This window comes from Haemaphysalis longicornis, unplaced genomic scaffold, assembly GCF_048455015.1.
Source record: "Haemaphysalis longicornis isolate Haplotype H1 unplaced genomic scaffold, Haemaphysalis longicornis Haplotype H1 scaffold_6, whole genome shotgun sequence".
Classification (NCBI taxonomy): Eukaryota; Metazoa; Arthropoda; class Arachnida; order Ixodida; family Ixodidae; genus Haemaphysalis; species Haemaphysalis longicornis.
Window position 1 is genome coordinate 22,429,265 of NW_027526407.1, and position 72,089 is coordinate 22,501,353.

A 72,089-nucleotide genomic window follows, 5' to 3' on the forward strand; every position below is an offset into this window, starting at 1 on the left:
AGACGTGGAAAAACCAACCGCTCTCTCTTCAATTCTCCTCATTATGCACCCCTGCATTGGCCATTTACGGGCATTAATTACTATCCATTAATTAACGTAACGCACTGTAAAGAGGGAGCATTTATGCGCGATTTTTCATCGCGCGTAGTTTCGGTGATAGTGAACGTATTTTCATAATTTTTGCGGGAGGAGATTGCTGGGACAATAGACTTTACCCCAAAATACATTCCGAGTAGTCGATGGTAAGCGTTGCAGGATCCCTTTAATGTTGACATTTCCAGCCTAATGCCCACAACAGAAATCTACAGTTTAAATTACAATGTGTTTGATTTGACTTCTAATCTTGCTAGGCTCAACCTTCCGATCCCTTTCAGGTTAAAGGGACGATTTATAAACTATGTATGGTTGCCTATTGTTTGATTGCCTAATTGTAAACTTTTTCTTGTTATAATCGCTGTATAATTGTATCTGAACATATAAGTCGTGAGTATTAGGCAATATTTCGACGAAGAATCCCGGTTCCCGCATTTAGTTTTCGGGATTGGCTTGGCTTTGTGTTCTGCCGATCGAAACCAGCGACAAAAAAGCTAAGCTAAGATACAACGGCGGGTCATCGGAAATCCATCGCGAAGCGGAAATTGGGCCAAGACAATACTGATGCCGCAATCTAAAGGCCCTTTTTGTAAATCTGTGGTTCCACACAACCGCATAAGCGAGCCGCATTGGTTCTACGCCGCTTCGCTGAATCCGCTTCATTGTGGACGCAAGTTGCGTTGCATGTAAGACGTATACACTCGAAAAAATATAAATGTCACTAAAGTACCATCGAAAAGTTACCATGGTAATTCCAGGTAATAAAGAATCAAAATTAACCGATGCTTCTATCGCTGCTTACAAAACCAAAGCAAATTTAAGTGAGTTTTTTTTGTTTCTTGAAGCTGCGGAAAATTTACTGTACGGTGCTTACTTGAGAACCGCTAAGCTGAACAGCTTGGAGTGCTGAAATCCAAAAAAGAAACATCAATTTACAAGACGGAGTAGTTGTCTATCCTCTAGGTGCATACCTGCTGTTTCCGGTTAAATTTTTTGCTCAATGGTACGTAGCCATGCGAAGCCTTATATTACAAGGAGGTCTCAATTCGCATTCAAATTCAAGTTGATTCAACATCACACCATACTACGAGGTACAGAAAAAAGCCAGAAAACGCTTTGCAAACAGTGGACGTCACACAGCGCACCGTACTAACATAGTTTCAGTGCAGTGTATCAGATGAACATGAGAAATACAGACCAGAGTTTCGAAAAAGAAAGTAACACGCACAATCACGTTGCTGAATTGGGTGAAAAGTAAAATAACAAAAAACTCTTCAATTTACCCTCGCGCGTTATCAGCCACATCTGTGAAAATTAGTCAGCAATTTGACCTAAATAGCACCTCAAATACATAAAGCAACAAAACAAACACACCAAGCCAGGACGTAAAACATTCATCGGCTTAGATTCATCGGCGTCAACGCGTACTCGTAGGATACCTTTTTGGATTTGGAAAGCGTAAATGTAACTGGAGCAACTTTAAAGAAGCCTATATGATATCGGGCCGCATATCTAGCAGGAAATACATAAAAGTAAAACACCCATATAAAACTTTCTCTCTGGTTTAGTAGCAGCCCTACGCTACGGCAAGCCTAAACAAACTTCGGTTTTCTACTCTCCCATCGAACTCTTTATGACACCTATTCATGAACTCGAGCTTCTAGTTACTTCTGTATTCGCGGTCTTGACAGCTTTCTAGAAGTAATGTACCTGAGAAGAAACCCGTTTTTCTCATGCAAAAAAGTGGGCATATAGCATTCGTTTCCTATCATGACGTTGAAAACTTGTTAAAAAAATTGTCATTACCATCTCCGTACACAACATATTGACCACCCAGCACAACTTGATTACACCAGCAAGCTGGTGCCCTGATTTATGCCGCTTGTTCAAGATCTGCCTCATTTACCACGCTTCATATTCAGCTGCGGAGCATAGCAATTTTTGCACTGGTGGTGTCCGCGAACCTGTAAAGTTCGGAACCCAGTTTGAAAGATACTGCTGTGTACACCGAACTGTCAAGCGCTTGACCCAGTCCCCGTCTCCTGCCCCCTGCCCCGTGCCTCGAGGAAACGTGCCTCGAGAGATCAGTCGTCCAAGAGCCACAGAGAAGGCCTACCTGCTTTTGTCACGAGGCATCGTTGGATCACCAAAAACCTTTCTTGGACGTGTCCATTTTTTCCCCTTGTCCTGAACACTCTCTCTTAGGCTGTTTTCCCTTTTTAGCTGAACTTTCGACGTTCCAGGGTGACAACTTTTTTAACTTTTTCATGCTTTTTTTTCTTTCATGCCTTTCCCCCCCGGAAGAATCACCAAACGGCTGCACCGCTTTGTTGATTCTTCCAGTGATGAGGTGCCTGACGTAAATTTCAGTTGTCAATTTGGCAGCATTTCTCAACCTCGAAACGATATTGTAACATCTGCGTTTATAAACAGCCTGCTTGGTAAGGAATGGGGCTTCTCAATGAGAACCTTGTGTGAACCTCCAGATTATGAAGGCCTCTTTACCTTTTGGCCCGTACGGTAATCAAGCAGCCTTTCATAACTCTTTTAAAGATAACCTTGTTCCTATTTTGGCATTTCAATCCAATAAATGCCTAACTGTCAGTGCATCTCCTGCTGAATGAAAACTATCTACAATGTGACGTCTCCTTAGGGCAGGCACAAAACATACAGAACCAAGTGCTTGTTGATTTCAAACTGTGTTCCACCCAAACTCTTTTGATTCGCTCTACACGCACTGCTTTCCTTACGCATAAACTGTTCCATGACCAATTCAGCATGGGTTCATTACGGAGAGATCAACGACAATAAATACTGCTTGCTTTATTATGCATTTTTCAAAAGCAGTTTGAGAGAGAGAGAGGCCACACTGACGAAGTTTTCTAACACTTTTGGCGTCTTCACACGCTCACTGGTGTTTAAAAAACTTTTGTTCTAAGGCGTAGAAGCTCCTTTTGGCATTAGCTGGCACGATGTCTGCTTAATATACGCCATTAAAAAGTGTCAGTAGACATAGTCCATTCCAGTACGTTTCCCTGTCAATACCTTCAATGTGAATAGTCTTGTCAACATGGTCAATAACGTCAATGTCAATAGTGTCAATGTAATACGAGTAAAGTCACTACAAACTGTCGATTATACCCTAGCAAGTTTCAGGCCTCAGGGGTCCGTTTTGGGTCCCGTTTTGTTCTGTGTTGTCTTTAACAAAGTGTACTCTGCCATTACGAGATCATATTTTGAGTTCTATGTTCATGATGTATATGTGTAGAAACTAGTACATTCCATTGATTTCTACCTAGCCATTGAGCCGGATATATTTTTCCGCACGCTGATGCATTGGACAGGGAATAGTTTTCAACCCGTCCGGAGCAGCCATCCCCCAGATTTGATAAACGCATTCCTCACAATTTTTCAACGCTTTAGCCAGCTGTTCTACGTAAGGTTTTTGGGGTTAGGGACATTAGATTATTTTCTACCCCATATTCATATCAGGTAGATAATCGCACGGTCACTCCACTCTTTTCTCGCAGTGTCAGGTCTTTCTAAGATTTTATTTCTCCCCTGTTTTTCACTGAATCTAATACCTATCTTCGCTCACGCAATTGGAATATTCATCTGTATTTTTGAAACGCAATTTGAAAGTCCAACAATCAATATCTTCTATGAGGGCAAAAAGTGATCAATACATAAACACCGGGTCGGCCATAGTTCTGCGTCAAACTTCGGTTCAAGTTAGGTACCAACCATGCCTTCCGTAAGTGGCCGATGCTAGTCTTTCTTTCCAGTGAAAGACCCTTCACGGAGACATTTTCTGCAATGAACTACTGTCCTAGCTCGTGCATGCTCTTCCTTTTACATCTATTGAGCTTTTAAATCCTTTTTTGCTTCTTCCCTCATTCTTCATACCTGCTTTCTTGTGTAAGCGTGTGCCCTTACTACACCATCGTTTAGTTTTTATGTGTTTCTTGACGAATTGCTTCACTGGTCTCTCAATATTGTGCCAATTATCTGACCTGTTATTGGTATTATTGCATCCTCATTAGGTTACGGTATTCTTTCTTTATTAATAATCGCGTTAGCTTCCATTTTATTGTAATTATTCCCCAGCCTTTAGTTAGGAAACCAGCTGTGATCTCACTGTCGTTGCTGAATCCTAAAATAATAATTTTCAAAGAATTATTATTGAATTACCTAAATTAATGATGGAATAATGTCGCACTGAGTGGCAAAAAATCAGGACCCTCGTGCCAATCTTTTCTCATCATGACAATAGAGACGTTCGCAATGCAATTGAGAAGCGCGTACTTCCTGCAAACCAATGGGCTGACTTTTTACGAATAATTCTCACCTGCTTTTTAAGAAATTTTTGTGTTCATTCTAGGCACTTCTCTAGCGCAATCCGGCGTGCAGAGGGTCTCCGAGTGATCCCAACGCAGACAGAGATTTTTTGCCGTGAGGGAGGGGCCAGTTTTTTAATATATTTGTCCGACCCGGCTTTAAGTGCGGTATTTAAACTTCATTACTGAAATTTCTTCGATAGAAGCCTGAAAGAACGTGAGTAGATATGTGGAATGACCATTTATCGATTGTATTTCTAATTTTAAATATATTCCTGTTAAAAGTTTACACAACCAGCATTTCCTTGTGATTATCTCTTAGAGATTCAGACAAAGATTTCGTGACCAAGAACATTTTACACAATGTCTGGAGTATTAATTGTCAACATTTTGCTAGAATTATCTTCAATGCTAACCGCTGCCCTTTAAACTACACATCAGGTTGCCTTGGAGTTTCTAGTACATTGGTCTTGTTTAATAAGAGCTCTTTAAAATGACGAACCTGTCCGTATAAAAGCTTTGGTGTCTGTATCGAATGCTCTACAAGGCACATGAACAATCTAAGCGGCATCAGATCATGCGTCACAGAAGTATGAATTCCTGGACAGATATCGGGGGGGTGTCGCCAAATCCTAGATGCTCATTGAAAAGAATTGACATTTCCCATACATGCTTAAGTGCGGAGGACAGACGGAAGTCGAATAAAGTTGGCTCAACAGGGTTCAACCCCCTTAATTTGCAAGTCATACCAATAAAAGTGTTTTTTTTTTGTTTTCCGAACTTTTATATGAACACCATTTCGAGCCTAACTCAAACACCTGAACTCAGGCGAGACGGGACCTATTAGAAAAAATATAAAAAAATTTAGTTTGTGCCCAGCCAAAATATCCTGAATGTCGTTCCATAAGTTGATAAGAACATTTCAAGGAGCACCGATATTGTACCTCGCGCGAGTAATACCTTTAGAACAACCATTTTTTTAAGGTGCCATGGCGGCAAGATGTGATACCAACGAGGCGTCAAGTCAAGGTGTAATAGCAGAGAACCGCAGATATCCACATTCCACCGCAGGCAATATCGGAGACAGAACACGTCAGCTTTAAAGCTGATCCGCTTCTGCTGAGAGAAACCTGACGCCTAGTCTGTTTCAAAAGAGCGCAGTTAACCTGATATTTTTTCTCATAATTGTTTTCCATTTTTCTCTTACGAAAACAAGCACGTAGGAGGCACTGCGGGCAAAGTTATTTCAGCAAGGTACGTGCCTTCCGCCAACGTACAGGAGTCGAAAATAAACGAAGGATTACGCGCTGTATCTACTTACTCCTAGATTGATGGCAGGACTTACTAAACCAGTGAACAGAATTTGGTGCTCGTTGCATTATTTACATTGACACATACGGTAACAAAAGATTCGACCACTAAACGAACAAACGGTTGCGCAAAACATTTGGCCAAAATACAATTACAAATCAACTTTGCCATCAAACGGGAGTGATGAAAATTGCCTTATAAAAGCGCCAACTATATGTCAGCCGCCCCACATACATCTATTTTGTATTTAAAAGTACCTTCCCGAGCTTTTGTTCTAGAAACGTGCTTGGGTAAGCTAGGATAATCGCTTTCCCCTGTTACTACTTTTGAAGTGCTAAATTGTCGCTCGGGAAGAGCATAAAGGGGCGATGCGTGTTCTCACTCTTTTCGCTTGCACTGCATCATAGAGAAACCACCGCTTCCTATATAATAATCACTGCTCACTAATACAAGGATAGAACTAACGTGTTTTGAAAATGCAAAGCGCATCTTAACTAATATTATACAAGCAATTGAAAACATATTTAATGTTGTTAAGAAAGACGGCGACGAGATCACGCATTGATCTGGAGGTCGTGCTACAGCACAAAAGTGAATTGCAATCCTAAACTGATCCGTTGGCCAAATGAGTTTACTCCAGTTACTTGTAGGGGCCATCAAATTTGGAGCGCTGCAAACCATGTGTTCACAGCGTATTGCGTTCGATTATTACCGAGTGCGTTCGCAATTCCGAAAATGCACTGTTGAACAGCCTGAACAATTTAAATGAACTTAAGCTTTAAAACAAATATTATATCAGCATTGGGAGTCTTTCCATGCCTATACCGGCGGCGAACTTTAAAAAAAAGCTTCTTCGCTCCACCAGTGCTTAAATATTACAGGAAACTCACGCGATTTTGTACAGCCCAACATGTGACGAATTGACCCCGGTATTGGATCATCATTCCTGCTCCTATTGGTGAGGTAGAGTGGGATCTCTAATCTCCATAAGAACGCGACCATTTATTCGTGATCCCCGCTAACGCAGTAGTTCGCTCGCCTTGTAGAGAAAGCGGTGTCATCCTGAACAGACCCTGGCTTCAATCTTCCCATGAGGCTGGCTAACATAGTTTGAATTCTGTCGTTAACTGCCGATTGGCTGCTAGGGCCAACAACACGCCCACTCAAGATTATCGGCCCGTGACGCTATTTGCTGCCATAACAATCCCACGGCCGATTTTACGACATTAACCCTAACCTAACGACTTGAGGTATGACCTTCGGCCCCGGAACACGCTGCTACACCTTCTACGAGCTTAAGTTTGCTAGGCAGTCGGATAGCGTCGAGGGTTTGCCACCTAACGTCAGAACAAATCCACTCTTAACCCCAAACCCACTCAGGTGGATTGCAAAGTGACGATGACAACTGCCTTAAGAGGCTCACGGCCTATTCATGCACCGTTATCCGTAATGCTGCCTTTTGAAACTTAAACTTTACAACCAGAACCCACTGTTTAAAGTACGAGTTGTTTAAATTGGCTTGGCCTTTGGTAGTCCTAAAATTTGGGCCAGTTTACGTGAAAGGAACACTGAAGTGATGTGTAAAGATTGATAACGCGGGCTCATGAAACTCTGGAATGCCGTGCCATGTTTCGGCGAGCTTCGGTTCCCGTATGTAGTTTCCCGAACGTTTCCCGAAATGGCTTGGCTTTGCTTTTTCCGATCGAAACCGCCGGCAAAAAAATATTCTTGAAAAAACCACCGATCGCCGGGAATCGAAGAGGCAATTGAGCGTAGACCATATTTCTGCCTTCATCTGAAAGGCTCTTTTGGTGACTCTGCAGAGTTTATCAAGTTTATTAAGGTTTATAAAACCAAATCATATCCACAGTGGAGCATACCTGTGCCGTCTCTCGATTACAGTCCTCGCTAACTGCTACAGCGGAGCTGAAAGATGCACTGCGTGGGTTACTGATGCGCTTTCAAAAGCATAAATGCCAAGAAAACCAATCTACGACAGGCACTTTTTGTTTGTGGAAGCTGGCGAAAACTTTCCGCATAGTGGTTGCCTAAGAAATGCACCGCTAAGCAGCTCTGAATGTAGCAATCCAAAAAGGAAACGCCAGTGTAAAAGGCGCGGTAGTTGTCCGCCCACGGGGTAGGTCCGAGGTTGGGAAAGCCCAGTACCAGGAACAATACCATAGTTCCTTGAAAGGTAACGGAGTATACGTTGTATATGCGTTACAATTTTGGCTCAATGGTACGCAGCCATGCGAATGTCTCATATTACCATGATGGTTGGAATCCCCACCCATCCATTTCGTAGTTGATATTTAGGTTTGGGTAATGTTCCCTGGGAGGCCTTCACAAACGTTTTGTGCAGCGATTTGCTACAACCTTCACTGCGCCGTAGGCAAGATACTGAATGAAAATTACGCCCATCTTCCCGCGAGGGAACCCTGGTGTGATGCGACACATCGGGGGGTTCAAGCGCTGACTGAACCACCGCAGCGCGCTACCCGCTTTATATTCACAGCGCCTGAAGGAGAGGAGACAGCGGAGGAGAGTCGCGCATGCGCTCACTTGCGCAACGGGAAGCGCGCACACGCAGCTGTTTATGATAATGAGACGGAGTGAGAGTGTTGCGCACAGCTGTCGGAGAGAAGAGCGGAGGAGAGTCGCGCATACGCAGGTGGCGTGCGGACGCCGCCGACGCCGACGCAGGAGGGACATGCCTCCGAGCAAGAGATGCGTCGCATCTAAAAAAACCAGGGGTACAGTGTGGTGTCTTAAATTTTCGCTTATACTCGCATTCGTTTGGAGCAGCGTCAAAAAACTGGTTACTATAGAAAACAATTTTCCTAAAGGACATTATCTTTCCTCGTCGATATTTTGTTACGGGTGTATGTATTTCTATCTTGACACAAAATATTTATCTTTGGCATCTTTTGGAACAGCTTGAGACTATATGGTTTAAATAGGATTCAACAATTGTATTGCCGCAAACATGGAACAAATTCAGCTTGCAATCAAACTCTTTCAGAGCGGTAACTTAAAAATGATTTACATCAATCAAACAAACTGCGAGTGTGTTTATACTTCTGGATAGTGGGGCAGCCCAAGCGGCACACCTTCCCTAAAGAAAAACGAACAATCTGGAGTCTCCTCAGACAGGGCCCTAGAAATTTTAGAACCTGAAATCAACTTTGGACTTTGACCAACAACTGAACCTTTCCGCAAGAGCCCTATTCATAATTCTTAAGTTCGGGCTGATATGGGGTGTCTTCAGTTCCGGTTAACCTAAAGAACATTATTATATGCAATGAGAGTGCCACTTGCACAATACATCTCATCCAGTTATAGCAAAACAATCTGAGTCTCTAAGACTATTTCTTGACGACTCTCACGTCCCCAGCCACCGCAGTCTAAAGAGATAGGTTTAGTTATGGCCTAGCATTTCATTATTTTACCCATGCAATCAATTTTACGTATCGCATGGCCCGGTGCAGACTGGTCGGTGTCATATTACGGGTTATTTGTGGACGTTAAGAAAAAATATAGCTACCACTTCCATACTTCTCCGACAGTTCTTACTCCCCAACCACAACATTGATTGCAAAATCTCTTGCCGGGATGGGGCCACAATACCTTTATCGGCGTCAGCGGGTAGTCATAGAGCATCAATCGCTTCAAGAACGTGAATATAACGTAAGCAATTTTAGAGAACTTCTTGGTATCTGGCCGGATACGGAGCAGTTAAAAAAAACAGTGATATCATTTATATACAAAGATCTCGGTAGTTTGGTAGCAGCTCTACGCTTGGCAAGCCGCCACGAACTTAAGTGTTTTACTTCGCCACCAAACTTTTTATTTCACCTCTGCGTGCACTCATTCTTACCATTACCACTCCTGGGTTCCCGGCCTGGACAGTTTAGTAGAAATAGAGTAGCTGACAAGAAACCCGCAGTTGCCATAGAAACCAGTTGGAATATAGCTTCCGTTTCCTATCATGGCCTTGCGAATTCGTTTAAAAAATCCTATACCGCCCGCTTATGTCTCTACCATTCACGTACACGCTATAGGGACCACCCACCAGGACAACCTGATTACATCAGCAGGTTGGTGCCCTCATTAGTACAACTCGTACCCCTACTGTCTCATCCGCCCCGCTTTATATGCAAATGTGAAACATTATTTTCTAGTGCCGCGGTGCCCTAAAATACCCCCCTCTCATGACCCTTTTTATCTTACCTGGCCATTCTGGTTACCATTGACGAATCTAGACGAACGCCTGCGTACGATTCTTGTTGAAAAGCAAAAAAATTAGACGTTCATCTTATTATGCGTAATATCTTGCTTTTTCAGTATCTTTCTCGAAAGGAGAGAGAATTTATCAACATTATCAGTGAGTAGAGTAGAGACACATACTGGAAGCAAGCTACCCAAAATGAACCCTCCAAACGCAACAAAACATAAATAGGTTTCCAGAAGCTATGCTTTCCGGACTCGAAATACGACTCAACAAACAATATTGTATTTTCAAAGGCTGGCGCAGATAATTCTGTACAAGACGTGGAGGCCTTTCCACCGTGCTAATAGGGGCTAAACACGCAAAATACGACACAGAAAAGAACATGTTTTCGGCCGTCGGCCTGAAGTAGATTTCAATATAATTGGCACACTTTTCAGGAAACTAACTAGGTTCAGCAGAATAAAAGTTTGCTTTTGCTTTTTTCATAGGGCACACTTTTCTGGGAAACTAAGCTATGTTGAACAAAATAATCAATTGCTTCTCACCCGGCGTTTATACATATTGCATATCCCGAAGGATTTTCTTGTGTTTTGTAACTTTGCTGTAGCCAATTTTATTTACTACAGGAGATATCTTCACTTCATTTTACCTGGCCCTGTATGCCTACCATTCATGCGCATTATGTACCTCACATTCATTCCTGCATGGTTATTGGATTGCACCCACGCACAGATGCTTCATAAAATGCTAGCGGGGATATTTTTGTACAAGGCTGTTGTCCCACCCTGCCCACCTAGGTCAAACATACAAAAAACCATACATTATTGGTATGCCATATGAGAACCCTTGTCCTTGCGAAGCAAATTGCAACACCCGCACCGTATCCACGCATACGTCATATACTTGTGCAAAAACACGTTTTCTTGCATAATTGTGTGATCTTATACATCTGCAGGACATTAGGCCATAATCAAGAGCTGTTAGATAAGTGGCATCACAGAATATAGGGTACAGCCAATGTTCTGTGCTAACAACCAAGGTGTGTTCGTCCACAGCCTTTTGGCCTCTAGTCGGTAAAAGAGGAAAAGTTCAACATGTGCTGTCATTTATATCTTTATTTGTTCCAGGCACGACGACTGAAATGCTCCTTAATCGTGCATGCCTTCTATTTTCTAGGCAGCTGCTATGTTGGCGGTTTATAGCGCTCTGCTGAGAAAGGAAAGGATAAAATGCAAGACAAACTATTTCTCGGAAACATCACGCAGAAAGAATATGGACCGCGCAGCTCCGAGTATCAACCATTTCCACCGGAGGTTCACCCTGTCGCAAGACAGGAGCGGTATATAGTAGCTGCCGTGTACACACATGTACACATCTCGCTGTTACGGTGTGAAGGACGGGTAGTGAACCGTTTGGTACTCGGAAAACTCTGTGGCAATGCGGAGCAGCGCTGGAATCCCCTGCGCGAGCCTTTGGATTGGGGAGACAAACAGGGAGAGATAAACACCGGTGTCTGGATCTTCCGTGAATTAGAAGCAGCTGTCCTAGCAAGTGAAACAAAGCAAACCAGTTTTTATTGATCTGGCGTCAATTGATGTTTTTTCGAAGCCTTTTTAGGTACAGTGGTACTTCTTACTTCTACTGCAACGGGTCACCGATGCTGTGTGCGTAACTCGGCCAAACAGCCCCCAAAATGATGGGTAATATTATGGGTGTAGCCCGAAAGAACCCATTCCCGTTTGACCCCTTCCCGTTTGAACCCATTCCCGAAACACCCTTCCCGCTTGACCCGTCCCGTGTGCGCTCGTTCCCGAAACGACCTTCCCGTTTGGGCGTTTCCTGCTTCAGCCCGTTCCCAAAACGCCCTTCCCGTTACAACCCGCTCCCAAAGCGCCCTTCTCATTTAAACCCGCATTGTTGCAAACCATTTGAATTTCTGAAAATATGCGTTACCGTCTTCGCAACTGTTCCCCAAAATGTGCTTACAAGCAACGGGTCATGCACTAAAAACTTGTATGCACCAAATTTTCCGGAATCGACTGGTATTTCCGGCCGATAAAAGTTTCTGAATGCCTTAGGTCGATACTGCCCTCTTGACACAAAATTTGTAGCGGCGAAAGTGTACTCTAAAGATACCCAATATCTTGAGGAATGCACGCAATTGATTTTTCTGCAGTTGGTGTTCGTACGTGCGGCTGAAATTTATTTATCAGCCGCTCTTATGCTCATTGTTTGGAGCGTAGCTTTGTCTTCGGGTTCGAGAGATGAAAGATGTCCGTAGGAGAGACTTTAAAAAAAGGCAAAAAGATGTGCGGAAATCTGATAATTGGCTACAAATGCATTTCCTACGTGAGTAATGGGCAGATATTTTTTTTTACTGATACTTTACGGCCTGGTCGGGCTCATGCAGGAGTGAACATAAAAGCACATCAGTATTGGTTGGCGTAGTTTAAAAACGCCCCACACAAATAAGTAAAAGACATAAATATGTAAAAGACGCAAAGGGGTCCGAACAAGGATATGCATTCGTAATATATTCCAATTTTACAATACGACGATTCAACCAGAACACATATTTACAACAAGTGGGGAAAGTTCTTCTAACGATACCGAGTTCACTGTTCGTTCAGTTAACGTATTCCAGTAAGAAATTGCACGAGGAAACGAAGAGAACTTTCGAATAGTAATTCAGCTGATTGGCTGCCTAATAGTCTTACTATGATGTCTTCTGGCTAAACGTCTGAAAGGCCTTTGGAGGTAGTATTCCCGCGACAATTTTAAGTTTCTGTAGAAAAGAAAATTTAGGCTAAAGACGACCCTGCACTGCTTAGGTTTTTGAAGGTTTGCCCTATTATGCAAATTGAGTACGCTAGAGTGACGGGAATAAACAGAATCAATGAAACGCAAAGCTAAGTTCATAATTTTCACCGCTTCTCATGACTGTGATTTTTTTATAGCCAGATGTGGCATATGTATCCAGATACATAGGGTTACTTTATTTTTGTACATTTTTTTATCTTTTATAGTTTTCATCTGTTTCTTTTCGACATTGATCTACGCTTGCGCTAAAATTACGATTAAATGTGTTAGTCCGCCAATTACGATTTCTTTCAAAGAGAGGGTGTTATTGCGATTTTTTATTTGTGCTTCCGCGGCTCTTTTCTGGGCTTTTTGGTTTTATCATTGTTTGGTTTGTTAATTTAAACGATTTGTTTATTAATTTTTTAATTGTTAATGTGTTTGTTAGGCTTTGTTAATTAAAAAAAATTGTTAATTGGTATGACTTGAATTGTAACCAAATTTCGTCGTCTGTAGATTCAAAAAGTGAAGCCCAGGTTTGAAAAGCAGTCAATGACTCTGGATGTACTGAGCATGCTATCGCAGCGACAAACGCAAATAAATGAAAAATAATATGAAAATGTTTTTATAACATTTCATATTCGCCCCGGGTTGAAATGGGAAGGAACAAACGGGAAGGTTGAAATGGGAACGGGTTCAAAGGGGAACGCGCCAAGTGGGAAAGGGCGAAACGGGAAGGTCGTTTTGCGCCGGGTTGAAACGGAAGGGAACAAGCGGGAAGGGTGAAATGGGAATGGGTTCAAACGGGAACCTCCCAATATTATTACCAAGTGCTCAAACGGTTCACGCCCCTTTACTGGTATTTCAAGTGCTAGCTTGCTAGGATCACCGTCGTGGTTTGTTTCAAAAAATGAAGCCATAAATTTTGTCAACTTGAGGCAAAGACGCACTGCCTTTTTAATAAAAGTCTAAAAACTGCTAAAGAAGAACACCCATGAGAGACGAACAGGCAAAAGATTACTTCACCTCACAATGACTTTTTCTAAGGCAGGTGTAATTGTTAACAGGAACAAACTTCTCAATGCGAAATTCTGTTATACGTCGCGAATTTACTTTCATATGTCATTATTCTGGCGTTTGAAAAAACGTTGCCGGAAACTTTCTTCGGCACGCCGCACTTGTTCCCGAACTCGAAACTTTGGAGAACTTCTTGACGTTTTGTTAATAAATATTCAACAAATCAGCGCGTAAGGGATAGGACTGGATACAATTTTAAAATCTTGTCGAAAGGCAGGCGCTAGCTCTCTGCTACAGTATTTTACTTATAAAAATAAACATGTACATAGGGTGCACTGCAGCACCACCTAATCCGGTTGCCAGGCGAGGTCACACGCCACGACCCGATAAATTTCGCAACCGAAGACTTACAAAGAAACTCGACAAAAATTCAATGAGCTGCGATCCAGTCTACGAAACATTAAAATTGGATGCTATGTAGATGAATTCCTTTTTAAGACTTGAACAAGCGTTTGGCTAACACACGTCTCGCCATTTTTACTGATTTATATGAATCTAATATCTCTGGAAATACGTGTGTGTCTTCAAAAAGAACGCTACTGGAGTGGCAACGCAGCACTCACTCACAACACAAAAATGAGTCGTAAAATGTTAAGCATAGGTTGTCCCAACGATGGGAACGTGTTCACGGAGCCGAAGGTTAACACAACGGCCACTTCGGCCTATATACATCTGTCGTTATGGAGAACGTAAGCGGCCACCCTAATACATATAGTTAATAATTTCGCTGGCGTGCCAACCCCTGAACAACTGAAAAGTGGCGGACGCAGTATTATTTTGCAATCATCTATGAACCCCTCAGGAAGTTTTCGTTTTTTAAAACTCTCCAACACTTCGACAGCTTTCTATTGAAACAGGTCGTGCTGTGTATACATTTACAATTATTGGCGGGCGTTCTTATCCCAACCTGAATAATGTGACCTGGTTGTACCATGTTTAGCTTTGTTCCTTTATTCTGAGCATTTCTAATATGATTCGTGCGTATGATGTTCTCGCTATACACCGTTTTCTATCTTCCTGATATTTTTTGCCTTGCATTGCTACTATGTTTCTTGCTTATGTTCTTTCATATCCACCGTTCCTTATCTTGGTAATATTTGTTTTTTTTAAGGATTGCTAAAATGTTTTTTGCTGATCATGTTCTTGCATATATACCGTAATTTAAACTGCTGATATGATTTTGCGTTTCGTTGATTGATACATTCGTGCTTATAACGTGTTTTTCCGTCTGTTTAATAAATAACACCAGGTCCCCCCTACAGTTTCTAACTCTGGGACCTCCTTCTGAAATCTTGTATTGTACACATCCTTATTGTAACACAAAATGAAATATATTCAAATTCAAATTCAAACAGAAGCACCAAGATACAATTTGTCTTTGCGCCTTATAGGACATTTGGTGAGTGCACAGAACGACATCGCAATTTTCTGAGCTTCCGGCCTGGCTCATCTTTTTGGCATGTTCTTTTGGCTCCCGTATAATAACTTAGACGGCACATGATTTAAATTGAAATTTTCCACTGTCATTTCCGTGCTCACTGAAACTATTTTGGCAGCGGTGTGTATACAACCTTTAGATATCTTTGATAAGTGGAATTAAACGTACGCTTACATGGTTCGCTATTCTTCTGATCATTGCAAATTTATGCTCGGTGGGTGCTGATGCAACCCTTAGATTTCTGAGACTGTGGTCTTTGCTTTAAGGCTTACAGTGGTCTTCGTGGAGCCTTTCGTTTAAAAAAATGTCTTGATTGAAACCAAGAAACAAACCCTGTACACGTGCGTATGTTGTACATACCGTGGTATTGTAGGAAGTTCTAAACGCAATAAAAATTGCAAGCAGTGAGGTTTCTTCGTATATAGAAAAAACACGTATTTCTTAACTCCGGCTTCTCTGAAACCACTTCGCTGTGCAGGAAATCGACACTGCCTCTTATAAGGACATGATTTCGATGTAGCAATTATAGGAAGAATCGAAAAATATTTTTGCTAATATTGAGTGGCTGAAGCAGTTGTTCGGAAACATTTTTTTCAAGGCGTGGTTTGTACGCTACACACAGCTATTCATGGTATGTTGTTAATGCAAATCGACTAATTGTAGGCACCCAAAGGCAGTAACTCCGGCCTAAGGTTAACGCGAGAAGCCCACTCCTAGAAAACCGAACGTATTTTACTACATGGCCAAAGAATAATTTTCATGATCACAAATATATCACTCAACGTCAACGCTCAGTTGATAACATCCTTCAAAAGGTTTTGTACCATTTATCGCACCAGACTTTTAAGAAGTTTCACCTAGCACTGGGACGCCACTTGGTCAAATGTCCGCGGCAATCTTCGTGTGAATTTTTCCTGCCAGAACAGTAAAGGTGAAACCTAAAAAAAATAAATAGTCTTGAAAAAATTTCTACTGAAATGCAACAAATGCATCTGAAGGTTACCTCATTATATTTACCCTTTGCTCCACTACGTCAAGGTACCTTGGTTACGAAGAAGATGTACGCAAGATTGGCAATTCGTACCCAGAAACCTCTTGGATGTATACGGTGCGCGAGTAAACCTTCCCAATAAAAAGGCTGCAGGTCCTCAAACTACCATTTGACGCAGTTTTACGGTTACTCGATACAGAAATGTACGCTGTTAGCGAATGAAGTATGAACCGCTAACACTAAGTTTCCATCTTCCAACACAACATAAGGTGTTATTTCAAAAAGCACTGCTCTGCCTGGCTGGCTACTTGTATGTTTTTCTTTCAACAAAAGAGCGGTTAAAGCTTTTAATTTCGCCGTAAAGCGTTACCAGAAAATGATACCGAGAAAGAAGACGGAGTGCACGTTAACGCTCTCCTCGTGATGAGCTCTCGGTGTCCGCCAGGCGTGCGCGTTGGGTACGCGCGCTCGAGTCACGTGAGAAACTCGCAAAAAATCACCGAGAAAAAAACAGGCGCAGCTCGACCTTCGAGAACACTCTGCCCAGCAGCCGTGGCGTGATCTCCCGCGCGCGCTCTTCTCCTCGCCATTTCACGTGCGGTTGCGCCTAAAGTGGGAAACTCGGAGAAACTCGGGCTATAGACGACGCTTTCGCGAAACTGGTTGCCGCCGTTTCTAGCTCGTGCTGACACGGTGCATTTTGTGAGAGACGTGAAAGCCTGCGGACCAAACGATCCAATACTGCCAGTCACGAAGACCTTTAGGCGGCAAGTTGGGAAATCCATGTGAAGTGCAACATCCGGGTCTCCGACCAATGGAGAGGGGCTGCCAGCTCTGCTGTTTCTCCAACCTGGCACCAGTAGTGCAAGCGGCGCCATTTTTTTTGTTATCGCGTTTTATGCAGAGTGTCGGCAACAAAATATATGTCCTGATTCGCCTTCTCGTCAATACCGCCTGTGCTTCCACTGCGCACCAACCTCGCAAGGGTGCTTCTTTGCGGAGCTCCCTGATGACATTGTTAATGTACCTCTGCATTACTTATAGGGAAGATACAGATATTGTATCTTATCCTCTATCTTATAAGTCCTCTTCAAATTACGCAATCCTCCACATTATGGTTTTTACTGTGGTCTGGTCACTATTTTCACTTCATTATAAATTGCGCACTATATGAGTATATTTTGGGGGGGTGTTCTCTCCTTTCTATGAAAGATGATTGTGATCCCGGGAGAATAACCGCTGCACTTGTTTGACCGGCTGCGACTGCCGTGAGATATCACCTGGCAGAGTCGCACGCACCGGCACCCACGGTATGTGAGCGTCTGGTACGGGCTAGGATTGTGGTCGCTTCAGGGTTGTGCGGGTGATCGTACCTTCCATCAATCTTCTTCCACACCTCTTGCGAGTACGTCCTTATACTGAACCTCCCTCTTGCATGTAAATTACGCCATAGCTATCCCCTTTTCTTCTTCCCCGGTCACGCCTCCAGATAACAGTATTGCTCCCGTTACCTCCCTTTTGGCTTTGTAAACTGTGTTTAATGCGAGTGGTCCTGGGCCCTAATTTGGCCTCACCCGGGTATCTAACGCGTCCGGTCTTGTTCATTGGCTCCAGCCAACAAAATGGACACAATTATTTAAAATTGCTAAACAGTGCTGTGTCCCGTTTACGTTTTCTACGGGTTTTGTTTACGCTTTTCAAAGAATACGTATTTTGAATCGCTTTTCGAATATATTACCTCGTAGAAGGTTAAATACTGTTTTAAACCGTTGGTACAGCACTGTTTGAATGATGAACCAGGAGCACATTATTAGGCTACCGGTAATTATTATCGAAGTTGTGTACCAGTAGATTCCACAGTTAAAATGCCATATACTCTCATTTTACATGTCAGTGCAACGAAGCGCTGGATGGGAAGGCGACAGGACGCGTCGTAAATTCTCGAGTGACCCCGTTTCCGTTCTAATCCACTAGCCCGGATGAAAGCGCCCGAAGTATAAAATGCACACCAATGCACCCTGTGAAGGTGGTTGGAAAGCGAAGGTGCAAACGACACCCACGACGATTACCCATGCGGCATAACGTGGCTCTGAAAAGAGCGAAACCAGAGACGAGTGAAATGCACGTAACACCATTTATTAGTTCAAAGAGATATTCATTGCTCAGGTTAAATCAATGCATGATCCACGAACGGCGGTTGGCTTAGTTGTATTGGGGATGCACTTCAGTGGGAATTTTTTTATAAAACTAATGAGCTTAGACTCTGTGTTACACTGTCTCACTTCTCTTCCGTCCCTGCCGCCGATCTGGTCACCTCCGCCGGCGGCGGCAGAGACGGAGGAGAAGTGATATGCCGTGCGTTGGTGTGAGCTTTCTTTAATTTTTACTGACTCCTAGCGCATCCACAAAACGCGCATACGGCTGCTACACCTGCCGTTGCCGGAGCGCACAGCGGCGCCAAAGGTCACGTGATGCTATCACATACATTTACGTGAAAATGCATGGGGTAAACACCGCAGACGTGCTCGCTGAGTGCCCCGTCTGTCTCCTGCGTCTGTACCTGGGCTCGTAGCTCTGTCATCGAAAGTATTCCCGTACTGTCTTCTGTGCGATAGGGGTGCACATCATCCACTCTTTGGTAGCTTTTGTTTAGTCTTTTTGTTTGAGAATAAATAATAACAGTGATGTACGTAGGTTTGGTTTACACACAAGTGAGGTGGAGCTGCTAACATACGCGGATGATGTGGCAGTTTTTTGTGAAAACGAGGATAATGTAAGCGCAGCCATAGCCATAACTAAGTAGTTTTTGAGTGTTACAAACAGCTGTGTATTAAAGGGCGAAGTCTGGAGGTTGTTTTCACGGGGAGTGCGAATCAACGCCACCTGTGTTTGAAAGCGTGTCTTGGTCGCGTGCACACATGCGTTATCTCGGATTTGCATGGATAGCTATCAGGATAGCGGCGAGTACTGGGAATCCGATACTGTCAAGCTGCGCGAAAACAACGAAATTGGGTGGGCGCGCATTGTCTGTTTTCGCACAAACCACAGTATGCAACCTGTTTATTTTGGCGAAGCTGTGGTATGTGCTGCAGGTGCTTCATTGTTTACGAGTCCACTTACAGCGAATGTACAGAGCATTCGCAGTCTTCATCTGGTCATCGGTGTGGGAGCGCTGTAGTTGCAGTAACCTTCTCCGCCCAGTAAGGAACGGGGGTGTTGGCTTGCCTCACGTATTTGTTCGCTAACTTGTGAACCGTTTTATGTTTCTTCGTGATACACGTGATCCATTTCTTCGCACTTCCATGCATATTACATTTGTAAATGCGCTACCTGTGTATTGTTCATGTAGATGATAGATGTGTTGCAGTGAAAGGTTGTAACTGGTTGAGTTTTTTCGTGTTCTTCCGATGACAGTTTGTGTAGAATATTTAGCTACTGTTTCTAGAAACACCCTTACAAATAAGTTGAGGAGATGCTATTCCCGGTACTACGTTATCATGCAATGTTTAGTTCTGGTCATAGACAGGATGTGTTATCCGGTGTGACAAAAATGGCAGTACCGGCATCCGTGACAACTTTACATTAACTTACATACAGGAAGGCTTCCCGTTAAAACGTAAGTGGAGGAGAAGGGTCTGCTTCTTGTTTGGTGCTTATTGGTTGATTCGCTGTGTGCGAAAGCCGAAACATTGGGAGATGCTTTCTCGGAGTGCTGGGATGTCGAATTTTTTGCGAAATCTTAAGAGAATGTTAAAGACCTACCCATTTCAGCGCACGGCATTCGGTTCCTTGTGGTTGAACACGCATATGATGTCTCATATGATATGATCATGGCGCTAGGGTTACATGCCATCTGGAGGTCCAGGCTAGCTGTGCGACATGCGGGCCCCAATGCACTCACTCTGGGCAAGTATTTTGCACAAAATTTTAGGCTGTTGTACGAAGTGTACAGGTTACAAGACCCCGAACTTGAATGGCTACACATTTTGGAAGAGCTGTGTACATTTGATGTTTATTTTAGGTCCTTCCGTCAGCCAAAGTTTTGGCAGACGGTTTTTAATTTATTCGCGACTTGCAATGTGTTTGTGCAAAAGGCAATAAAAAGAGCTCGTAGCTCAATCGGTAAGACAACTTTCTTTCGCGCCGTTTCTTTATTCGTTCAAGGTTTGATTCGTGGCGGTTGCAGAAATTTCTTTATTTGTTCGCGGGAGTTTTCTGTGGACACCACCGCTCGCGAAAGAACCCTTGGGGGTAGAGGTACAAAGCTTCGCTTTAAAACGATTCATGATGGCCGATTTGGGCAATGACATGTATTGTGCACGCAATGAAGATATCTACAGTTGCGCCACCGCCGTTTGCTGCTAAAACTTCGGCATCGTAAATGGCTTCAAGCTTTTCTCAGCCAGTGCGAGAGATTACACCAGCTCTTCATTTCCTTAGCAATCTTCGGTAGCACTGCAATCCACAAATGTACGCGTATTGTAGTTGTCCGCCGCTCAGAACCATCTGCGATGTAGCCAAGCTTCGATAAGATCAATATTTGGTGCTGTGCAATTGTATACATTCTAATAGCTGGCGCTGTGGCTGGCGGCGTTTCTCTGTGTGCTACGGGAAGGGCAGTTGTTATCACGATACGCGTCGGTTTGTGCTTTTTAAGTGAGATGCCCGTACGGCTACCGCTACGTCTAACGGAGCCATTCAAATGATAGGGCAGGGCAAACGGTCGTCGTTATCGAGCAGGATACACACTTATTTTGCAACCTGCGTTTTTGCGTTGCGACCAGCAGTGTTATGTGGCAGTTTGGAACGACTAATCTGGATGGATACTGGAGCGCATAAGCGTCGTGCGCGCTGTTTGAGTTAAACGAAGCGACGGCTTCCGGGGGCTCTGCGGACGGGGACCAGGCGGAAGTGCATTAAAATTTATGAGACAATCCGGTAGATACAGAGCCTTCATAGGTGTAGCGGAATTCCTTATATTTTGCGGCGTTTTCAGAAGGCTTATCGTAATAAGTCTTCCTTTCCTTCTTCTACGTATGCGTGATACTTTTTTTGTCTGCCCGTATCGATCTTTCGCTTCCTTCTCTCTCGTCGTTCCTCATCCTGGAGGCCATGTACGCACACACAACAAGCACCAGCGACACATGCCATGCGCTAGACCTCCACCATTCTCCTAAACTGCGCTGGTGTGGCGCAGTCTGAGACACACGCGATCACTTGTTTCCATCGTCGCCGTGACAACTTCTGCGCTATTTCCGACATAATTACTATGATGCCGTTATCCACTGTGCTCCACAAATCCACCATATAGCATGCCGTCATCCAATATTTCTTATCCATTATGCCTTCATTCATAATCCTGTCATAAATGTAATTATTACAAGAACCAGCTATGATGACGAATTGGGGCTTCCGTCGTGTTCATTATTTACACAGGAGTCATGATCCTCCCGCGTTCATGTGCTCTTTCAGAGGGTTCATAGTACCCGATGCAATTTGTTGTGATCCACCCTTCCAGTGCTGTCTCTCTGAAACCTGACCAAAAGTCCGAAACGCTGCCTCGTGAAGCGTCTTCACGGCGATGTAGTGGTAATGCGTAGAATGCAGGCGCCAGTTAAGCTGTGAAACAAACGGGCTGCAGAGATTGCCCTGTGCTGTGCGCAAAGGAAGTTATACCTAGCACAGACGCCATTGACCACGCCGCCTCACGACAGCGTTACTTCGTATGCTGTACTATGTTCAGAATGCTTTTCAGAGCCCCTTTAAGCCGAACACTGCCACCACACATAGCCACGCGGAAATAATTTCGTGTTCATATGCAGCTCACTTGACTTCCTAGGAAAACGTTTAATACAAACTGGGCCAGGAAAAGGGCATAGCCAGCATGTTCACCTTCGCATAAACAACTAAGTGCAGGTAAACACTTTACGCGTATGCACTGCTTGCCGCGGCGTATATTTTTGGCGCTGTATTTAAGAACACTCCTGTAAACAGTGTGATTACTGCTGATGAAGTGAGGTTCTTTGCGCTTATTTCTGTTAATGGAACACGCGGAAAGGACGCTAAAGCAAATGTATACTCTGTACTTTGTGCAACACACCGGACGGGGTAGCAGATAAGCAAGTAGCCTTCAGCAGACAGCTCCCCAAACTTTAGTTTGGCAACAACTGTCAGCGTGCCAGAGATTTTATTATAAATTCATAGAATCTTATGGAATCTTCGTATGGAAGTGTTGCCATGACCACCACCACTGCGGCCACCATGGATTACAGCACACATATCGTAGTGTGTTATCCTTCGTGCTGAATGGGATTATTCATGCAAGCACACGCGTCTCAGGAGCAATGGCAACATACCTTTTCCAATAAAGCTTAAACACCTCATTATCCGCTGTGTTGATTAACGCAGCGCGCTTGTTCTTGTTCTCGTACGCCGAAGTATTGAGCCTGAGGCACTGAGGCAACAAATTGCTTACACTAAGCGCCTTACAGGTAATCTTCTATGTTCCAGCAGCAACGAGTGATAGATGAAGCTAATCTATAGCGTTTTGTAAGCTCCTGGTAGCGGCGCAGACTTTGCGATGAGCAGCCTAGCCGTTATAAATATTTATGTCGCTGGCTCCCACGCCCGGCAAAGCCTTTTGTTGTGCAAACACTAAATGTATAATATATATATATATATATATATATATATATATATATATATATATATATAGTATAAGTAAAGAGTCTGATACACAGCAAGAACAATAACGAACAAAGTTTACTTACATAGCGGCAACCGGTCGCGCAATAAATGGTCCCGGAACAAATGGTCCCGGAACTAATGGCCCCGGAACTTATGGTCCCGGAACTAATGGTCCCGAAACAAATGGTCCCAACTTCAAACTAGGAAGAAATGGTCCCACCACTACTGGTTCTATGCATGAGGCCTGTATGAGGGAAGGAAGGGGGTCAATGTGTTTATGTTTATATGTTTGTATTTGTGCACAATATATTTTGCATCTGCTGATATATAATATATTTGCTAAGGCTGAATTTACTTGAGTGAAATGCGGTATACAGTTTTTTTTGTCGCATATGTACGTCCTCGCATGCTTCCTTTGCATGCCTTTTTTGTTATTCCGAATACCAGGCAAAACAGTGGCAGACCAGTGGCAGACACTTCAGTCAAAATCAGCGTGTACTGGGCAGCCCTCGGCCGGTGTTTGAAGCGAATACAATAACGGGCTGCCACAATTGTCTTATTTAGTGGCTCTAAGTGCACTCGCTTCTGTAACAAATTTCTTTGCTTGAGATGGCCCTCATTGCCCTTTTTAGAAGAAATTGGCCATGGTGCTGACTGTCGCGACAGCCTGGCTTGACCAGTGGCTCAGCCGATGCTCGCGATCAGATGTCCGCATGTCTGGAGACTGTGCCTTTCACCAATCTCGCTTACTAGCGCCGTCCCGCTTCAGGTGCGGCTTCCTGGATCACGGCTGGACTCAGAAACTATCTTCTTAAACGGGAAGGGAGCGTTAAGTCTGGCCGTGCCTGAAATAGTTGCGGTAACTGAGAAAACTTATGAGGGGGAGGGAGGGGGCAGGGAACTCACTAAGCACGCACCCATGAAGTGCTTGCTCACAAGAAACTAATGGCGCTTTTTTTCTGAAGCATGCCTCTACGTATTCTGTAAATCATGGATGGAGCCGCATGTTTCCCATGTGACTTATTCTTCCCCTGTGTTTGCACGGAGCACATTCATTGGTTATATAGTGACAAGGCAGATAATTGAAATAACGATGTTTTGATAAACCAAAAAGTCGAAAACATAAAAATGAAAACATTACAAAATTCGAATAACTGAAGAGAGAGAGAGAAGTAATAAATAATCATATTCGTCTTCCAGGTATAAAAACTGTGAAGACAAAAATAAAAAAAGGCCGGAGGAAAACGGCGGAATTACGAATAAAAAAAATTCCCCAAACGGGCCAACCGTGTAATGCCCTGCACTAGCACAAAAATGCATGGTTGGCAGAAATACCGCGTTTAATCGATATAATAGCGTAAATTGAGATAAGCGGTTTAACGGAATCTGAAAAAAAAGAAAACAAAAAAATGAAGAACTAAAGAAATTATAAACTGCACTCCAGCAAGATACAACAAATTTGAACAGAGAACCCCCGTGGAGTTTTATAGAATCATTTTGCCCGAAGAGATGCCTGGGACCATTTGTTCCGGGACCATAAGTTCCGGGACCATTTGTTCCTACTTTCGAGTTGGGAATATTTGTTCCGGGATCATAGGTTCCGGAACCATAAGTTCCGGGACCATAAGTTCCGGGGCCATTAGTTCTGGGACCATTTGTTCCTACACCCGCGGCAACGGGACTTGCCTTCATCAGAGTAAAGTTACATGATTTTGCTGTCGCAAACATTTTGAACACATTTCTTATATAGAGCGTATTCACATACATACAGGCAACCATGCGTGCGCCGCCATATCTGTGGCCAAGCGTCTGTTGCTAGGCGACGTTGTGCGCACGGCCCGCAGATCAGGCCCTCCTCTTCTCCTCCGTGCCTTCATGGCGGCCAGGCAGGTCGCGGTCCGCGATATGAGCTTGTGTTTTCGTGCAAGGCGTGTGCGAGTGGCTTGATAGTCTGTTGCACCACGATAGCGTTGGTTACGCGAAAATTCATGGTTCCGCTCATGAGTGTGACAACCTTATCTGCAATTCAACCCCAGCCTCTGCGCACACCTACGAGCGAGTGCGAGCCGGTCGGGGCGCAAAGGTTGCATCGTTAGCGCATTGGTCGTTTGTCAGCATGAACTGCATCATTTCCAACCTGATGCCCACTGAACGCAAAGTAGTAACTCGACGCTAAGTACTGTTGAGTACAGTGCGATCTACCTATCGCCAGACGCGTATCAAGTCGCCGCCGCAGATCAGCTGATGGCCAGCCGCCGCGCTATAATGTCACAGGTGAGTTGTTTTGCTGAGTGTGAAACATTTAGCGCACGAGAAACCCAGTGCCAATGTGTCGCCCGTGCCATCTTGAGGGAAGCCGTTTTTAGGGCTGCTTTTTTGATAATAACTCGAACATAAGCAGCAACGTGTTTTCTTCTTGTTTTTTCTCGTGCGGTGATTGGATCGCATGCAGCGATCAATTTACTTCTGTCAATCTCAGCGCAGGGCATGAAGCCCTGTGTTTCGATTGTCCTTGGGTGGAGTGAGGAAACCGGCGAGCATCAGTTAAAGGTCAAAACCTCGGGTACTTCTATCCTGCGCACTTTTGAGGCCGATATATCTTTTAAAGAAATTGCTCTTCGATCACGCCGTCCGGAAACGAACGTCGTCTCAAGCTGTTGTTTTGCGCCAGCAGCGCTTAGCGAAATTTACTATTATGTGTTTTTAGGGGCAGCAGAACTGCCATTTCAGTCTCCGTACAAAACTTGTAGCTCCTGCTTGGTTTAGAAAAACTAATTGTGCACATGATGGAAGTAATTGTGCCTTTCTGCTTCCCCCCGAACTTTAGCCCGTTTTTTTTCTTTCTCTTTCATTGCGGGCATATGCAGCTGCTAGAAAAGAAATACGGCGCCCTCACAGAGCTGGTGTGCGTCCTGCGGGGCAAGCCTCAAGAGTGCCGTTTTTTGCGGCATCCGTGAGCAGCAGCAGGTTTAAATACAGTGATAGTGTTTAGCACACTTCGAAACTGATCTACAGAAATATTCAGAAATAAATAGCGAGGTCGACTGGTGCCCTTTTATGTGCATTTAGGTGCCTTTCCAGCTACTGCTATTTGAATTTACAATGACTGTGGAAAATGAAAAAAAAAAGAAACACATTTTGGTCATGCTCTTCACGTGCTAGAATATAAAAAAAACATTTTAGTCATACTCTTCATGTGCTAGAATATTTTTGCAAGACGTGGTTTCTGGCCAGGAAATTATAACTCATGGCTATCGCCTTCATTTTGGCTAATAAAACTGTTATGAAATGGTGATCTGTACAGTGAGGACAAGGACTTCATTGAATTACCGGGCCACATTTCGTCACACAGCGAAAAGTTACGCTTGTGTTCTACTTTTTGGGAAGTGCGTTCATTGCTTACAAAAGGAAAAGTTCACACATGAATTGATAGGCGTACTTAAAATTGAATGTTTAATAATGTGTGCATTAGAGACCCTTCAGTTGCACTCCCAAAAAAAGAAATCGTGTATCAAAACCTTGCTATGTAGCAGGGAAGGGGCGAGATGACGTGTTGGTTTCGATGTGCTTTTAGCCTTTTCATTGGTTGTAATCGCATTGGTATGTTTATTCATTGAATTAACAATCAGTCACAGTTCAGTGCTTTGTCCTGCCTTTGTTCATATTGATTTGTAAGACCCACTTTTCATTATGCAATACCAACTAGCTTACCAACCCATGTTCTTTGTGCACCACCAAAGCTTAACATTGGTGTTTCCGGGCATCAGCAGCAAGGCTTAAGTTAACTTGTCTTACTTACACCTAGGGTAACTGCTAACAGCAGCTTGGGACACTATTAAAAATGGCATGATGAGAACATGTCTATCAAGAAACATTTTATTACACATCAATAAAACACCACCCAACCAACAGTTCACAATGTAATTACCCATCAGTTAAATATTAGTGATAGTTTGCAGTAGGTCACAGGAGCACCGTTGCAGTCTGCGGATTCTCTTTTGTTGTCACTTCTGCACTGCTACTTGGAGCTAAACAGAGACAAGGAGCCTTGCTGGGGTACAAAAAAAAATTACACCCATCTCCCCGAAGGGAACCATGAGTAGGATGCGGAGTGTCATGGGGGTTCCGTTTGCGTTTCCGTTATGTTTAATTGCGTCAGCGCACCCGTTGACGGGACTGTTGCATCCATCCTACTTCATCTGAAGAAGCTCGGAGTCAAGCGAAGCAAGCGCAGCACTGAACGGGCGCTCTGCTAGTTCCCCTTTATATTCACAGCTGTAGGAGAGGAGACTACGAGAGAGAAGTTTGAAGTTTATTAGGAAGATTGCATATAATACAGTACATACATTGGTAAAGAATACAGAAAGAGGTCCCATAGTTTATCACTGTGGGGGGACCTCTTGTTAAAAAATACATAAAAAACGGTAAAACAAGAGCAGTCAGAAGAGATAAGCAGAAATATAATGTAGATTTATACACAAACGAAATGGACACGGTATAACGGTATAATGAACAATTGCGATGATCGTTCATTACTGATTAGGCCAAAATATCAGAGCGGAGGTGAAAAAAAAATGACGCTTCACTGGACATCAACAGTGTCGAAATATAGAACAAAACAGTTTAATTGTGGCAAAACAGCCTAGGCTGATTTGTTCAGCCTTCATAAAGAAAACAGAGCATGAAAGCAGAATTATTGTAAAATAATATTACACAATAAACGCATTACGGGGATCAATCAGGCAACATGCTTTCACTGGGATGGATTAAAAAAAAATTGCAACACAGAAATCAACGTCAGTGAACTGGAGACATACATTTTCCCGGAATATATACGCTTTCCTTGGATTTATAGGGTGAGAGTGAATTAAGGACTATGAAGGAAGAGCCGCGCATGCGCGGGAGAGAGCTGAAGCGAACGGAGGAGGAGCGCGCGCAAACGGTAGGAGAGGAGAGGAGAGTACGCAGCTGTTTGGAAAGGAGGAGAGGAGCGCATGCACAGATGGTGTGCGGACGGTCGCCACCGGTCAACAAGTGACATACCCCCGAGCATAAAACACTCCGCATCTAGAACACGGAAACACCCGTTTTTTCCCATTCCATTCGGTTTTTGTGTGTGGGTGCTTCCACTTGTAACCTTCCATTCTTTGTGTTACGATTGATACACATAGCCATGCCCTATTGTGCACAGTTAATCTAAAGCAAGGGTGTGAAACACCCGGGCCACATGTGGCCTGCAGACCTTTTGATTTTTTTTTTGACCTTTTGATGTATTAAAGGATCACCGTAAAACAAATATCAGTGCCTATATTTTAGTCATCCTGGAGATCAGTACTGATATGTTTCTCGAATGGTGACACCAAATTCTATACAGAAATGACCAAGCATATTTACAATGTGTGGGAAAGGACTTGTTTCATTTGAACGGCAGCATTAGGTGACAATTTGTACCACCCCCCTCCCCCCTGCCTTTCTTGCATTGCAACCTTCCCACGTGGGACTGAACTTCTTGACTGTGGCTTGCTTGCTCACTGATGTGAGTTGAGACCCCTCATGTCACTAACTAAGATGCACAATTTTTTTTGCACAAAACATTAACAACTCTTAAAAACTTGCATACTACGACGACAATCATCAATGTCAGCTTGGACAAAAAAGGGAAAGAAATACTGACATTGGGCAGCATTACAAACACCCTGTATTTTTTGTGAAGACACAGAATTAAGCTGAAGAATGTTTACTAGAGCAGCAGCAGAAGCATAAAATGGACAGTGGTGTAACAACTGACAAAAAATAACCTACCTAAACCATTGGAATCAAAATCACGAGCGTAACAGTTCAAAATTGGGCTTGATGTCTTCATCTAGACTCCCATTGCTTCAGGCTCGCAATGGGTGCTGCCATTCACTGCGTGGAATAGCATTTCACATTATGGAAAATTCGGAGGGCTTATTTTACACGTTACGGCACATCAAAACTTTCACCGCCAAGAAATTAGGTAAATCGTCGGTCAACAGTCCAGGAAACAGCTTTTCATGTCTACAGAAGCAAAATCCTCATAATGTTCTGTTTGAACAGAAGAGTGCATTCATACAGATGACCAGGGCTAAAATCTTCATGACAGAACATAACTGCAAATCACACAATGAAAACCAAAACATCTGTGCATCTAGATACTACAGCGAAACAAAAAATTGCATCAATAAGTCAATCATCAGGAATTGCACTACCTGGTACAGTAGCCTGTGCATTGTGCTGTTATGCCCATCGCTGGGTAGTCCCTAAATCATACTTCCAATAAATACACATGGTTTGCGACGATTTTAGATGCCCACCACACAACATTTTTTGCACACCCGTTACACACCACGCTAACCATGCGTTGCATCCTGGTTGTCTTAATGGTCATGTTCGCCTTCTAACCAGTGGCATTGGATGCCTGCTGCTCTTTTCACTGTTGCCCAGTATTGGCATTTCATTGCGGCCATTCCCATTCCATCCTCTTCTGTGTGGCTAAGGTGTTGTGCTGCTGGGCCCAAGGACATTGCAGGTTCGATTCCCAGCCACGTTTCTGACAGAGGCGAAAAGCAAAAACGCCCGTGTCTGCGAGATTTCGGCGCACGTTAAAGATCCCCCCCCCCTTCTTGCCCCAGGTGGCCAAAATTAATCCTGAGCCTTCCACTACGGCGTGCCTCACCCACCTATTTCCCACACAATAAGGGAAACTGCTAGACATTGTTGTCTCAGCCAAACTGATGCACACGGCTCGCTGGAAAATGCCTATTCGAATGGCACAACTGACTGGCTCAGATTTGCTAGAGCTGCGCACACAGCTACAATTTTGTCTAGCTGGGTGAGCCTCTCCTTGTGCTTCACAGCCACAAGATCAATTGGAATAGTGCTTGACAGGATTCAGTATCGTCCTCTAAGTAGCCCAATCACCCGTTCTACATGAATGCGGACATTAGCCAATTTTCGAGTTTTTTGGACGTCCCAAGCCGATAACTGCGATTTTCCCCTAGTGAAAGCCGGCATTTCTAGCTTGGCTGAGTGGATGCCAACAGCATCACCTATTGTGAATCCTCTGTCAGCCAACACTGTGTCACCTGGTACAAGGTTATTTAAGATGCCGCTAGACTCGGTAAGGCGCTTGTCGCTGGTCCGACCACCCCAACCCTCGGAAATGAAAGTGACTGCACCTCGTGCTTTGCAGCGCAACGCCTTAGCCACTGAGACACCGCGGCTGGTTATATTTGCAGCATTGGTAAAACCATTTTGAAATACTGCAACTTGCCAAGGAATTTAGTCCTGTCAGTTTTACCTTAATCTGATTATACTCACATTTTTTGCAGTTTGTTTTTAGTTGTAAATTAAGTGTATCAAGTCATTTTTTTGCGTGTTTGCCATTCAGCAGAAGACTGCACTTACTGGGCACGTCTGGTATTGATGGTCATTTGTACTCAACACATCCTGTATTTACTGATTTCTTTTCTGACTCCAACAACTGCATCGGTGAAGCAATTTTGTAAGCCTGCAGCTCGTCGTCTTGTTCAGTTGTTATTAACGTGCTATGTTAGAGAAATCACATCAATCTCAATTATCTTTTTAGTTTAAGAGTGTGGCATTACTTTGTGTATTTACCAGAAAACTATTACCTGTCTGTATAATGCCTTTAAATCCCTATTTCTTTGAACTGTTTCAACACTTTTCTGTGTATGATACTGTCCAGTTGCTGTGATTTTTTTAACACGAGGAAAATGCAAATATCATTTTAAGCAGTGACATCACAAATGACATACTGTGTGCTGAATAAACTTTTTCTGTTGTTGCCCACTAACCTGTTGCATATTAACAGATTTGCAGGCTTTGCTTAAAGACCTACAAAAAAAAATAAGTAGCAGATAGTGAATTTTCACTATTGTAAACGCGATACCCAGGACTCTGCTGGGAAAAACTCGTCATTGTGTACATAGAAGGGAACTTAGTATCTGGCACACAGCATCACTGAAAAGCAATTTACATGCCCATCATAGCTAAAACATGCTAAAATTCACACTCACTGCTACATTGTAATTTTTTTTATTCTAAGCATCCCCTTTTATTTATGCCCCTTGCACTTGCGATAGATGCACTTACAGTTTATTGATTGATTGATTGATTGTAGGGTTTAACGCGCCGACGCAACGCAGGCGATGAGGCGCGCCGTAGTGGAGGGCTCCGGATTAATTTTGACCACCTGGGGACCTTTATCGTGCGCCGAAATCTCGTACACACGGGCGTTTTTGCTTTTCGCCTCCATCAGAAAATGGGCCGCCGCGGCCGGGGCACAAAGATTTGGAGTATTTAACATTAAATACACCTTTTATTAAAATGGGGTAGGAACTAAGAATTGAGCAAATGGGGCAGTAAAAATTGGAACAATTCATATGGTGAAAGGTGTTGGAGGGCCAGAGACAGATGTGATGATAGTTCCCGGGTGCTTACTGCTCCTACCCTTGTTCTACTCTCCCCAAGTAGGAGCTGTGCAGTACGGTCTCCCACTGCTATTAACACTGCAACTTGGTGTGGCTGTGTGAGGACGCTGACATAGCATGTGTGCTAGGCCTGCTCCTTCCTGGCACCTGTGGCACTCTGCAGGGGTGGTGGGGGGACAGCTACTGTTACCTGTCCTGGGTAACAGTAGCTGTAGACAATTAAGCTCCGACACGAATTTGTCTGGAGGTGTCTCCAAACCACAGATTCCTGGGAGGGATACAGGCTCAGGTCAGCTGACAGTGATTGGGGATATCCGTGTAGGACACTACTCTGTTCCTGCCTGACAGTGAGATGAAGCCACCGTCCAGATTGACGTGCGCTAGGTCGGTGAAGCCGCAAGCGGCGTTGTGTGCGGATTCACTCCTGGCCATGCCAAAGAGGGCAGCGGTCCAGATTAGATCCAGAATTAGCGGTCCAGAACTTGCCGGTTCGTTTTTCGGGGTCGAAGCCAAAAGTTAGAGGTACGGACACCTCTTCAGAGATCTGCCCTCGGGAGAAATTTAGGATTGCAGACTTGGAGGTTTTAATTAACAGCGATGCTGTTGAGCAAATCATTTCTGTATGGTGTCCGCAGCTTTTAAAATACTACGAAAATGCACACCATTCATGCCCGCGTGCCTTGATACGTGTGCATAGTTTGTCGCGGATAGTGTATAGGCCACAGATAGTTGGCATGGCCGAGGAAAGGAAGAGGCCGGTGTGCTTCGACAGGCTCGGCGTGCAAAGCATCTGCTAGAGACGATAAGTCATGCTTACAGGGCGGCACAAGAAAACGTCGACCAAAACGATGAGGTAACTCTGGCGTTGCTCAACGTAAGGTAATGAAATGCCATCCCGCCGACGTCAACCACGGCACCACGACAATAAAACTTAACTTTGTGTCCGTCAATGATCAAGTCTTGCACGTGAGCGCAAGCTTCCCTGAATTTTTTTACTGTTCTGATTTTTGTGAAGGCCACCATTGCCAGTGCAATGGCTGCTGCTTCATACACCACTGGGGTATGAAGCGGGCCAGAGGCAATGGAGTTTCCCTGGTTATTGGCTACAGCAACTAATATTACGTCGAGACGAAAATAGTTGGCTGCGTCCCTGTAAACCACGCCCTCACATTTAGCTTAGCGTTTGCGCAGAGCTTGCGCCCTGGCCTATCGTCTCTCGTCGTTGTAATTGGGGTGCGTTTCACGAGAAGAGGGGAAATGAGGATGCAATCTCCGCGTTGTTGGAATAGCTACTTGTAAAGTCGTGCTGCAAGGAAGGTTAATGTCCAATGTGCTTAAAATGCGACTCCTTGTTTGGCTGTTAGCTAAAGCTCATGCTGCCTTAACCTTTGTAGAAAGTGTACGTCTGAAACTGATCATGGTATGCAGAAAAAGAGTTTTCCTCCATGTTCAAGAACCTTTCCCATGCATGGAGTGAGAGATAATGGCTGGAGAATTTCAATCGTAAGCTTTTTTTCAGGTTTAGGGATTAAAATATTTTTGGCTCTTTTCCACTGTTTCAGAATGTGGCCTCTATCCCAACACATATTGAGCTAATGAGTGAGGGCTTCCAAAAAGTCATAACCTAGATTACAAGCATTTGTTCCTGATGTCGTTTTGCCTAAAAGCACATTTTGTTTTGTGCAAAGGGCCGTAATGGCAGCCGCGTACCTTGCCCGAATTCCGGCTCGAGCAGGGGGGCAGTACCTTGGCAGCACAGCTTGCAATATGAAGATCCTGAATAACATTCAGTAGTTCTTTGTCCGTGCTACCAAACTGATAGGGAATGACACTTATGGCGAATTCCATTGGGAGAGCAGGAGCACTCAAAAGCACTCTGAAAGTGCTCTCTCCTGAGCAGGCGTGTTTTAGTGGTCGAACAGAAGTAGGAGCAATGTCATCCAGTGGTAGTGCGAGACCACTTTCGGTGCTCTGAGAGCAGTTGGGAGCAGTTCGATCTGCTCCCGCTTGAAAAGTCGGAGTGAGCACAGTACGATACGAAGGAAGTCACATGACCTTTAACGTCATATCCTCCCCCTTTGTGTGTGTGTGTGTGTGTGTTTTGCTCCCTTGTATCGGGGATCGCGGCAGTATCCATCGTGCATTTGCAACTTTGTGGAATGGGCAGCGAGCCCTACGAGCATGCGAATGCTTCACACCGCCACACGTGCTTAGCCCGGCTTTGCTCACACATGCTTTTCCGCAGAGATTGCAGGGATGCCTAAAGGCTGGAATACGTGGAGCGAACTTTCCCGACAAAGTTCGCGCGGCGGGAAATCTCTGAGCTACCGTCCTTATCCAATTCTAACGCGCCCCCGATTCTAACGCGCACCCGATTTTTCTGACAAAAAAAACCCAAAAAACTTGCACCTCCGTTTGTAACGCGCACGGAACTTTATAACCCAGACAAACGAATGCGGGAGAAATGGGCGATTTATTCCCCAAAGTAATTTCGCTCATCTCACTCCTCGTCGCTTTCCGCTGACCAGAACATCTCGTCCTCGGTGCCACCAAGAGCCTTCGCGATGCCACACTTCTGAACGAACATTCAACCATGGTCGATGGGATCGTGGCCCACGCCTCGCACGCCCATCCCGCGAGCTTCTCCATAGCCGCACGCTTCAGCCGACCGCTCGTTTTGAACGCGTGAGAGCCGCGGCTGCCATTGCTGTTATCAAGCGCGCAAGTGGAACAATTTGACGATTTGTGTGAACGCCGATAGAAAAGTCTAGGCGCATATGGTTCCTGCATGGTGATGGCGATGGGTGGGACGAAATTTCTGCTGTTTCGATTTCGGTTTCGAATCCGATGCTAACGCGCATGTGATTTTTCGGCCTATTTTTCTGGAAAAAGGGCGCGCGTTAGAATCGGGTAATTACGGTACATGGAGCGACAACATGGCGCGCGCCGCCGCGCTGCCGCTGGGCTGCTCTAAATTAAAGCCCCTCCGCCGCGGCTCTGCCCATAGGAGGGGCTTTACTCTCACTGAACTCCATGCCGAGAATCAACGGTGCTGTTCAGTAAACAGACCCAGTGAAGGAGCTTCCCACTTTGGTTGTACATCATTTAACGATTCTGCGTGGGGCGGGGGTGTTTCTTCTACTGAAATATTTGTTCTCAGTTCTCAAAAACGCTAAAGGCTGAAGAGAGAGAGAGAGAGAGAGAGAGAGAGAGAGAGAAAAACGAACGGCACCGGGGAGATTCGCACGAACGACTACAAGAACAAGTAGCCGGCAGTTTAACCTCTACTTCACCCCGAGAGATGGTGCATATGAGCAAAATAGCCTCTGTTACTGGTTTTTGTCGTACTTGAGACGCCCTCGTAGTGATACCGAATGTTCCTCACTCGCCAATCTTGCAGACAGGCCTCATATTGCTGCTACTGCAAGTAATGTAGCCGGATCGCCCTTATTTAACCTGATAAATGCTATCATGTATGCCCATACAGCCGGTCGGGACTGTGTTCCCCTCGTCGTTTTTTCCTCTCCCACCTGCTCTCCGGGTGCGTGCCGCACTCATGGCAGGTGCAGTGGCCCTGCTCCCGCGTGCCCCCAAGTGTTCTGTCACCTACTCCTCACTGCACGATGCCACTGCTCCTGTTCTCTCAATGGAATTCCTCATTAGGTTGCATCAATTTATGGCTTGGCTCTTACCGAGATCGATTAAGCATCAGACGACGTTTCATGTCTTGGGTAGTTGCTTCTCACGGTGCAATCGCAAGCTGCATGCCAATTTTGTCGCAATAACTGAGTATTCTTCAATGTGTTGGTCAAGCCAATCCAGGCGACAAAACACGTTGCAACTGACTTTGTTCTTGCGGAGTTGCTGTTGCAAACCACTCTTGGCCTCCCACATGTGGGGAAGCTGCAAGTCAACCTGGCATTGGTTCCCTGCTTCAAGTGTATAATTAGTTGCCTGCTCAGCATCTCGGCCCAGTTGATCCGCCTTTGCCTTGATGTTAGTTATTTCTCAGATATGTGGACCAATCACCGAGTGTGAGGAATCCCGCTGCACCACTCAGAGCCCTTGAAATGCATCTCAGTAAATGAGGATAAGCGGGCCTACCAGACCTTCGTTTGATGTTGCCGGGTGGTCGCTGCCGAGATTCTCTTATGTGTTGTGTAAAGTGGTCTTCCTTTACGTGTGTTCTGTAAAAGTGAGGCAAGGCTGCTCACACTGCTGCTCATCACTGCTCACACTACTTCCGGTGGAAGTGGGATGCGTATGGTCAGAGGTAAGGGTGAGGCCTTCTTGTTGGGCATCAAGCCAAAGGTTTTCGCTTTTTAATGGTGTCATGCTTGCAATCCCCACTTAGTGTGATGTGCATTAAAATCACCGACAATGAGTAATGTGTCGAAATGGAAAATTTCAAGAGTTTTCTAAAAAAGCTTGGTCAATTTGGAGGTGTTGCGAGAAGGGCTCCATACGTTTAGGAGAAACGTGCCGGTCAGCCATGTTTTGCATTTAGTAATTAATTCGATGCAACAATACTCGCATCCCGGCCGGCAAATTTCACTTCTTTTCACAGACGCAGAAGTTTTGACGCCTCCGAACGCTCCAAGTTCTACACCGTGTTTGCCATTTGAAAAGACTTTCCACACTGATGAGTTCTACACTGTTTGTTGATTAGTACACACATACCCTGAAGCATACCTGCCAGATTTGCCGGGATGGCATTAGGGAGATCTTACCAAGGGGGGGGGCGCAACAACACAATGCAACAACAGAATGGGTAACTTTACACACATTTTTTATTTACTTACAAGATAGCAACAAATGAACTGTTTCTTCGCCCAAACTACCAACAAGGTACACCACTTAAATGTTCGACATTGCTAACGCCGCCTTTTCAGAAAGTCCTGGAAATAGTACATACTGCAAGCGCAATACAAAACAGCAGGAACTGAACTGTTTTGTTGTTTCGTCTAAACTAACAACAAGCTACACCACTTGAGACTTGCTAAACCTTCAGAATGGCCGTGCTCGTGTGTAAATGAAAGTTGCGGCGGCGCTGCGTTTCTATAAACAGTAAACTAACAATGGGACGAACAGGTTCACCGTCTGCACATGGCCGACTACACTTTTTAAGCACTTCACTGATAACGATGCCAAATGGTGTCGGGTTGGATTGTCAGGTATACCTCCGGCGCATTGTGGCCATACTGGGAAAAGGATTAAGCCGAAGACGGGTGCATTTTCGAGAGATTTTTGTTTCGGTCGTACAATCGTACAAAACCATGAAAATTCGGGAGTCTCCCGGAAAATTCGGGAAACCTGGCAGGTATGCCCTGAAGTCACTGACCTAAGAACTGAAGCGCATGAAAAATTCCTTGCCGGCCTGACCCCTGACCCGACAGGCACAGTCAGCCCTGTGCGGCAGCAGCGGCTCACCATTGTTTGCATTGCTGGATGTAAACAAATCTTTCCTTTGCAGCTACGTCAGCTGACTCCTTAGCCATGATTGGCTATCCGGTTTTGCATTGCCGAGGCGCAACGAGGGGATTCAGTCCTAGAGCGATCTTGTCCTCCCTCGCAAAGCGAGAAAAAGCGATGCCTGGCTCATCAATTGCGACGTCACGCAATGTGCCAAGTCGCCAGTGGGAATGTGCCTTTAGACGATTGGTGAGCACTTTGGAACTGTCCGCTGACGGAGGCCAGACGCACGTGCAGTCGATTTTATGGGGCCCATTCCCCTTCACGCAGCGTCCTCAAAGAACCGGTGATGCAAATGTTGAGACCGGTGATTTCAGCACCAATCTTATCCTCAAATTGCACTAACATGGCTTTGAATGTCGCACGAGAGTTTCCATGATCTGTTCTCCAAAATTTTGAAGCACACCTTCCGTAACGTACTAATCATCCGACCCCGAAGCAAGGGGGGTCTGCCAAGGCCAATTTTCTTGTCCCAGTGTTTTAACTGAGTAGAGCCAGATGGAGAATTTTCCATTGCATCTGCGGACCCAATTTCTGAGGACCCCAAGGTCGGTAACCTGCTGTGGCTGGAGTAAACGATGGCCTGAGATGCTGGTCTGACGTTTTGGAAGAGGCGGGGTTCACAGTGGTGTCGACTCCCTTAAGTTCAGTTACGGCTGCTTTTATAACTTTTTTTTTCCAACGATAATGGACTCAAGCATGTGATGGATTTTGTTAATTTCTGAGCATGAATCGGAATGTCTGCCGTGAGTGTATTGACTCTGGGGGACCATGTGTCTCTGAGTGTGTTTGCCGTGAGAGACCGTAGCTGCCCAGCTCACCTTGTTGTTTAGGTTGATTCTGTTGGCATGGGTATGGCCGCCTGTCCTCGACGGTTTTGGCCCTCAGTGCTCGACAGCCGACGACGCAACGTCCAGCGCACACAATCCCAGCTCCGGGTGGAGTTGTCCTTGGTCGCCGGTCCACAGCTCGCATTCCCTTGGCTTTGCTGCAACCAAGGAAAGGAGCCCAAATGGTCACTCTCCCCAAATGAGGCCCTAAAGAATTTTTTACTGCTCCTTTCTATTGTCCTCGTCCTTCACGAATAGTCACAATCTGCGCATAGAGTGTAAATCCCGAAGTGCTAGGACTTGATTTTAATGAAGCCTGTCGCGTGCTTAATGTCCCAATCAGAGGTCAAGAAAAAAACGTTCAATGCATTACCGACCGCTAATCGCTAAAACGCTTCAACAAGGCCGAAGCCACATGTAGCCAAAGCAACAAGCACGAAATGAACATCGTACTGTTAAACTAGGCCGTACAGCCAGTGTCTTCTTGGCAGGAGGCACTTATTCACGTGGCAGCATGTAATGCCTTTCAGCTGCTGCTTGCATCAATCTAGAGTTTTGCTCCCATGAGTACACCCCATTGTTTTTCTCAACAGCTGCGTAGTTTAATTTGACCCAATGCAAGTGCAGTTACTAATACGACTGCAGTACACTGGCCTTGAATGCAGTATCACACATGCTTGGTGCATTGCTACCGTGGTATGCTGCACGTATCAACTCGACTCAACAGTGTGTCACCTGACAACCTCCAAATGCACACCTGAAACACCTCCTTTAGTTCTTTCCAGGGTGCTCATTCTTCACAGTCCATCAACTGTTGGTACAGCCAGAAATACTTTTAGGGGTTGGGGTGTATGGAGGTATGGGAGAATGGAAGGAGCCTTGCCAAAATGAATGCTAGCACTTGCTTATGTGCAGCATAGTAAAATGTTTGGGGGAGGGGGTTCAAAACCCCTCCGCGCTGTACCTGGAGAATCCTATCGGCCATCTGGGAGGCCATCACTGATGTGTTGCTGGGGCATTCTTGGCTCGTTTCTCTCTCACAAAGGTGAGCACATGGCGGAGTTATTTGTGCACTTGACAGCACCTGAGGATTCACAAGGATTGTCAGCTGCTGATAATGGCTGAGCTGTTGGGTTGACCTTTTTTCTGTGCAGCTTAGCAAAGGGGTCAGCCTCGCGTAGGATGTTTACTAGCACTGATGAGAGGCTAAACGTTGGGACATAAAGAGTAGTCAGGCAGTGGATGTTCACACGTATTTAAAGAATTGGCCATAATATGGCTTATGTGAAGACTATGACATGCTTTTCATCACTATCAGAAGTGGGGTCGGTCCAGCCCCTTTAAGGGACCGTGGCACACCATCTTGCATTCGGGACAGACGCAAACACCCACACATCAAAACGTTCGACAAGTACTCCTGTAATGATGCCAGCATTTACGGAGGTGAAGGATAAAAAAATCTAAAATGAAGTTTGCCTTGGAGGTGCAGTGTCCCTTTGGCACTGCACATTTTTATACGTTTCAATACGAAAATGCATAATCAACATAAAAAAAAGTTGTACAACTGAAACTGAAAAGCAACACAGGCTGCATAAACTTTACCTTCTTAAGAGAAGCAAAAATAGGCCAGAAACATCCATACGCTATGCCAAGTTTTTTCTGCAGCCTTGTGTGCCTAGTGGTGGCTGGATGGCTTTTTGTTGACTTCGCCGGACTGGGGGAGTGGCTGTTGAGAGCCAGTGGTTGATCTCATGCTTCAGACCTGCAAGAGTGAGTAGTAACATGTGAACTTAAACATGCTGCGATGCACAGTTTTACAACAGTCAGTTCACCAGTGACCACATAAAGTTGAAAACGGCTTGTGCTTGCTTTGTAGAAGGTTTGTACGAACACTTTGATTGACTATGAGGTTTAACACACTGACACTACACAGGCGATGAGGCACACCGTAGTGAGGGACTAAGGTTAATTTTGACCACTTCGGGATGTTTTAACGTGTGCCAAAATCTCGAACATGGGCATTTCTGCTTTTCGCCTCCATTAGAAAAGCGGCAACTGTGGCCAGTTGCCGCTTTTCAAATATGATGTCTGGACTAGAAGGTATGCAGGCAACGTTTAACAAATATACATATGTGCAGACGCAAGGATGGTGAAAACAGAGCCTGGAAGCATATGAATAGTCTGCTTGCCGGTTGGGAAGGTTGGTTGCTTAAAAAAAGAATGGTGCATAAAATAACCTGCTAGATACCATGTGTGCCCAAGGCATTGCTTAAAAATCAACTCGCCATTCCATGTAATAAATGCAGCTATGCAGTAAAAGCACAGAGGGGGAGGGAGGAATAACCGGGTGTTTTAAGGTGCACATAAAAATAGCGCAGTTAAAAGGAACGAGCCAAAGATGGAACTAGCGTTACTCCGCTTTGTTCACTAATTAAAACGCCCATTTTTTTTCATTACTCAAATTAAGGTACTTCCTGTCTCATCGGCTGACGAGTGACGATGAATGCGACCACACCGACCGGTTGCTGGAACTGAAATAATCCTCAATCACTACGAAACTACGGCCCATTCTCTCCGAAAGAAAGAGGAACTACTTAGTAAGGAACTAAGCAAAAGTCAGTTGAACCTTTTAAGCAACTACGAATCTAACACGGCCTCCACCATATCCCGAACAAAAGACCGAAAGTTTAACCGAGATAAGATTTCTAACACTGGCCACATGCGTAGAACCTAACAAGCTCCGGCACTAGTAACTGCCCCAACTCTGACAATACGGCCGATAATGTCACTACGACTGTAATAAATGCTTCGACTACTGCACCCCAAACAGTTCAGTTAAACCCCTGTACTAATATTTTCCCTCGCCTGCCGTCACAAAAGAAAACCTTACCGGGAATGTAAGGAACATTTCAAGTAAAACCCTCTCCCCAGCTCAGATGAACGTCTTGTCAAAGGGCCTAAACTTTTGCCCGGCTACTGGTGGTTTTGATGAATTTGAACTTTTTAAGGACTTAGATAACTTCGCCAGAAACATGAGGCCAAGAGAATACTTCTACGGTCACCCCGCGACGGAAGAAGCCCGCAGAACCCTACCTAGCTATAAGCACTGGACCCCTCCCACACAGGGTGATAGTTGCCTCTACATGTACATCAAAGCTGTCCAACGCGATGTGCGAAAAGCATACAAAACACAAATTTCTTTCCACCACAACATGACTACCAACGAAAAGAAAGCCCTAGAGGAACTCGCAAGCTGTCCCGACATAATTATTAAACCTGCCGACAAGGGAGGCGCAATCGTAATCCTTGACAAAACCGACTATGTTAACGAGGCCAATAAGCAACTATCAGTATCGACGTTCTATATAGCACTACCCAATGATCCCACTCAAGATTATAAGCAAATTGTCAAAGATAAACTTGCTGAGCTTGTTAAAAATAAAACAATAAATGAAACCACGGCTCGTGCCCTGATCCCCTTAAGCCCAGTAGCCGGTAAATTCTATCTTCTCCCAAAGATTCACAAGGTGAACAACCCAGGGCGCCCCATTGTTTCTGGCATTGGCACTGCTACCGAAAACCTCTCGCGCTATGTGGATAATCTTATTTGCGACATTCCGTACAGCTTTCCCTCCTTCATTCACAATACCAATGACTTTCTCTAGAACTTTTCTAAAATTGAAATTTCTGATAACTGCCTTCTGTCACCCTTGATGTTGCGTCACTGTATACTAACATCCCCCATGGAGATGGCATCGCCGCTGTATCCCTTGCGTATGAGCAGTCATCGTGCGACAAACCTATCGATTCTTCTGCTCTCCAAACATTCTTTAGGCTTATTCTTGAACTTAACAATTTTGAGTTCGACGGAGTTCATTACGTGCAAGTCAGCGGAACGTCAATGGGAAATCGAATCGGACCAAACTACGCTAATATCCTTATGGCTCACCTCGAATCAAACTTTCTTGACACCCAAAATTTAAAGCCAATGTACTAGAAAAGGTATATTGATGACATATTCATGGTCTGGCAACACGGTGAGGCGGAGCTCCTCACCTTCATTGAGGCATTTAACCTAGCACATCCTAGTATTTCCCTTCCTCATTCCTATTCGGAACACAGTGTAAACTTTCTGGACGTCACCGCTACTACCTTCCAAGGTCGGCTTCAAACTAAACTGTATAGAAAACCGACAGACACACGGCAGTATTTGCACTTCCGAAGTAGCCATGTCAGACACTGCAAGACAGCAATACCTTACAGCCAAGCCCACCGATTTAGGAGAATTTGCTCAAGCCAAGCCGACTTTGACTCAAACTGTCGAGAACTCAAGACCGCCCTCCTGAATAAAAAATACCCGGAAAAAGTTATCGACGACGCTATTGTGCGAGCCAACCAATCAGACCATAACGAAATCTGTAAGAAAAAAGCCCCGAACGGGAACCCGCAAACTAACTTAGTTTTAACCCACTCATCCTCCGCTCCAAGAGTGTCAAGCGTGCTAAAAAAAACATCACAATATCCTAATGCAAAGTGACCGCTTAAAAAGCATATTCCCCGAACCACCACGCGTTTTCTACCGGCGTAATAAGAATTTAGGTGACTTTCTTACTAACTCTCGTATCAACCGACCGGCAACTACTGGCTGCATGCCCTGCACTAAACCCCGATGTAAAGTATGCCCACACATGATCACTACACAGCGCGCCACCAGCACGGCTTCAGACTACTACGTAAATATAAAAGTTAACTTTAACTGTGACTCCGCTAATGTCGTATATCTTCTAGAGTGCACTGTTTGTCGGCAACAATATATCGGCCAAACTGAAACGCCCTTCCGAATACGGTTCAATAATCACCGCTCTCATGCAAAAAGCTGCCCTTATTTGCCCCTGTCAAGACATGTGAACAGTCCCGGGCATGCATTTGAACATCTTAAAGCAACGATTTTAGAATCCGCCTTCAAAACGCACCACGACCGCGAGGTTCGGGAATCTTATCTCATTTATAAGTTTGGGTCAGCCACGCTTGGAAATAATGAAAGTTACGGAAAACTAACGTGCTTATCCCTCGATTAAAATTAGCGGCTTCATTATTTTAATAACTATGTTCATTATTCCTACCCTCGAGTTTGCCATCAGAATTCGCAGAAACTCTCCTAATACAGCAGCTTTAGTAGCCTAATGCGGCTCAACAATGCCATTTGTCCTGGGGAAGGAGGCCTCGTTCCCACCACCACTTAAGAATGTTTAACTCTTTGTGATCTATTCATGTTTAACCTTTTGTGACCCTACCTATTTTCTGTTCAATTGCTAGCTTCTGTGAAATGCTCTTTTGTGCCCCCTATCTATTCTCTTAATCCGCGGGGGGCACACCCATCTTCGCTTCCCCCCGAACCAGTCTCCCCAGCCACTGAATACCTTACTGTATACTCTTCCCTTTCTTTTCAAAACGCGGTTGTCCAGTTTCCCCCATTGTCTGAACTTGCAGCCCGCGCGGCATACGTTGACCCGTCATGGTGCAACCTTGAACGCTGCATTGTTAACACGACCCCTTTTTCTCTCTCTCGTTGCCCCCCCCCCCCTTTTTATTTTTTGTTTGTTTGTTTGTTGATATTGTAACATAGGCGTAGCCTGCCTGTATGCACACTCTCAATTTCCGAAACATTTTCCGCTCCTTCTTAAAGTTTTATGCAAACCTATATAAGGAATGTGTTCAAAATGTTTGCGACAGCAAAATCATGTAACTTTACTCTGATGAAGGCAAGTCCCGTTGCCGCTACGTAAGTAAACATTGTTTGTTATTGTTCTTGCTGTGTATCCGACTATTTACTTATACTATTTCTGCGCGCTTTGTGAGTTTATCTTTCTCTAGATTTATATATATATATATATATATATATATATATATATATATAACACAAATTGATATGTCTCCGCGTGGGTCATAATAATCAGTACGTCTGAAAATTCATACTTTCCATGAATCCACCAAATTCCCGGGTCCCTTCGAAGTCCACTGTATCTAAGATGAAGCAGGTTTTCTGGACTGCTGTGATTTCACCAAGCCGCTCATTTCCCATTTTCTGATTCGCTATATATATATATATATATATATATATATTGTAAGATGGGTTTATTTGCGAAGGCAAGGCAGCAGGACGCTCAGCGAAGGCAGTCCGAAGCAAGCGGGGCTGACGGCTGGCTCTCACGCGCTCTTCTCGCGGTCCAGGCTGATGATGATCCCTGTCCGGCTCACTGGTTCTTCATCTTCCTTGAAGCTGTATTACCATGGCCAATCTCCTTGAAAGGGTAGGAGATACTTGTATCTCTTCCGCACTACAATATATATATATATATATATATATATATATATATATATATATATACAAGAGAAGAAAAACTTCGAACAAGGTAAAAGCACGATTGTGGCCTACGTTTCAGCAAAGAGAACTTGCTTTCCTCAGGGCAAGTTCTCTTTGCTGAAACGTAGGCCACAATCGTGCTTTCACCTTGTTCGAAGTTTTTCTTCTCTTGTGTTCTCTACCATCTTCAAAGTTCTACTACTCCCTATATATATATATATATATATATATATATATATATATATATATATATATATATATATATATATATATATATATATATATATATATATATATATATATATATATATATATATATATATATATATATATATATATATATCGCAAATCAGAAATGGAAATGAGGGGCTCGTAGAAATAAGGGGATGAAATGTTGCTATGGACACCCGTTCGCGTCCCCGGACTGTGCGAGAAGTTCCTCCACCGTTTTCTTGGCCCATACCAAATCTTAGAAGAGACTTCTCCTGTCAATTATCGCATCACGCCGGTAACTCCGCCTACAGACCGCCGTCGCCATGGAACTGAAATCGTGCATGTATCCCGCCTTAAGCCATTCAACCGCCGTACCACCGACTTACTCGCGGCCAGGAGGCCGCTTCCGCTCGCGGAGGGGAAATTATGTGAGACCCAGTGACTACACTCCCAGTACTTTGGGTAATGTTACCGGCGCTTCTTCGTAATCACCCACTATCATCAGTGCTAGCCCCGATGGGCTCGACATCATCATCACTTGTAAATAATCATCATCACCGCTTCATCTTCTTCCTTGGCCCGAGCGTTGGAATAAACGGCCACGCTAACCGTCGTCTCTCAATATATATATATATATATATATATATATATATATATATATATATATGATGAAGCCGGCAGCTTGCATTACGCGAGTTTCAAATATGGCGTGCCTACTGTGAATATATAATGATAAACTTTATATCTATATATATTGGATAGGGTTATGGAGGCCACCAGGCCCAATGAGGCAACAGAGAAGGCGCACCCAGCAGCACCACAATCTTAGGACAGCACGTGCACTTTCCACAATGGTGTCCAAATCGACACCATATGCGTTTCAACGTAGATTCATTTTGTAATCACTTCTTAATGCCTTCAAACGTCTTTAAACTCCCCTTGAGAAGTTTTTTTTTCAGAAATTGTTGCTAAACAGCAAAGCTAGCATAAATTTCTGCCAGTCCTGGTTGCTGCATTTTATCGCAGACAACCTAATTCGCTTAAGATGTGGCGTTAGTGGAGGAGAGTGTCACGATTCAAACTTCAAGAAAGCACAGAGCCAATAAAGAGGAATGCTTTTTTAGTGTTAGAATGCAGCATCAAGCTTTTGGCATAAAACTTGGGGGTTTTTAAAAAAAACATTACGGTAAACCCTCAGACCATTGTGCTTTGTTGTGAAAGAGACCGGAAAAGGTGTTTTGGGGCTATAATCATGTCACGCAGTTGGAAGAATGCGCTAGATTTATCCATGCGGGGCTTAATTGAAAGATTACGCTGCTTTAGTGACCTTTTAATGAAACGTCTGGCGATAAATCGTTTAGTGATTGTCAATATATACAGTGTAAAAGTGCATATTTTGTAGCTTTTCTTAGAGGGGACCCTAATAAAAATACACGCCCAGATAACGGCTTCACAACAGGATTCCAGCAAAACATATAGAATATACGTCTAAGTAAGGGACTGATACTACACAGAAACAAAATCTGAACCGCAATGTCGAGGACAAATATTTTGCCATGGTTTATGTGCGTTTTGCGAACTTTCTACGTCAATAGTAGCACGCGCAGAAATTTCTTACCACCATAAATTTGAGCACCATGAGAGACCGGAAATGCGCTTTCTTTTTTCGGGTTTAAGACTGGAAAAACGCTTAAGCGTAGTTCGCCGCAGTGTTGAAGGAATCGCCTTGCGCCAAATATCAATATTAAAGCGTGTTTTTTCCCCTCTTATCTATGGTTGGAAATAGAAAACGTTTGCTTTTGGATAATAACTCTTGAAATGGGGTCCTGGGAGTGTATTAGCTTGTTTTTTTCTAGCTGCACGTAGAGAAAAAGTAGACAATGTCCTTCTTTTATATAAATAGGTACATACGAAATACTATGGGGCAAATCCTACACGTGTCTTGCGAGCTTGAGGCACTTTCGGAAATAAATGATAAATACCAGCAGGAATATTAAGTTTCGGGTGGCCTCCAAAGGGAATATTGCCATTAAATTTCACCACTGCACACAGACATCCGCTTTATACCGCATGCCTATCTTTCATTTGGAGCGTTTTTAAAGACGATAGTCTTTCTTGGGCTACTTAAACCCAGAAATTTTGGTCTGTCTGTATGTCTATCTGTCTGTCTGTCCGTCGTCTGTCTGTGACTCGATTCAGCCACACGGCCAAAGTAATCAATCAATCAATCAATCAAACTTTATTTCAGGAATGTATACATTTACATGAATAAAATGTTACAGTACAGAGGAGGTCCCAAAGTTAGAAAACTGTCGGGGGGACCTCCGTTAGAGAATAAGTATAGTGCAATAAAAACGCAGCAAGCAGTGAAAACACTTTGTACAAAGTAAACAGAGAATGGGTAACATTTCATAACAACAAGGCAAGAAAATTTCCGTCTAACAGCACGTGGTATGGTAAGTAAAAAAGATACTAACATGGTATAAATAGAAGCATGGCACGGTAGTAGAGTTTAGCAAACAACACGTTTTGTGATCAGGTACTGTTTAAAGAGTTTGCGAAACGAATAGAATGTGGGACATAACTTTATTTCAAATAGTATGTTGTTCCAGACGAATGCACCCGTAAGTTTAAGAGTTAGTTTTCCATAATTGGTACGCACTTTAGGGAGAAGGAAACTGTGACAGGCTGAAAATCTGGTGTTATTAGTATTGACAAGATGTTGCGTGGATAGCCCTGAAATACATAGATGATGATAAATAAGGCGGTACATCAATATAGCTAACTTTAGAGTGAATAAATGATTAATTGGAAGCACGGAAAAATGAATAAAGAGTGGCGTAGAAGGCGATTGAAATGGAGCGAAGGCGATCAGACATAGTGCCCGCTTCTGAAGATGTTGAAGGGCTCTAGGTGACTGGCATATGTATTACCCCAGGATGAAATGCAATAGGAAAAATGGCTATGAATATAGGCGTAGTATAATGATAAAATAATGCGTGGCTGAGAATAAGGGCGGGCTTTAATGAGAACATGAATCCCAAAAGAAGCTTTTTTAATATTGAGAGTACATGATAGTTATATTTCAAATGTTTGTCTAGTACTACGCCTAAGAACTTCACGTGATCCGATACAGAAATAATAAGGTTGTTAAGAGATACGGAAACTGGTGTAGGAAATGTGTTCTGTGCGGATGAAAACACTACAAATGTAGTTTTTGAGGGATTTATATAAAGATGATTGTTAACAACCCATTGATAAATATTAGAGATATCGGAGTTTAAGCTTCTTTCAAGTTCAGCACTTGTTTTCTTGGATGTGATAATAGTAGTGTCATCGGCGTATAGAAGACAGTTAGTATGGTTAAGGGAACTAGGTAAGTCGTTAATAAAAAGTAGGAATAGAAGAGGGCCTAAGATTGAACCTTGAGGGACGCCCATGGTAACTGGTTTAGCAGATGACGCAATGTTACTGACATAAACTACCTATGATCGATTTGGTAAATAATCGCGGATGAAGTGCAAAGGGGGACCCACAATTCCGAAAGACTCAAGTTTACGTAGAAGGATTCGGTGGTTAATTGTGTCGAAAGCCTTAGTAAGGTCAATAAAAACTGCTCCAGTAAGTAACCGATCGTCTATGGCTTGTTTAATTCGGTCCGTAAAGCTGAGCAAGGCGAGCTCTGTCGAGTAGCCAGGTCGAAAACCAAATTGGTGGGAAGAGAGTAGGTTAAATTTAAGCAGATAGGACATCAAACGCAAGTAACGGCGTCTTTACCTTGGGAGGAGCGCGAGGCAAGAGGAACAACATGAGAGGTGAGCGGGAAAGCGAAGGGAGGCATTTACTTCGCAAACAATACCGGCGCAATTGTCTTATTTAGTCACAGCTAAATGTGCCCGTCCAAGTCCGGTGTAATGTTCATACTTGTCAATATTGTTGAAGAACAACAAGACATTACGCATGTATAAGACAACAAATTAATACAGAAGTGATATTTGCAGCGTTCCTTAATAAAAAATCGTACATGTTTGATTTTGGCGAGATTAAATACTTCATCAACTGAAGAAGAAAATATCACTCCGCCGTCGCCTGCTTTCGCCCGCGCCATATAGCTTCTGGCGGCAATCAAGTGGCAAGAGTTACGAAAGGTTCCACTAGATAGGCTCCACGTTCTGCTTGCAACGCACGTGGAGTAGGGAAACGCGGTTCTATAAACGTTGAAGTAGGGCGCCTCGATTTGTGGGCATCTTCGCCGTACGGCTGCGTTCGCGTCGAGACACCCGGTTTGGAGCAGTGTAACGCTGGAAATTTAAAATGATTTAAGCAAACCTTTGGCGTGGTTACCTTGGGAGGAGCGCGACGCAAGAGGAACAACATGAGAGGTGAGCGGGAAAGCGTAGGGAGGCATTTACTTCGCAAAAGCCGATAAAGACTATCGTCTTTTGTCGGCATTTGCAACGAAAGGACTAGATACGCGGCCAATTTTTTTTTAACGTACTGTTCCAACAAAAGCGGGACGCGACTTCTTATCTCATAGGATCCTCCACCTCAGCTTAATTCTCTCCTAAATTGTAAACTTCCTGCAGGAGTTTTAAATTAGACAGATTAAGATTTTGATGTCCTGTATTCCAGCCATGAGAAGCTTCATTGTCATCTATTTTTTTAAAGAATCTTTTTGCGAAGTAAGGACATTTGATTTTTTATAAAACTGTAAATGTAAAATATTTTGCGAAGGAACGGAAGAAAACAGAAAATGCACAAAATAAACAACTAAAAATTTCCCAGCGCAATTACAAACGTCTGTTTGCTCCACCATCAGAGATCAATTGAGCAAAAGGTTATTATAACCCCGAAAAAAAAGCATGATTAGGGTCTCAAGAAGAAGAAGCCGTATAATGCCTTGAATCCGGACAGAAATTATTACTTCATGCATAGGGAACACTTGATCGTTAGAACCAGAAGAAAATTTATATCGTTTGTTGAACAAAATTATACATATACAAAGAAAGAACAGATTACACATGAAGATAAACCAAAATCAGGTGAAAACACTACATCACAGATCTCTACCTCACCGCTGGCGCGCGGTTAAGAGAGAGGTCAGCAGAACCGCAACAGAGACGGGAACATAAAAAACCTTTGAAACCACCAAACCAGTAACGCCCTGTACATGCTGAAATATTCGAGCGACAAAGTTTAGACCATTATAATAAAATAAATGCATTATTTTGATAAAAACAACATATTGATGAAAACCAAAAGACGCAAAAAAAGTAAGTATAACAGTTAAACTTTAAAGATCCGATGATCGAAGCGACGATCAGATGAAACGATTACTCGCTGAACGGTTGGCCGCCGCACGTAGCCGACGACGCTCGACCCCAAGCAAGAGCAAGATGTACAATACGTACACTTCGCTTACACCACGTATTTACAACCCTCAAGGCTCATGATCGCACACAAGAGGTCGGGCAAGGCCCGCTTCGAGCGGGGCTCCCCTTATTCCCGCTGATACGGAAACCCGGAGGTATTCCTCATAACACAGATTAAAAGCGTCAAACTAAAAACAAACCTAGCGCCGGCCATCGGTTGTCGGGCGACTCGTCTTAAAATATTGTCCGTACCACGCACGCCTATGATTGGGTTCGCGCCGCAAAATGTCTTCGCTTTGTAAACACGTCCAGCCTAACTAAGCCTCGTCGCCTACCAATTGATGCATCCCAGCCACCGGGTCGCCAGGGCCAGACGTTGAGGAAATGGAAACTCGCCCAGTAGCTTTGAGCACTGGCTCGCCTCATCGTCTGCGTTGCCTCGGCTCGTTAAACCATACAAATTTTCAATCAGCTTTGAGCACTGTAGCCGTGGGAGATAAAACGTCTGATGCCCTCTTTCTAACTTTGAGCCCTTCACTGACTGTCAGCTCCCGTCCTCTACGGGCTTTCTCCTCGTGCTTGTCGGGGTCGTTAAGATGTCAGTTGTTCCCCACCGCCGGTTCTCCAAAAGAAAGAAATGAAATCCTCTTTCGAAAGCTAACACCGCTTTCAACTATTTTGGGGTGACCGACGCATTTGTAAAGAGCTCTTCGGGCGCACTCGTCGAGTGAACACAATAGCGCGGCGATCAAATAAGAAGCTTCCGTGGTATGCCCCTGCGCCCATCGGGCCCAAGGCAGCTCGGCCGGCGTGAAAACAAACACAATACAGGTAAACACGCAATACCCAGTGAGCGATATCTAATTGTAAAGCGGTTCTAATTAAAACGTGAGGTGCTTGAAATTAACAATAACTAAAAAAATGCAAAATTAGCTAAAATATACTCATCTACATGCAGAACAAAAAGAGAAGTCCCAGCAATGAACCCAGCTTTTCAAGGCTTCGTCAAACTTTCTTTTCAAACACAAAACAGGACGTATCAAAATCACAGTTCAACTAATTCAGCGCCTGCACTCGACTGACTTTAAACAAATAATCGACAGCCAATGTGCAGACCAGACAAGCAAATTTAAGGTCTGTACAACATAATAACAGCATTTCTGATTTTTTTTACGTTGAAGCGCGGCATACAAAGCACTTTTCGTTGGATATAGAAAGGCCCTATACAGTGAAAAAAACGCACAAATGAATAATATGCATGAATAAGCCAGCCAAATGGCAGAAAACTGTAAAGCAAATCACCAAGCTGACAAGCTTACTCGAGAGCGCGGTGCCCTAATTTTGTCTTTTCCATTCGAACCCAGCCGGGTGTGTTGCCTTTTATTCGTGAGCTGTTGCAGTTTTCTCTGAGCTAAGCCACTGATAACTTTTCTAAAGCGAAATCTTTCTTAGTGGGAAGATGGTGTCCGGTCTAAAAACTAATGCATTTCCTCTAGACCTAAGTCTAGAGGAAATGCATTAAGTCTAGACCTCACTAAGCACCCTATGTGGTGTGCCCCTTTTTTGTCGCTTGTCTGGAAAAAGTAAGAAGTCCATTTGCCATGATGAATGCGCCTCATGATGCTTTAAGATAGTAGCATTACATTTAGTTTGAACGCATTGAACTTTTCATCGCTCGCTTCGAACTGAAACCGGAATAATGCAAACTTGCATGGACCCGCAGTAGAATACAATGTTTTTTTCTTCAGCAAAGCAATTCCAACCGAAGCACCGGAAAAAGCATGGAACTGCAACTATAACTACGGGGATGCCTGTTTAATGTGAAACTTTTGTTTCCCGGGCCTTTAGATTTTTTCCACACCTTGTGAAATTTATACATATTGCAAAACTTAGGTAGTTATTGTGTGATGATTTTAGCTTTGAATTTAGCTGCCAAACCAACATCATCCGGAAGATTCTGCTCCATGCTGCTGTATACGAGGACTGCGAAAATTTTGATAGTGCAGATTTTTTGTTATCCAAATCGCCTGAGCCGGGGAAAGAGACCACAGAGCGATAATTACTTTATCTACTGAGAAAGCACGCGTTGGATAAGTCAAGGGCGACCGTTATGCATTTTTATTACGGGAACACCGCTGAAAAAGTGTAGGGCTGGCAATGAAAATAAGTTACAGTAAGCGTCGTTTAGTGGGCTTGAAGTCATAATGTGATCTGCAATTTGAAGGGATGACCACCGTCACTACTGTGCAGAGGGTGGTAATGTAAAATGGTTCGGCATCTCCTGTTTTGTCGGAGGGGCTTTAAAACGTTCCATTTTCGTTTAATGAGATCTAGCCATGTTGTGGGCACGGTGGTATCGGCTCAGAGCAATGGACTAGCGGCTCTTGTTTGGCCGAGATGGGAGGAGATGCGACAGTCACCTAACGTTTCACCTAATTTGACGTGTATTTCAGGGCCGAAGAGGACCAGAAATTCTGTTTCATGAAGTTCGAGGCACAGGACATGCTGGGGAGAACATTTTCCACGGCTGTCACAACACACTGGAGGTATGTGATTGTGAAGTTTTGGTGAGGGTGGTTGCTGATTCAATCCGCGCAGTGATATCACCGACGCGTGTGCTAAAGTGTCCCGTGGACTGAGGGATGGTCAGTCTTACGGTTGCGGTCATGGCCAGGGTAAAGAGAGTTGGGCTAAGTGTCGCGTGTTGCGGTGTTTCTTTGTAAAAATACAAGGCTCGGGGAGACAAGGCGGAGTAGGTCCTGCGAACTTCCAACAAGTTCCGAATCAAGCTTTGATCTAATCGGCAGGCGAAGGCCTGAGCTAGTTCTTCAAGAATAGGTTGTTGTCTTGTGTGGTCAAATTCTATTTGTAGGCCGACTGCGAGGAGGATAGGGGAGTCGTTCTCGGCAGTGTCGCAGAATTATTGCCCATCGGTGGAGCAAAAGGCCATCAATGGCACTGCGGTCACGGCGACCGCCGGTTTGTATAGACTAGATCTAAAGGCTTGCGAATTCGCGATATTCGGTGATTCTCTAATGGGTGTGCCGTTGTATAGGTTTCTAGGGACGCGGTTCAGAAAAATTGGCTGTAGGTGCGTGGGAAAAGTCTGGAGGCGTGTGTTGGTTCTTGCTTCATTTTGATGTTGATAATACAAGCGACATTTGGTGGTGAGGAGTGACCTGACCGGCCGATTCCCCTCATTTCGAAAGCTCTCTAGACCACGTTGCTGCAAAAGTGTTAAATAATGCCAATACGCAGCTCAGTGTAGCACACACAGTTAATCTCGATGCCGAAATTTCCCTTGGTGGTGAAGCTCTCCATTACCACGGCTGAAAAGGCTTGGCCAATTTCTTTTGTTAACCATACACTTGCGCTATAAGCATAAATGTGCTTTGCCTCTCGCCTATTGGCTAGTTCTATAATTTAGCGTACTCGAAATACTTCTGCACCCGTCAGTACACCGCGGTAGTGCAGGTTTCCAAGAGCAAAGTCACAGAGCATTCACCGGGAATACTTTTAGTTATTCACTGAAGATAATTTACTGACCCGTTACATTGTTGACTACGCGTCCTCGTCACACAGACCCAACTTTACCATATTTTCCTTAGAACTCAACCCCTTCACTGAACCAAAATATATATTATATTTGTTAGCTTGGCCGTTATCAACTAGAATAGCGGAATGTTGTCGATAGCACTTCAAGTGTTACCATTTGTAACTTGCGCCATCAAAGTGTTTCATTCTTCGTCCGATTTCACTGTTGAACTTTTCGGGAGTGTAAATGATTCCCTAGCTTAGATGGGCAACAAATATCAAAGATCACAAATATTAATTGGCGGTGATTTTCTTCAACCGCGAAAAATTGGCAGACGTGTACATCCTAACCTTGCGCCTGGGAAAGCGCAGGCAGAGAATGTATTGATAGCATTTCTTGGTTGGTTCATAAAAGTTGTTTACGGACCGGTACGGGGTAACTCAATTCGCGATCTCTTGTCAACCAATTCAGAAAATATACCTGTAAACCGCTAAGATTGTGTTCGCTTGGCTGGAAAAATTCGTGGCTGAACACGACCCAAGGATACAATAACGGCTTTACTCTTATGCACTGTAATTTCGTTTTCAAAAGTGTCAAAGCTCGAAAACCAAAAAAAAACACTATTTACAGCTACTCTTTAGCCACTGTCAAAGCGAGCGTTGAAGATTTATGCTTTTATATACGATTCTTAAGAACCTTGTGTTATCATAATCCGAATAATAACCGCCTGGCCACAAATGAAGCCCCACTGACCTGTAGCAAAACCGCGTAGCCCAAATCTAATTCATTTGCTTATTGTTCAAGTCACTAGTGAAAAACGCGACCACCAAGAAGTACTGTAATATATAAGCCATGTTGTTGAAATCGGATACGGATTTGTAGCGTTACCAAACAAGACGCAAAATTAAATTAAAAGCAGATATGAAATACGATTAATACGTTTTTAACGTCAAGTTCATTAGAACATTCTTGAACAACCCAAAAACGATTACGAACGTAATCGGAAAACCACCTTATGTTCACAGACACGTACCGCCTTTGGCAATCACCATTCCACATTACTATTATTCACTAGAATAAACACCCCCTCTAGGGAGTGCCTATTCCCGATTGCGCGGCGTTAATCATTAAAAGAGCAGTGAAAAAGCAGAAATATGTTCCAATATATCATCGTACGAGTACGTACATATATTGGAATTTGTTATTTTTATCGTATGTGTATTTGGAGAGATTTACTGTGATATTCTAATTACGTTTCCATTCCTAATTTCTCTGAATGTTTGAGCATCTGGTTTTCTCCCTCAATCAAGGTCCAACAGCGTCTTAAGGTATACAGAAAATAAAAACAGAACATCAGTAAATCAACACTTTTCTTATGCTTCCACGCGAAAAGAATTTGTTTAAATCCCCTGGCCAGATCTAAACTTTGTATCACTCATAGCGGCAAAAAATTGCAACGACGAGCGCCATTGGTAAATCGAGATAAGAGCCAAATCGGCCGCATTGAACGTGCTCAGAATCCCCTGTTTCCATGAGCTGCGTAGGAACGCAGACTTTTCAGGGAGGATTGCATTTCCACTTTTTTTATAAAAAAAATATCAAGGCCTGCCTAGAAAAACAAGCTACATTTCCGGTAAAAGCCTAAATTTATTCTTTATAGTCGGAAGGTAAGCTACCAGCGCCTGGTTTAAAAAAATATTTGGGCGCCCTGCGCGCCAGGCATACCGTTTTGGTGGTCCTGGATGACACGCGTGGCCTTTTCATGAAAAAATGTTTAAGGCCTATTTTTCGTATCGCGACGTCTCACGTCCTTCGGTCTTTACTGACATTAGTTATTCAGTCTTGATTGATCGCTACCGCTGTATTTATAATAGGGGTCGGTGTTTCCTGGGTTTCCCCGTGAAAACAAAAAATGTTTTTTTCTAGGCGCCAAAATTTTAGTTACAGTGCTTTTCAGGACGTACGTCTTGCTTCTGCATTGAAGAAGCAATCTTCAGAAGAAATACGTGACTGATCCACGAACATTTATTAGGCAACTAACGCGGTCATAAGGAAGGGGTCAGTACTTCCACGTTAAAAGAGCTGGTGTTAGTCTGGAGTCAACCGCACGCTATATTCGAATAATAAAACTAAGTATCTATAGCACCATATCTAGGTCCGGCAGAACACCAGAACAACTATAAAAGTTAGTAGATAAACCAATAAAGCTTTGCAGAACAAGCTTTTACAGACGCATGCGTTTGGCTTCCAAAATATGTCGAGACAAACGATTATATGCCATTTCAGGAGAACAGGCTATACTGGCCTTCCCGAAATTGTACTTATACATTATGCAGTATGCAGTTATTGACGATCTAGGTTGCCGTGTACTATTGAGTTTTTTTGAAACCAAGTCTTCACTGGCAATATGCAGCGCCTACTGCTGACGTCACCGTAGACACACACCTATCGCAGTAACCACCAGCGGAACATCTGTATTACATATTAAGGGTGTAAGGTGAAACGTGGCTGCAACTCTGCATCATCTGGTTTCATTCACGTTGTGAGTAAATTGGCATTGGTAAGTTGGTGATGTTTGAACAGTTCTAATAGTCTGGACAGTTAAAAGAAACAATAAAAGTGATGAAAGACGTGTAAAAGGCAGCCCCTACGCAGGGAAACATTTCCCACAATTTGCACAACTTAATAAAGATAGCAGAACGATTCTACACCAAGCTGTATACCAGCGACGTTGGACTAGGGTAAACTACTGAGAGTACAAGCTCAACTTGCGACGTCCCACTTATAAAGAGGAAGTAGGAAAGGCTCTCAAAGTCATGAAAAGAGGGAAAGCTGCAGGTGACGACAGCATAAACGCGGATCTTTTGAAGGAGGGAGAAGAGATTGTACTGGAAAGGCTTGCTGTACGATTTCCGGAATGCTCGAAGACTCAAAAACAACCCATCGCCAATGGAAACGCCATTATTCTTATTCGTCAGAAGGGCGATCCCAAAGACCTCAATAATTACTGAACAATTAGCCTACTGGCAGTTGTTTACAAGCTGCTTATCAAAATTATAGTTTGCTGCATAGATGGCAGCCTGGATTCCCAGCAACCCAGAGAGTTGGCTGGGTTTAGGAAAGGGTGCTGAACCATGGATCACATCCATGTCGTCAATCAAGTGGTAGAAATTTCCGCAGAAAACACTAAACTCATTTACATGGAATTTGTCGATTACGAGAAAGTGTTTGATTCCGTACTCACCACCACCGTGCTAGAAGCCCTATAAGACCAGAGAATACAGTAAACCTACATAAGACTTCTAGAATACATATATAAGCAATGCCCGGGCGGGTTAACCCTCCAAAAACAAAGCTTAAATTTTCGATCAGAAACAAAGTACGAGAGGGAGATATCATCTCGCTAAAACTATTACATATGGCTGGCAGGGGCATTTAAAAGGTTGACTGGGAAAACATGGGATTGAGTCTATACGGGGAATACTTGAGTTATTTTGCACTGAGACTGGAGAACACATGCCAACAATGCTTGAGGAACTACAATCAGAAAGCACTCTTGCGGGGCTCAAAATAAACAAGACTAAACATAAAGTAATGAGGAATAAGCATGCCAAGAACGTATTCTTCATTTTAGGAAACGAAACGCTAGAAGAAGTAACAGAATAACAACCTCAGGCCACCTAAGACAGGTTGTTAGTGCTGACCCCAACCATGAGAGAGAAATCCGGCGCAGAATAGGCATGGTTTGGGGAGCACTCGGCAAGCACATAATGAAAAGTAAGCTACCTCTGTAACTCCAAAGAAAAATCTAGAAGCAGTGAATACTGCCGGTGATGACATGTGGCGCTCAAACTTCGCATGTTACTAAGCAACCAAAAAGCAAACGTAGGTCGGCTTAACCGGCCATGGGACAAATAATGTTAGGAAGGACACTCTGTACAGGAAACGAGCTACCTAGATTGGAGAGCAAACTAGAGATGAAGATATAATAGTTCAAATAAAGAAAAGGAAATGGACTTGGGCGGGCTTTGTAGTGAGATGAACCGACAAATTGTGAACAATTACGCTAATCGAGTGGATACCAAGAGATGGGTCTCGAAGAAGAAGAGGACATTAGGTCGATGGAGGGATGACATAAAAAAAATTCTTAGGTAAACTGTGTAGGAGTGCAGGAGAGGAGCGGTTGGAGGTAAATGGGAGAGCCCTTCGTCCTGCATTGGGCCTGAGTAGGCCGACGATGATGATGGCTGTTGAGGGAGGCCGAGCGGGTACGCCGAGAGACCGCCCCGGCAGAGCACACAGCCCTGAGACACACACACACACACATACGATGCTCCCAGCAGGAACATAACCCGCCCCGGCGGGCAGCTTGCTTTATTAGCGCACCTAGAGTGCTAGTTTGTACAATGATGATGACAGTCGCCGTGGCGCCATCTAGGCGAGACCCGACACACTACAATGGCGACTACGGAGTTGTCACTAAGCGACGCCGGTGGGTGCGTCGACCACTTAAAAAAGCTTCTAAACGTTCGGTTTGTCAATGAGGTAGCGGGGCATTGGCACAAGCCAGCTCCCCTAAGCCTTCTTCCTTATTTTTCCTACCCCTTTGAGTGACGAATTATTATATTCACGGCAGAAAAATTCCGTACTTGGAGGTTTATCAGTGTCAAGTGTCTAGAGGTAAGAAAGGAAAAGTTCAGTCTCTAATTACGCAAAGGGCGTCGCGTCCTCATACGGAGGCACCATTACTCAATCCCGCTTTTCCCTATAAAAAATATTAAATATCCTGAGGCAGTTTACAAACAAGGAGGGGAAATAATAACTTCTGCACATGAAAGAGGTGTTTTTAGCGTTTACACATGATTTACGCCGCAGTAAAAGAGAACTTAGGACGGCAACACACCGGAGTTCCCACAAAACTTTATGGCGTCCATTTTGAATCGATGTTTAAGAGTGCGGTTCCGCCATTCCACATCACATGGCCCTACCTTTCACTTCCGTATGTTTGGAAAATCATCCGCACCGCTTTGCAGCATGAACTCTTTTCGTTTTAACGGGGAAAACGACGAAGAAAGTCGCGTCTCCATGTGGAGGCACGGTGACTAAAAGGGCTACTCAAGCTCTGCATTTCGTATTTTCCTCTTTCGCCCCAACCCCTTCGGTAATTAAACTCGCAACAAGCCGAGGAGTTTATTTTGAGAGAAACTCGTAAACTGGCGCCTTTTAAAAGCGCTGTCTCTTTTTCGCTTCATCCGGTTTGGGCGCGCGAAAACGTGCTGAAATTAGAAAAAAAACTCGGCTCGCATTCTGGCCTTTTTAAGTGTAGCTTTGAACAGTGCTATCACTACTCTTCGGTGTGAATATACTGCGAAAACAAGAACACAAACACGCGGTCATCTTGTGAAATACTGAACGACTGGAACCCTTACAGCTAATTATGCCAGATTCGCCCCAACCTTCGTAAGTACCGTTTCACTGCATGAGGTAAGGGGGCATGATGTGCCTGCAATACACCCAGATCATCAAAGCAAATTTGTGATCAGTGCAGTAACCAAGCAAGGCTGCCTCCAATAGCTTGGCCGCTGGCATGACTGCCTTTACCCCTCACCTGAGGACAACACTGGAAAAATTTCGTACCATTGGCCGAAGGTAAGTATTTCATGGCTCCTGGAGGCAGGCAGTCCAACTGCGGTGGGCTAGTTTATGCCTTGCATTGGCCTATAATATCTCAAAATATACAAAATAGATTCTTAGAATAAACCGTACCACCGTATAAACAGTTGACATGGCCGACCACTACGTTGAGAAAAGTACCCGTCCACAAACCTGCCCTACTTTTGGCGTTATTGGTTGAATATAGTTCACGCGTCAGATCAGTACACTAAGGCACTCCCCCGCCCGGTTGCGGATCTCCGCTGACAAAAATTAGCAGTAGCTTAGCTCGGTAATGCCAGGGTATACGTAGCGTGAGCTAAGGTTCAGCTGGTTATTCTTAGGTTTTCTTGTTGTCTAGGATCAGCTTATTACGCTTACTGCTGCTAAAACGATTTCCAATCCAATCCATTTCAATCCAGTCCAGTCCAGTCCAGTCCAATCCAATCCAATCCAATCCAATCCAATCTAATCCAATCCAATCCAATCCAATCCAATCCAGTCCCATCCAATCTAGTCCAGTCCAGTCACTGCTCCCCGCGCATGCGCAGCACGGCTCTCCATGAGCCACGCGAAACAGCTATAAAGTGGCTCCTGCGCAGCGTCAGACTTTGCTTGTGCGCAAAGGAGGCGCACAGCTAGGCACGGGCCGGCGCCAGTGCTTCTGCCGCGGCTATAACATCACTCTTCTGGAATGCGCAGACCGCCGTATGTGCACACCCAATTCTCCACACACCCGTACTCCAATTGGATTGGATTTAAATCCAACACAATTCAATTTAATCCAATTCAAGCCAAGCCAAGTCAATCCAATCCGATCCGGTCCGATCCAAACCAATCAAATGCTCCTCGTGCTTGCTCAGAAAGGCCCTTCACGGCCCACGCGAAACTGCTCAACCTCGGCCAGTGTAGCTTACACTTCAAAAACCGGCCGCGTATCTGCTGCTTTCGTTGCAAATGTCGACGAAAGACGATAGTCGACTGGCGGCCCTGCGAAGTAAATGCCTCCCTTCGCTTTCCCGCTCATCACTCATGCTGTTCCTCTCCCGTCGCACTCCTCCCTAGATAGACAGGCTAGAGGTTTGCTCAATTCAATTTAAATTTACCAAGTCTTACTTCTCAAGGCCGGGTATCTCGATCCCTGCGCTGAGTAAGGCAGAGACGCGAGTAAATCGAGGCGCCCTACTTCAACGTTTATAGGACCACGTTGCTGATTGATTGTAGGGTTTATCGCGCCGACGCAACGCAGGCGATGAGTCGCGCCGTAGTGGAGGGCTCCGGATTTAATTTTGACCACCTGGGGATCTTTAACGTGCGCCGAAATCTCGTACACACGGGTGTTTTTGCTGTTCGCCTTCATCACAAAAGCGGCCGCCACGGCCGGGAATCGAACCCGCGACCTCGCGCTCAGCAGAAAAAAATAGGACAACGTTGCCCTTCTCCGCATGCATGCCAAGGGAAACGCGGAACCTATCTGGGAGAACCTTCCGTAACTGTTGCCGTTTGATTTGTAAAATGCCACCAGAAGCTATAGTGGCGCGGGCGAGAGCAGGCAACGGAGTGAATGTTTTCTTCCGCAATGCATGTCGTATTTCATTCGCTCGCGAAAATTAAATACATGAATATTTTATAAAGAAACCCTGAAGCTATATCACTTCTGCGTTGGATTTCTGCGTAACATTTGTGTAATGTCTTGTTCTTCTTCAACAATGTTGATGAGTATGAACATAGACACCGGGCTTAGACGTTTAGATTTGGCTGTGGATATGTGACTATTGCGCAGCTTTTGTTGCACTTCTGCCGGGTGGCTGAATCGAGTCACAGACAGAGCGACAGACCCAAATTTCTGCGTCTAAGTATCCCAAGAAAAACTATCCTATCTAAAAATACTCTGACTGTTTCGTCGCGAAGCTGAGCGAGCACACAACGATTGATGTGCATTAGATGGATTAACAGGGATTTAAATCATTCTCTACACCTGAGTCATCAAAAACATAAAAACAGAGATCACGTTGCTGTGGTTTACATCATGCGCAGCTTTCCCGCTCATGGCAGTCCTTTCAACAGCGAATACTTTGCAGTTGTTTAGCGCAATTGAAAGTTATTTTGCGCTGCTAGTATTCGGGGTGAAAACTTGCTTTGCGCACAGTTTCAAGTCTTGCACGTTTTGCGGCTAGGTTCCTGAGCCATGGAAACGATCTTATAGAAGTGCATGGGGAGTAAGATTTGACAGCGAATTGCACATAAAATATTCAGAATCCTGGAAAGTTCTCCCAGTGTTTTCATCTCCACGTTGCGTTCTTGCTTTGTGCCAAATATCACTTTCCTGAAGTGGTTTCCTTAGGTTCCTAAGAGGTCGGAATTTTGGGCAAGAAAGCTGGGTATGTATACAGTCGTGTATCGCTACTTTACCGACAGACGGTAATCTTCACCGTCTGTCGGCTTGTCGAAGAGCGGGTCTCCAATACATCGAGTGTAACTTGCGGGACAAAGAAAAAAAGTACGACCCTCCAAACACGGTGGCCTTCAACTTGCGACTTCCTGAAAACGCCCACAAAGGTAAGCATGATGTGCAATACTTTGAAACCGCACCCTGCCTCCCAGTTTAGAAAGTCACACTGCATAGTTATCTGCATACAAATATTACTAGTGCAAAAGAGTCCGCATAAGCCCACATGGCGCAAAGTATGTTGAAATCGGAGTGCGCATGGAAACCCAAGTGAAAATAGCCAGCTGGTGATATCGCGCGAAAACACAGCGTTAATCAAAGTTCTCGTCTAAGCTGACGCCCGAATCCTCGGTTTCTCTCCTTGACTTCCTCGGTCCGCTTTCAACTGTTCTTGATTGTTATCGAGACAGTCGAGACCTTGGGTCTGAAATTCTGTGGCATGGCGTGAAATGTTGTTTTCCGGCTTTCGCATGTTCGCGGAATGGCGGTAATTACAGGTACGCTCCTTTAACAAAATTAATTACGCCAGCAGCTGCCGCAACCAAATAGGCGGAGCTGTTTTCCTAAGGCAGTGGAAAACATGTCTTCGATTGGGGATTTCAAGCATCAAACATTCTTTAAATTATTGAGCAATTCTTGCGCGAAATAATTTAAAGCATATTAATTCGTGCGCGCGATGTTGCACGGTGGTACCAAGTTTGTCAAACTTGAAAAATATTTTGTCATTCCTCACAAAAAAAAACATAACGCAGATAATCAGACCGCGAGAGCAAGATTGTTCGTTTAAGTGCAGTTGAAATTTAATTCGTTCGCATGAAAAATCAACACGTTTGACGGTAACTGGCAGCAACAAAAGCGCGCATGAAAATCAATAAATGCAAACGCAAATTTATGAAAATGCAATAAATGCAAATTACCAGATTCCCCGTGAAGATGTCCGCAAAGCCATTCTGCGAACATTTGGGGCTTCAGACTCTTTTTCAAGGCTTGCCCGTCATATTCGTTATTTTATACAGCTCGGAGAGCCTGGCCGACAATAGTTTGATATGCTCGTGAAACATCAGGCTCAATAGCATTCCGTCGTTACAGATAATAGGCCCCATAGTTGAACACAAACTTTCTCCTCCTCCAAAGGTTGCATTATTATAGTCATAACGAGAAAAGCGCAAGGAAACGACTTCAGTGGTAAAAAGTCGACGAGACCAGAGGGACTGCAAGCTCGTGTCTATGCCCGGAAACGACAGATGTCGAAAACGCATATGATGACTGTTTGCTTACTTGCTCCCTTCTGCAAACGTCGCGCATCCATAACGCTGGGCTGTCTTCAAGCTGCCTTACATACGATGAGATGATGACACGTCCTTTGCTGCGCATTTCTTCACGTCTGCATGTGCTGGAACTTCACGCAGGAGCCACAAACGACACGGTGGTGTCACAAGCTACCCTCGAAGATTGCGCTATGGTAAAACATCCTCCAATTCTAATATGGTTGCTTTTGCATGCGCCATAACCAGACGCTGACACAGCGCCCGTCATGCTACCCTATAAAAAAATTGGGGATCAAAAACAATCCTCTACTTTTTTAGGGGCGAAGCACCTTATGGCCGAGGATTGTCCTGCGTTCGGCGTGCGTGCTCACGGCACAGCACCGTGTAAATCGAAACACCTGTGAGCGAAAGGCTTACAAAAGGTTAACAAGAAAAGTTCCACAAAAGGTTAGAGAGCGAGAGAGATAGATAAGATAGAGAGAGAGAGAGAGAGAGAGAGAGAGGACGGAGGGAGGAGGGAGGGAGAGGGAGTGCGCCTGGCGAGCCGTACGAGGAGCATTGGACTGGATTGGATTGAATTTGCTTTGGATTTGGATTGGATTGGATTGGAATTAATTGAATTTTACTGGATTGGATTGTAATTAATTGAATTTGGTTGGATTGGATTGGAATGGAAGTCGTTTTTGCAGCAGTAAGCTCTCTCACGTGTAATTTACGGTGAGAACGATCCCCAGTGCTCCACCCACTCGTCATGATTCACTTCGGGGAGATGCGCGAATTTTTTTTAAACTTCTCACATTTCCGTATGGGGGCTCTTTCTGCAATCAGATAGGCCTGCAGCGAGCTGTGTATAGAGCTGTCTGTTTCGTTTCGTAAAATATCTTCCGCGGTATATATCAAAGTTGAAATGACTTCTACATACAGAAACATGAGAGCTACAGCTACAGCGAATTCAGAAGGAAACTTACTAATGTTCTAGCCACCGCAGATATGGTTTTTCACCCTTCTGCGGAATTGACCTAAGTCCCTCTTCACTGGTTCAAAATTCTATGTAAATGAATTATGTAAAAGCGTAAATGACGTAAATGAAGACCAAATTGAATGAATACCAAATGAAGACCAAATGAAGACTAAATGACCAAATGAAGACCAATTCGGTCATTACCCGCGATATACTTGCGAACAAATGTTGTGCTTTACTACAAACGCAAAGCCGGATAGAACGTGACAAGGGGTTGTGGAGAGCAGTGCAAAGTTAGCTACCCTTCTTGAAAGTTATATTCCCGTTTCTTTCTCTCCCTTTTGATGCCGCTCTAATGCCATCTCAGTTAGTTAGACTTCATTGTTGGCCTGGCGGCGCATTCATAAACATTCCGAAGTGTCATGGCTGCCCCAGAGAGACCACGTACAATGCAGAAAGTTGGGCTAGCTCTGTCTTTCAGCCTTAACAATGCCTTCATTACTGCTCAGAGTTACAAAACCCGACAACCGGTCGTGCAATGCCACTAGCATTGACACTCGACTTTCGTAGTTGCTTGAATATTCCCGTTCCTCAGCTAGCTGGAAACGCAACGCAATTAATTGGATAATAGAGTCGAGCCAATCCATTCAACATCTGTGCAAACGTGTTAGCCGGATTCGTACCGAGCTCGACAATAGACCCCGCACTAGTCTTCGCCTCTCTCCTTTGTGCTTCCTCTGACTTATTTTGAGGCTGAATTACAGGAGTTAGCGAAGTGATAAATGCCGAGGAAATTACCGTGAATGACCAATAGTTACTGCCTCCAAATGTGGCGCGGTGTAGGGATGGCACAGGCCTCAAGAACATTCCAAACACGAAGTAAGCAAGAAAACATGTAATATTGTGGCTAGCGGGAAACGCCGGGGTAAACAAAAACTTACTTTCACTGTAGCCCATTACCGTTCAATTATTCAGGCATACTAACATAGCACAGAGAAACTTTAATTTTCGTGGAGAATCCGGAGTGTTCCTGTATATATAGTTCCTTTTATGGTGGCTGCAATACTTCCGCAATGAAATAGAAAACGATTGCGCAAACTCGGCAAAGAGTTGATAGCCTGGAGACAAATCCATGTAAACTTCTACGCCATTTCTCAACACCCAGCAAAATATACCGAACCAGATGTAAACATACATGTCTATGGTATGGGAAAACGCCCCGTCTATACCACGCACCTTAACAATACACCAAATAACCGCTCACACCACACATATAACACCCGAGTTCAGTGCAATAGCAGGAGCTGAGCAATGATGACGAGGAGAAATATCTTGCACTAGTTCTGCGGGTCAGGCAGGTGGCACAAGCCAGCGGTGGCGTAAATAAGACCCCACCACCGACGAGAGGGTAGGGCTAGCTTGCTACGAGAAACCGGCACACATAAAAAATTGATAATTCCACGAGAACTGCAGAAGAAAACCAAGCGATCCTCGGCGATAACAGAAAGAATGTGAACCTTTTATAAGGCGCGCAATTTCGTAGGGAGTGCTCGTAACGAGCGATAGTAAACTTGCCTTGTAATTTGCGGTTTATTTCCGGGAGTTTCCCTCGCCGCCCCGGCCGGCTAAATGCAGGACAGCCAATACGTCGATGTTTAGCAAAAATATATAAAGTACTTTTCAATTTGCCAAACATATATTGCTATGGCGCCAAACCTGTGTACAATAAGGAACAATAATCAGTTTTAGTGGTGATGATATCCTTTATAGTAAAGGGACAAGAACTCTTTTCGAAACCACAAGCACAAATAGGATACATTCACAGTTACAAGGCTGATGACCTCTGGAGAAGGAGACATGAGTAAAGGCCTCCCTCTTCAGCGGTTAGCGGTGTAGAATACAGCTCACATTCTGGCACTTCTTGCTACATCCTAGTAACAAAAGTGAGATTCCTAAAGTTATCCTCATCACTAGAGGCCGGAGCTTTAGGCACAGAAAAAGAACGTTTTAGGCGCCGATATTAGGCGTTTAAAAGTGTCATTTAGGCATACATAGGCGCCACATACTATCGTTTATACACATATAAGCTCAACTTGTATTTACTTTATCAGCGTATTTCAAGACAAATTTTTGATTCATATTAAAACCAGCGGGAAAATCTTGGGCTGTAAGAAAGTAATTTCAGTTTCGTAAAAATGGGACAGACACGTATTGCCAACAGATTTACGTAAAATTAAGATGATTCGTCGCTAGAAGAAAGGCTATAAAAGACATGAAAAACGAACACCATTTCAAATTCCTATGGCATGAAGTTGTGCTTTCCTTCAGTTGATGTTTGTGCGAAGAAAAAGAACGACCAATGTCCACTGATGGTTGCGGACCATGGTTGCCCTTAAGAACGTCCGATGATCTCATTCCCTCTAGATTGTCTGAGTATTTGCCGCCCAGAGCTTTCACCAGTCATTTTAGAACAGGGAATACAAGATGTTCGAAACCGCTTTGTTTCAGTCAGCACCAGCCTGTCCTTCGTCGACGACGGCAGACCGTTCATGGCCCTCACAAATGAGCTCAACATTTCAACGGAGAGGGCCGCCCAAGTTTTCAGCTGGTAGATGCTTTGGGCTAAGAATGTGAACTTAGCGCTCGAATGTGCCTAATTACTTTCGAGTATGCGTGGTGTGGATAATCTGGGGTGCGACGCTCTTGTGGCTGCAAAGCTGTTAAAAATACCGAAGTGTTTTAGTAGTAGTTTTTCACCATTAGCCGAGTTTTCCAGGGGGTAACAACGGGCTCTTGAGCAAGAATAACGATCGGTAACAGCTCCTTCAAGACAATTACGCACCTCAAACAACACTTTCTCGACTGCATCTATTTATTCACTGACAAAACAGGACGACTTTCTACCTCTTCAAAACACGTACGGATCTCATGGGTAGCACAGTTAAGACCGACGATTCGCGAGAAAAAAAAAGTGAGTCGTCGTATCCTGCAGAAGTGGATGACCAGCGAAGCTGCTGGGAACAATACTGTTGTACATACCGATTAACAACATGACGTAGCACGCAAGAATCTCAACTTAGCGCTTGAAGTAGGTTGCAAATGCTTTTGAATGTTTACTCAGCACGGCAGATGACGGCTCTTGCGACCAGACTACACAAAATGTGTGAAGATGCTCATATGTCATACTTCGTATTGCTCAGTCTATAACCTACGAGCCTCTCGTTGTGCCCTTCGTCTTGACGGCCGGTGGTGTCCCACTAATCGGCGGGTGGTTTTACACGTATTGGTCGCGTCACTTTCCTCTTTAAAACTTTAGAGTACCAGATATTCGCGTGTATTTTCTCCGGCAGCCGTGGTTTTTCTCCTGGAGGCGACACATGTGCGGTTGTGTCGCGTTCATTACCTTTCTTCGTCTTTGTTATTGGGTGAGCAATGGAAAGGTAATTTCGGCTAAAGTTTTCGCTGTTGAGCTGCGACACAGCGAGACATAATGACATACAATAAAACAGCTCGTGCTGACACTCGGCTGCGAAGTTGGCTGCGGGGTTGCTGAGTTCCGGCCTCTGACGGCCTAGTTGCTTTTGGGCACCTCAGGACGAGGTGGCGGTGGTTCTAGCACAGGTTTTGGCGTCTCGGCTTGTCTGGCACGGCACGCAGATTCTTCTCGCAAGCGGCGTGCGAAAAACTCTGAGGTGGCTGGCTTCTGAAGCAAGAACAGTGTAATCTGAGCATGCACACTCAAAGCCAGAAACGGGATATGTAACCTAACAAAGGCACATTTCGCCTCTAAAAAGTTCGTATAGGCACGAAACTAAAACCAGACACTTAGAGGAACAATAAAGTGTTGCTTAAAGTGTTCTATTTCTTTTAGTTCATGCTTATATGTTGAATAGGCTTGATACGGACTCAACGAAAAAATAAGCATTTAGCCTAAAATTCCCATCTTTACTCATCACAGTTCTAATGCATACCCACCAAAGGAAAACAGCTCTTAACGATGCTCCTTCAAAGATAGAGCAAATTCGCTGCCCCCCAAAATCGCTACGATATCTGCAGTATATTTGTGTCCTGCTTGAGGCAGCATGCAGGTATGCGACTGCCTTACGTTAGATCTAAAGTAAAGCATTGGGGTCTAAAGACGTTAACAGGTACTCGACGATTGAAAGATAAGTTTTGAATTTCCTGGTACGTCGCTACGACTAAATATGCGAGGTACTGACTTTAGGCTTAAGGCAGAACTTAGAGTTTCACCAACAGCACGGCTATGCTATCCCCGCCTGATGTAAAATGTTTTCGTTGTAGCTTGGCGCGGCGTTAGGCTCAAAGTTGGGTATGCCTAAAGCGCAACATAAAGAGAGTGATAGGACATACACGCCGGTGTTTATGGGCCGAAGCTTAGGCCCACGATCTTGCGTTTCCTGCGACCCTCTCAACTAACCCTCACAGATGCCTACATTGTGCATACCTCTATAATTTTATGTTTCGAGTGATTATTAATACGGAGCCCAACATGTCAGCTATGTGACCCTTAAAACTGTACCAGTAACTGTCTACACAGCGATCTCGCCAGTAACATTTTTTCCTGGTACGAGGAACCGAAAGACCGACAGGCAGCAGGTCAGGCAGGCAGGCGTACTAGCAGGCAGGGAGGCTTACGAAAAGTTTTATTTGTAAGTAACTCAAGAAATTTCATCGTCGCTAAAGTATACTACGAAGCAAGCTCTAGTCGATCGCGGTTTCAAGATCCCGCTCACCCCGTGGGGAAAATCCGCGAGAGGGCAAGCCACGTACTTGTCGGAACTGTCGGAGAGGGTCATGCCCCATCTCGGGTAGGGAAGTCCTCCGACCTCGGTGGCCCCCTGTTTCATCATCGGCTAAGTGCGTTCCGCTATTGAGGAGCCACAAAAAGGAGAAAATGCACGAAGCGTAGGTGCAGCGAAAAAAGCCAAATGCCCGCAAGACCTCTCTGCTCCTCAACGGACGTCATCGCCTCTAAAATCATAACGCCTTCGCATTCAATCCACAGGAGTAGATTCAGGCGCCGCTAAGAATCTTCAGCGTTTCTTCGGCTGTAACAGATCTGCGTTTGGGAACTCTTGTCTCAAGCCCATTCTGTCTTCTCCCAGCTCCATTTCCCATCCCCTCGCTCCTTCTAGTCACTCCCATGATGGGTGCGCAGAGGAAAAGAACTATTTGAAGACTACAATAATTCTGGCAGTATCCACAACTGAAAAAAACGCAAAAATCCCATTCTAGAACGCCGAACAAACGTTTTGCGCAATGTACGAAATTATAAAGCCTGAGGTGGTTTTCGCATAAACTCCACGGAACGATCAGCACGACGCGACAGTCTCCCTTCGTAAGTGTGTAAACAGCGCTGAAGGCGCCATCCAGCGACAAGGAGGGACACGTAAAAAGTTATAATTGGTTTTCTCGTTGTGTTTATTACTTGGTGTGTTCTCTTTGTACACTGAATTTATAAGGCGCACTTCTGCTTCATGAATAAAACTCTGGAAGCAGAAGTTTCTTTTTTGAACACACCGTCTTAAATACGAATCAAAAACTTGGTTCATTAAAGCCCTGAATTTCAAGGAATTCCGTTGCATTACGCGTTCAACGGATGTCACTTTCATCAAATAAAATATTTTCATTGGAGATTGTGTCTCACCAGTAAATTAAAGGCAACACCTAGAGAGGCCTACTGAAATAACAAGAAAGGAGTATTTTTAATCCCCTTTTAAATGAATTCAGCCCAGTGATGCTTACAGAGAGGGGAGAGGAGGTGGAGCACAAAAGAGAACAGAAAGGCTGAGAGGTTATCTAGTCTTTGAGCCTGGATTGGTACTCGGAACTGGGGAAGGATTTTCCAGCGGATGAAAGAAAGGGCAGGCGAAATAGAGGGGATACGAACGGAGCCGCCCACACAACTTGGTCCCTTGGTCCGGATAGCCTTTCAATCAAGCGTGTCTCCTCCATGAAACGCAGAAGGGCTTTCGTTGCATTCTGCGAAGTTGATTGTAGGGGTCGATGTCCTACAATATTCATAATGTCACAATGCAAGGCAGAAGAATTATGCCCACTTTTTCCTTCACCAAAGCTGGCGACACGTATTCCCAGCGGTATTTTTCTTAAAATGATATCGCAAAAATGTAAACCAGCACATTTTTGTCAGAAAGAAAAAGGCCGGTATGCTTGCTGTAAAATTTTAAAGAATTACTACGCAGTCTTTTCCCTATCACAATCATCCAAAACAACGTTGGTGCAAAAACAAACTGCTATTTTCCTGCCTGCCTATTGTAGCGCTGTTGGTCATCTGGAAGATCTCGAATAAATGCACAAAAGACGTTTGCTACAACATTGGTCAGCGCGGACATCGAATGAAATGGTGATCAGTGCGGTTTAACACATGAGGTAGGGCAACAGCATTAAAATACGGCGAAATTGCTTCGTGAAGTCGACATCGCAGGATACACGTGAACTATTGGAAGCGCAGTCATGTTGTTTTCCTTTTCGACTACGCAATTTGTATTCTTGCAAAAGCAATAATATTTGCACCGGGGCTAGCGGGCTGCGCGATCCGAGAACTTGGAGGCGATCACTTCAGGTGCCGAGGCGGGGTGGAGCTAGGGAACCAGTACGGGGACGAAGACCACACCCTCCACCAAAATGTAATGTGTTGACAAGGTAAAGATGATACGAATATTGGACGATGGAGCAGCGATGTATTTACATGGATGAACTATGTACAAGAGGCCATGACAGCTTGAACTTAGCCCGTGCCACACACTACTTCGTCGTCGGCGGCGGGGATGCCCTGGAGTTAGTAGGATTTGATCGCTGGCTAGTTGGTTCATGATGTACTAAGGAATAAGTTTGGAAAAAAAATGAGGGCGAAGACACGAGAGGACAGGCTCGCCCTGTGCTCTCGTCTCTTTGTCCTCGTCTTTTGCGCAAACTTATTCCTTCGTACATCTCATGGACTATGTGCCAGTGTCCCTTTTTGCGGCCCATAGCAATATGTCGAAGATGTAGTGACTCTTGACAGGGGGAGAACCAGGAACAAAAAGAAGACTTTTTTTTCTGTAATTGTTCTTCAACACTACCTTATTTCTCTCCGCATTTCTGAATTGACATTACAGGTTCCTGATGTGTGGAAACATCCTGCATTTACATAATGCAGCATCCTCAAGTCACATGTCTGGTGCCGAGGTACTCTAGATGTATATATGGGTTCGCATGAATCGCCGCAGCTACCGCTGGACCACCTGGCACTACGCATGATAGGTTCAGTGCAATTCGCACGATGTGCCTCTTATAATATAACAGAACACTACAGTATGTTCCTCCTGCCTGAACGTTCTGTCATCCGCCGGCCTAAATAACCAACAATTACTGGTAATGGGACTATACTGAGGAAATATATTTCTTGAAGAACGCCTCGTTGGATGGCTCATGTTTCACCAGTGCTCCGTTATCTATATTTGAAGATCTTGGAGGCAACCTGCCTTTTCGCTCACATATTTAAAACTCCATTGTACATTCCTACAAACAAGAAGTTGGAGACCTCTGCATTAAACATTTGCTTATTAAAGACACAGTCTTTGCCATACGATTTGTGGCGCATGCCTGCATCTAATAATGCATCCAGGTCTTCATCCGCGTTCTTGAAAAATTTTGTTGCGCAAGCTTCACTACGCTGCCTGGGCCAGTGTTCGCAGAATGACCAGTTTTGCCTTTGAGCGCTAAAAGTCAAACCACACCCCATTCCGCAAGCGACCGGAACGGAGCAGCAGCCCGATAACGGGAAGAGATAGGCGGCAGGGGCAAGATAGGCGAGGAGGGAAAGGATACGTGCGCCGAACGCGGGGGCGAGACATGGCGGAGGAAGGCGAGGAGGCCGCCGCCGCAGCGATAAGCGCGCGCCACGAAGGAAGGCCCCGAAGCCACGTGCGGCGCAGAACCGTGTGCGATAGAGGAAGACGAACATCCAGCTGTGGTCGCTCGTACAGCGGCGAGGCTTCTGTTGCGCGCGGCTTCGCTACCTTCAAGTATTCCGCATTAGTGCGAACTTCCTTGATATTTTTTGTGCGTTTTCTCTGACGGGAAGCAGCCCGTTCATTTGGAACTCCCGTGGGAGTGAAGCGCTGCTAACGGCGGTTTCCTCTAGATGACTCAAGAGCGCAAGCGCAAAAAGCCAGCGATGCGAGTGGTGCGTTCTCAGCCGAGGTGCTCGCACTTTCATGAATCACAGTCTCCGGATAAGGCGTTTTTATTGCGAGCTTTCTGGTAGTTTTAGATTACAACGAGTCTTAACGGCTGTTCGGGTTCAACCCGGCGGAGCGTTTCTTCTTTAACGAGCTAGGGAACTCTCAGCGAAACGCCTCACTTCCTTTTCGCTAGGCTTCAGCTTCTGATGGCTTTGGCTCCTTACGAATGGGAACTGAATTTGAAAGAATGCTTGGCAAAACACGACAGGTAGTATCTGCTCCTCATTACTTCGAGCTTCTACGAATGCCCTCAAATATTTTATCGTTA

General features: G+C 44.4%; 1 long non-coding RNA gene across 2 annotated transcripts; it reads right to left on the reverse strand.

The window, feature by feature from the left end:
- Positions 1-26,991: 26,991 nt before the first annotated feature.
- Positions 26,992-39,710, reverse strand: LOC144142297 (uncharacterized). Of its 2 annotated transcripts, none has more exons than XR_013316939.1 (3): positions 39,383-39,710; positions 37,732-37,898; positions 26,992-28,871 (listed from the first exon to the last, which is right to left on the reverse strand). It is a non-coding gene; the product is annotated as an uncharacterized LOC144142297 (long non-coding RNA). The 2 variants fall into 2 exon arrangements; XR_013316938.1 differs by having other exon boundaries at positions 39,343-39,710.
- Positions 39,711-72,089: the final 32,379 nt, after the last annotated feature.